Source organism: Anopheles moucheti, chromosome 2 (assembly GCF_943734755.1).
Source record: "Anopheles moucheti chromosome 2, idAnoMoucSN_F20_07, whole genome shotgun sequence".
NCBI lineage: Eukaryota > Metazoa > Arthropoda > Insecta > Diptera > Culicidae > Anopheles > Anopheles moucheti.
The window spans coordinates 19,072,295-19,133,242 of record NC_069140.1 but is presented as its reverse complement, the minus strand read 5'-3'; the positions used below and the strand labels follow the sequence as shown (position 1 = coordinate 19,133,242).

Below are 60,948 nucleotides of genomic sequence, written 5' to 3'. Positions count from 1 at the left end.
TTGTTGAAATAGTTCAAAAAGTAGAAGCCCACCACAGAAATCAACCGTTAATTTTTTTTCATCGCCTAAAACATCGACGTGAGCGAATGATCATGGAGGTAGTCTTTTAACACAAAAACTTGACCTAGCATTTTAGTTTTCAAATGCTAAAAGCTATGCAAATCTAACCGACTGTGCATAACAAAAATTATTTTTATTGTATAAAATTTGCGTTGTTTGTTTGATGGGATACACAATGTTAAACAATCCACTAAACTGGAGTTGGTGGTGATATAGCCGGTTCCGATATTGTATTCGAAGATGGTGATGGCCCTGGCGGACCATTTGAAGAAGATGATTAGGGGCGGACAAGCGGCGGATCAAACGGTAGGCCGAGTAGGACTGCGCTTTCCAGGGCCTCAATGCCCCCCCTCCTTCTGTTTTTAAAATTTAGAGGCCCCAATTCCGCCCTGGGCCTCCAAGGGGATTGATCATCCACTGATCCGAGTTACACTGTTATCCTGATCTTATCGGAATATTATCGGACAGTTATCGGGATGTTACCAGGCTCTAAACGTATTCTTATCAGACTTTAAACAGGCTCTTATCGGTTTGTTATCGGACTATTCTCTCACTCTTATTGGGCTCTTGTTGGACTTTTATCGAGTCGTTATCGTACTGTTATCGGTTTCTTATCGACCGAATATTGGGTTCTTATCCAGCTCTTAAAGGTATCAAACTCTTCGCAATCCCGGCGTTGACCACGGCTTTAACTCCGGAGCCTTCCACTTATTTCTTGATTCTTCCGTAGTCGACACGGATTATCGGTTATGGAGTCGGAGCAGATTGATGAGCCCTTTCCGGATTCTCCATCACTAAAAATGGAAGAATAATTGATGAGTACGGTGATTTGTGGAACTCAAAGGACAGTCATAGCTTTGATTGATTTGCAGACACCAAGGGTGCGAAATAAAGTCCTGACCGATTTAAAGCGATTCTTTAACCTCCAACTGATTACTGCAGCGTGACGGAGGAAGACCACCCAGGGATATCTAAAACACTGCGATCGCACAGATAACCAACGTAAATAACTCGGTGATTGATTTCGCACATATGAGATAACTTGTTTGTTTATTTTTTTAAGGAAAATCCCGGTCACTAAAACTGAAACATACGCACGGAGCTGATAAGCGGATAAGCGGGATAAGCGATGGTACGTAACGTGTTTAGTGTCCAGTGATATGTTACTATCCGATCGTACGGGCCCTTTTCTAGCTGACATGTTTATGTACTCCCGGCGAAGTTTGATAAAGCTTATCTTACCGAGTGGGTAAGCGAAAAATTATCCGCATCGAGAAAGGGAGCAGAGTCCTCGGAAGCGTATATAAAGCGAACGCCATCTGCGGGAGCGACAGCTGATACAATTAGACACGGTGTACCGTGAAGGATGTTTAAGTTTGTGGTAATTTTATCGCTGGTGGCCATTGCGGTGCACGCACAGGATGCGGTAGGTTCTCATACTGATTCCGGTAAACCGCGGCTGCAGTAGATACTAAAAGATCGTCTCTCTTTCGTTTCTCATTCGTCCCTAGTCCCGGCCAATCATCAACACCAGCGGTGGACAGATCCAGGGTGTCACATCCAGCTGTGGACTGTTCTGCAGCTACTTCGCCTTCAATGGCATCCCATACGCGCAGGCTCCGGTAGGTGATCTGCGCTTCCGCAACCCCCGGCCACACGGTGGCTGGCAGGGAGTGAAGGATGGCAGTGAGCACCGGGATACCTGCCCGTCGGGAGGCTTGCTTGGTGGAGTGTCCGGCAGTGAGGATTGCCTGTACCTGAACGTGTACACCCAGAACTTGATCGGACAGCGACCGGTGATGGTATGGATTCATGGTGGATCGTTTACCGGTGGGTCCGGTAATTCGTGGATCTACGGCCCAGACAATCTGATGCCGGAGGATGTTGTGGTCGTCACGATCAACTACCGTTTGGGCATTCTTGGATTCTTCAGCACGGACGATGTGCATGCGGCTGGTAACTGGGGCATGAAGGATTGTGTGATGGCATTGCAGTGGGTGCGTCAGAATATTGCCGCCTTCGGTGGTGACCCGAACAATGTAACAATCTTCGGCGAGAGTGCTGGCGGTGTTGCCGTCCACTATCTGGTCCTGTCGAACAAGGCGAGCGGTTTGTTCCACAAAGCCATCGCCCAGTCCGGTACGGCGCTCGTCCCTTGGGGCTTCCAGTACCGTCCGCGGGAGCTGGCCTACAAGCTGGCCGATAAGCTCGGTTACTCCCATGACAGTGCACAGCTGGTGCAGAGTCTACGCAGCACGCCGATCGAGCGGCTGTTAGATGTGCAGGGGGGTTGGCTAGATATTGAGATCCCGCGCGGTTTCAAACCGTTCGAGTTTGTGCCGAACGCGGAACCGGTCAACTCGCCGGAGGAAACCTTCCTGACGCAGTTGCCGATGGACATCTTGAACGCCGGTACGTTCAACCACGTACCGTTCATTGCCGGGTACATGAGCATGGAGAGTATGTTCATGGTGTACGAGCACACGATCGACAGCACGGTGTGGGATTCGTTCACGCGCAATCCGGACTACTTCGTGCCGCACTTCTGGAACATTCCGCACGGTACGGCGGCTTCGGCCGCGGTCAGCCAGGGTTTCCGTAACGCGTACTGGCAGGATCGTCCCCTCAATGACAACATCATGGTCGAGTGGATGCAGTTCCACACCGACCAGCAGTTCATCTACGCCATCGACAAGACGATTCGGGTCCATGCTCAACGCTCCAGCGCTCCGACATACTACTATCAGTTTAGCTTCGACGGTGATCTGAATCTGGTCAAGCGCTTGCTGCTGCTCGGTAGCTGGCCCGGTGCGATGCACGCCGACGATATCCCGTATCTGTGGTCGGTTACCGATCTTACGCTCTCGCCCATCCTGCCGACAAACCACGCACGCACGGTGAGCAATCGTTTCGTGCGCCTGTTTACCAACTTTGCTCGGTTCGGCAATCCGACCCCGAATGCGGTGGACACGCTGCTCCAGAACCGTCAGTGGCTGCCGGTAACGGCTGCGAGCGTACCGTACATGGACATCGGACACGATCTGGTGACGAGCGTTAACCCGAACGGCCAGCGCACGTCTGTGTGGCGCGATCTTGAAGATCGCTACGCTAACGATCCTTTCCGCTTCCCACGAAAATAGGCTCAACTCAACTAATCTGATAACTGTATAAGCGATAGAGAGCATAATATGCATCATTAAAAGACTTATTTTTTGTTTTCAATTTATGGGTTTTTGTATGATTTTCAATTGCGCCTTTCAAACCACGAGATTTATTATTTACTTGGAGTTGACTTCATTAGTTCGGTGATTTTCAATGATATTTACATTTTTGTTATCCATCTTAATGCAGCTTTACCAATGCTCTTTCGATTTAGTAACGGCTCGAACAAAATCGACCATTTGACCCCCTGGAAACACCCTGCAGGGGTCTGATTTTATCTTGTTTTTGTTCTGTTTGACGTCAGCGGCAATAAATGATGTACTGCAGGATTATCTGTATAGACGAATGCGAATAAAAGGTAGATTTGTTCGCAAAGGCCTAACAGAAATACACTTAATTCGCTTCCATTGACGGATTGCCCGACGCCTGTTTTATTACGCACAATTTCGGCTTGCTAGATAAGAAGCATTCAAAGGTTCCGATAACGGGGCGTAATTAAGTGACCAGGCGGTATGGCGTCTTAAGCCAACAGCTTAAATTGGCTTAAAGTGTTCGAGTGCAGTTTTAAGAGATACTGAACTGGCTTCAAGTGAGCTGGTTCAGAAGGAGCATTCGCAGAACTACAGTTCAGACGTCCTTCTAGTTATTTTGAAAGCACAGGAAGCTTACCAATATGTTATTCTTTTACTTGTGTCGAAAATATTCGACAAAACATGTCGAAATTATGCTAACGAAGATTCGTTAGAATCTCTTCCGAAAGAGCCTGACATCTACAAATAAAAATCTCCTAACACTTATCTAAACTTTCAAAATATAATATTACTTACTTCAACATTATATCGCAACGAGTGCTTCTTGCAATGTGGAGACTGTGCACATGTGGAACTCATAACAGAGCGAAGCAATTTTCAAACGGAGCCAGAGCGGACCAAAATCAAAACACAACGATACGGCCAAACAAGATATTTACAAAGTATCAAAATTCAATGATCATTGATTGTGCTTTGGGGCAAACCAGATCTGTTCATCACCGTAACTTGTAATCCGAGTCTTGATAACAGGAATATAGTCCAGTACGATTTGTAATACAGAATGAGCGAGTTACTAAGTTGTGAATTTCAATTCTTTTATTTATTTGTTATTTAGTGGATTGTTTAACATTGTGTATCCCATTAAGCAAACAACGCAAATTTTATTTAATAATAATAGTAATTTGTGTTATGCACATCCGGTTAGATTTGCATAGCTTTTAGCATTTGAAAACTAAAATCAAGTCAAGTTTTTGTGTTGAAAGACTACCTCCATGATCAAACAAACATCAGCAAAGTATCGAAAACAAAGTTCCCTTGCGTACAACTCAGAGTTCTAATGCGTAGCCCTGAAACCGGGCCGTTAAGCTAGTCTATATATAAACGATTGTATGAGGTAAGGAGAACCATAACGCCACTACTTGGATCACATTTTCTACGATTTACGTACATTTATGATTCCTGATTAGTCCAACGACTTCTACGATTTTATCGCCCAAGGTACAGTTTCCAATCGGTCTTGGCCGCCATCTTGTGTCCGCCAACTTGTCCGCCATCTTGTCCGCCATCTTGTCCGCCATCTTGTCCGCCAACTTGTGTCCGCCATCATGTCCGCCATCTTGTCCGCCATCTTGTCCGCCATCTTGCGCGCCATCTTGTCCGTCATCTTGTCCGCCATCTTGTCCGCCATCTTGTCCGCCATCTTGGCCGCCATCTTGTCCGCCATCTTGGCCGCCATCTTGTATCCGCCATCTTGTCCGCCATCTTGTCCGCCATCTTGTCCGCCATCTTGTCCGCCATTTTGTCCGCCATCTTGTCCGCCATATTGTCCGCCATCTTGTCCGCCATCTTGTCCGCCATCTTGTCCGCCATTTTGTCCGCCATCTTGTCCGCCATCTTGGCCGCAATCTTATCCGCAATCTTGGCCGCCATCTCGTCCGCCATCTTGTCTGACATCTTGTGTCCGCCATCTTGTCCGCCATCTTGGCCACCATCTTGTGTCCGCCATCTTGTCCGCCATCTTGTCCGCCATGTTGGCGGCCATCTTGTGTCCACCATATTGTCCGCCATCTTGTCCGCCATCTTGTTCGCCATCTTGTCCGCCATCTTGTGTCCGCCATCTTGTCCGCCATCTTGTCCGCCATTTTGTGTCCGCCATCTTGTCCGCCATTTTGTGTTCGCCATCTTGTCCGCCATCTTGTCCGCCATCTTATCCGCCATCTTGTGTCCGCCATCTTGTCCGCCATTTTGTGTTCGCCATCTTGTCCGCCATCTTGTCCGCCATCTTATCCGCCATCTTGTGTCCGCAATCTTGGCCGCCATCTTGTCCGCCATCTTGTCCGCCATCTTGTGTCCGCCATCTTGTCCGCCATCTTGTCCGCCATTTTGTGTCCGCCATCTTGTCCGCCATTTTGTGTTCGCCATCTTGTCCGCCATCTTGTCCGCCATCTTATCCGCCATCTTGTGTCCGCAATCTTGGCCGCCATCTTGTGTCCGCCATCTTGGCCGCCATCTTTTCCGCCATCTTGTCCGCCATTTTGTGTCCGCCATCTTGTCCGCCATCTTGGCCGCCATCTTATCCGCCATATTGGCCGCCATCTTGTCCGCCATCTTGGCCGCCATATTGTCCGCCATCTTGTCCGCCATCTTGTCCGCCATCTTGTCCGCCATCTTGGCCGCCATCTTGTGTCCGCCATATTGTCCGCCATCTTGTCCGCCATCTTGTCCGCCAGCTTGGCCGCCATCTTGTCCGCCATCTTGTCCGCCATCTTGTCCGCCATCTTGTATCCGCCATCTTGTCCGCCATCTTGTCCGCCATCTTGTCCGCCATCTTGGCCGCCATCTTGTCCGCCATCTTGTCCACCATCTTGTCCGCCATCTTGGCCGCCATCTTGTCCGCCATCTTATCCGCCATCTTGGCCGCCATCTTGGCCGCCATCTTGCATCCGCCATCTTGTCCGCCATCTTGTCCGTCATCTTGTCCGCCATCTTGTCCGCCATCTTGGCCGCCATCTTGGCCGCCATCTTGTCCGCCATCTTGTCCACCATCTTGTCCGCCATCTTGGCCGCCATCTTGTCCGCCATCTTGTCCGCCATCTTGTGTCTGCCATCTTGTCCGCCATCTTGGCCGCCATCTTATCCGCCATCTTGGCCGCCATCTTGTCCGCCATCTTGTCCGCCATCTTGTCCGCCATCTTGTATCCGCCATCTTGTCCGCCATCTTGTATCCGCCATCTTGTCCGCCATCTTGGCCGCCATCTTGGCCGCCATCTTGTCCGCCATCTTGTCCGCCATCTTGTCCGCCATCTTGGCCGCCATCTTGTGTCCGCCATCTTGTGTCCGCCATCTTGTCCGCCATCTTGTGTCCGCCATATTGTCCGCCATCTTGTCCGCCATCTTGTCCGCCATCTTGTGTCCGCCATCTTGGCCGCCATCTTGTCCGCCATCTTGTCCGCCATCTTGTCCGCCATCTTGTCCGCCATCTTGTCCGCCATCTTGTGTCCGCCATCTTGTCCGCCATCTTGTCCGCCATCTTGTCCGCCATCTTGTCCGCCATCTTGTATCCGCCATCTTGTCCGCCATCTTGGCCGCCATCTTGTCCGCCATCTTGTCCGCCATCTTGGCCGCCATCTTGTCCGCCATCTTGGCCGCCATCTTGTCCGCCATCTTGGCCGCCATCTTGTCCGCCATCTTGGCCGCCATCTTATCCGCCATCTTGTCCGCCATCTTGTCCGCCATCTTGGCCGCCATCTTGGCCGCCATATTGTCCGCCATCTTGTCTGCCATCTTGTCCGCCATCTTGTCCGCCATCTTGGCCGCCATCTTGGCCGCCATCTTGTGTCCGCCATCTTGTCCGCCATCTTGGCCGCCATCTTGTCCGCCATCTTGGCCGCCATTTTGTGTCCGCCATCTTGTCCGCCATCTTGTCCGCCATCTTGTCCACCATCTTGTCCGCCATCTTGTCCGCCATCTTGTTCGCCATCTTGTGTCCGCCATCTTGTCCGCCATCTTGTCCGCCATTTTGTGTCCGCCATCTTGTCCGCCATCTTGTCCGCCATCTTGGCCGCCATCTTGGCCGCCATCTTGTGTCCACCATCTTGTCCGCCATCTTGGCCGCCATCTTGTCCGCCATCTTGTCCGCCATCTTGTCCGCCATCTTGTCCGCCATCTTGTGTCCACCATCTTGTCCGCCATCTTGTCCGCCATCTTGTCCGCCATCTTGTCCGCCATCTTGTCCGCCATCTTGTCCGCCATGTTGTTCGCCATCTTGTCCGCCATCTTGTCCGCCATCTTGTGTCCGCCATCTTGTCCGCCATCTTGTCCGCCATCTTGTCCACCATCTCGGCCGCCATCTTGTCCGCCATCTTATCCGCCATCTTGTCCGCCATCTTGTCCGCCATCTTGGCCGCCATCTTGTCCGCCATCTTGTCCGCCATCTTGTCCGCCATCTTGTCCGCCATCTTGTGTCCGCCATCTTGTCCGTCATCTTGTCCGCCATCTTGTCCGCCATCTTGTCCGCCATCTCGTATCCGCCATCTTGTCCGCCATCTTGGCCGACATCTTGGCCGCCATCTTGGCCGCCATCTTGGCCGCCATCTTGTCCGCCATCTTGTCCGCCATCTTGTGTCCACCATCTTGTCCGCCATCTTGTCCGCCATCTTGGCCGCCATCTTGGCCGCCATCTTGTCCGCCATCTTATCCGCCATCTTGTCCGCCATCTTGTCCGCCATCTTGTCCGCCATCTTGTCCGCCATCTTGGCCGCCATCTTGTCCGCCATTTTGTGTCCGCCATCTTGTCTGCCATCTTGTCCGCCATCTTGTCCGCCATCTTGGCCGACATCTTGGCCGCCATCTTGGCCGCCATCTTGTCCGCCATTTTGTCCGCCATCTTGTCCGCCATCTTGTGTCCACTTTCTTGGCCGCCATCTTGTCCGCCATCTTGTCCGCCATCTTGTCCGCCATCTTGTCCGCCATCTTGTCCGCCATCTTATCCGCCATCTTCTCCGCCATCTTGTCCGCCATCTTGTCCGCCATTTTGTGTCCGCCATCTTGTCCGCCATCTTGTCCGCCATCTTGTCCGCCATCTTGTCCGCCATCTTGTCCGCCATCTTGGCCGCCATCTTGGCCGCCATCTTGGCCGCCATCTTGTCCGCCATCTTGTCCGCCATCTTGTCCGCCATCTTGTCCGCCATTTTGTGTCCGCCATCTTGTCCGCCATCTTGTGTCCGCCATCTTGTCCGCCATCTTGTCCGCCATCTTTGCCGCCATCTTGTCCGCCATCTTGTATCCGCCATCTTGGCCGCCATCTTGTGTCCGCCATCTTGGCCGCCATCTTTGTGAGGGAAGGGGGGAGGGGGATGGAAGGTGTTACCTCTTGAACAACATGCTCTCCTGGTATCGGAAATCTGAAAACAGCTGGTTTGTATGAAAAGTTAGTGTATAAACATTGCATACCTTACGGCGGAAAATTGGTTGCAAAGTTAGTGTTTAAACATTGCATACCTTACGGCGGAAAGTTGGTTGCAAAGGTAGTGTATAAACATTGCATACCTTACGGCGCAGTACCAGGAGCTACCTCTTCCGTGGATGCTCTCCTGGTACTATACATTCGAAAACTGGTAGTTTTCGAAGAAATTTTTCACGACCAACGGGAAAGTTAGTGTTTAAACATTGCATACCTTTCGGCGGTTTTTGAGCAAAATTGCTGCAAAATTTTACTCGACCTACGGAAAATGTTAGTGTTTAAATATTGCATACCTTTCGGCGGTTTTCGGCCAAAATTGCTGTACAAGGTGCTACCTCTTCAGTGGATGCTTTCCTGGTATCAAAAATCGGAAAACAGCTGGTTTTGTATGGAATTTCGTACCAACCGACGGAAAGTTTGAGCGAGATGAAGGATGCTTTCCGTTTTATTGATATTACTTATTAGCGATCGTTCACATGTGTTTGATAGTATGCAATAGCAATTATGGTGGGCAAATTTGTCCCAAGCTGCAGATATCACCTCTGGAAAAACAGGCTCTCCTGGTATCGGAAATCTGAAATCAGTTGTGTGCGCGGCTACGGTATGGTGGTTTTCACAGTTAACCAGTTGATTTGGTCATTGGACAAATTTGTCAACTCTCGTGGCCCTGCACACATTAATGTGAATTTCGATCGTTCGCTTGATCTTCGCGTATGAAGTTTGATGCTCCAATTTTAGGTCGGTTGTCCGTGCACCAAGAAATCCAAGAATTTCTGGGCCGATCTCTTCGCTCATTGTGAAGACACTTGCGATAATTTCGTCACATTTACACTTGCACATTTACATCAGTATGAAACACACTATGTGCTCCTCAGGCACAATTTGATAGTCAGTAGCAAATTATAGGGATACAAAACCACAAAGCACTCACTAATTTTTCTCAAACAAACTGAGTTTTCAATGCAAAAAACGAGACCGCTTTCAGCACGCACGACAATGTTTTAGCAATACTACTATGATAGGTTCTTCACTGAACACATCGTTTTTATATCAATGCATACTTGATTTCTTCAAGTATCTTTTTTTGTGTTCTTTTTTTAATTTGGATCAACGATTTCGCGGTGATGATCTTCAACCGTATGGATTTAGAATTGGAAATTTTAGAACAATTTCAGTCTAACAACGATGCAAATGTTAGCGAGATTACAACAATGTAGTTTGAACAGTATTCTACAAGGGGATATGATGAAATGTTTGGACAGTTCGGGATGGGTGGACATAAGCTGAACCTACAATCCAGCTTCAATTAAGTAATAATCAAGAAAGACAGAAATGGTATTCCAAGAACCATGAGGTATGAAATATCAAACGGAAAAGAGAGTTCTAATGATTGCAATATGATTTTATTCATAATCTATGACAATGCTAGCTATTTCCTAGTACACTGACAGATTGTGTCGGTTATAACATCATTACCGGTTTGCAAACTTGCAGAAATTGTGACAATCGAAATACTAAACACAATACTCCACCACAATACTGTTTCGAAACACGCAGGCTGGACATTTTCACGGTTCAATCGGGGAGAGAAAACAATACCACACCACGAGTATCGCAATGGCAATAGCTTGCGAATATTGCGGTAGTGGCAATGGTTTCTATTCTGGGTAGTGGAAGCATGGTTTCTATTCTAGCATCTAACGGTAGGATTATTTACGAGCAGATGAAAAAATCCCGTTCAAGAAATAGAATACATGAATAGGTTGAAGTAAAAGGGCATATAAAGGTTCACGGGGCGGCCAGATGGTGTAATGGTAGCGCAGTCGGTCTGCACAAAACAGGACCACGGAAAAATTCATCAGGACCACCAAACCTCCTTACGCAGCACTGTCCATCCTACGGGTAAATAAAGTAAAAAAGCAAAAAATGGTAGGCTTCAACATCCTGAGGATGTCGTGCCGATAAAGAAGAAGGAGTTTGAGTACACTGCATACTTCTCTTGCGTAGCCGTGTAACCGGGCCGACATAGCTAGTCAAATAGAAACAAATGTTTTATATAACCAAGGATATTTTCGATCAAATTGTTTCCTTTTTAATTAGATTTTGTGCTATAAATTAACTCTGCTGCTAAATTTCCAAAACTCGCACAATCGGCACAAATTGTTTGGGGCCCCCAACACGGCGAGGCCCTAGGTGACCGCCTACTCCGCCTACCGTTTGATCCGCCGCTGATGACACTACAAAATATATCGTGGGTCGCATCGGACAAGTATATACTCAATCTTTAGTTGACTATTTCAAGCAACAGATATTGGCGATGCATTCCTGCAGTTGTCGCTAAGTTTTCGTTGGGAACTATATAAAACCTAATATTTGTTAAAAATACATTTATTATTCATCGTCATAGGAGATATTGAAGTCATTCTACATTCAGGTCTACACTTTTGTTCTTAGTCTAATTATTATTGAGAGTGTACCTTCACGAAACCCATGCCCGGCGTTGGATGTATCGCTCGCATGTGTAGCTGATAATCCTGCCGCTGTGAAAACAGTTTCTGACAAATGGTACATTTGATGCCAAAGTTTTCATTCCTAATACCGTGCACCTCATATTCGTGCTTCTGATACTGTAGCTTCGTCCGGTAGGACATGTTACACATCTTGCATTTAATCCGCTGACCGTCGTTAGGTACCACCGTTGGCCTCGTAGAGTTGTTCTGAACGGCGGTTTCTCTTTGCCGTTTTGGGCAATTGTGACTGTATAAGTTGGAAAGTTCCACAAATAGATTCGTACAGTGATTGCAACGGTAAAGTTGCTTTGGTCCTGCCGCCGCTACATATTGTTTGTTTTCGGCCTGTGGAGGAAATCTTTTCGTGTTAGCTTCCACGTTTAGTGTCCTGGTGGTGGTATTATTTACGGGAATTGTTGAAGGTTTCATTGGCACAGGTTTTTTAGGTAACTGAGGTGATGGTGCTGCATATGGTGGAGTGATGCGTTTTCGAACCAATATGTTTGGGCCAGTTTTGGCGAGCGACGCATTTAACAGATTTGCTCGTTGCGGTGGTGATGACTTTGGAGTTTCTTCAGACTGAATTTCGATGCAGGTACCACCCTCCATGACGATGTGCTGCAGTTGACCATCGACATGATACACATCGATCTGTGCCTCTTGTTCAACGATTTCGCTTACAGGAACATCTTCCAAAACAATCTGTCCGTCCAGAGCATTTGTAGCGAGGAGTTCTTCCTCGTAGGCGTTGTTTTGCATTTCTATGAAAACCAATGGAGAGGGTTCATAGATATTACCCAGGCCCGATTCAATCGTATTAACGGGAATTTCCGTTTCTATGTCCGCCATCCTCGGGCTTTCCGCGAGCAGTCTCAGGGCATAGTTGTAGTCGTGTGCATTTCTGTACAGAGTGTCGAAATCATGCAGCAACGCGATACACATCTCACAGATGGCACTAGGAAAATCCTTGACAGGATCGAACTCTATCTTGAGATAATTGTTCACAATCCGCAGCAATTCACCATGAGTCTCTTGCTCTTCCGCACTAGTGCCGATCACGTTAAGAAGGTTGATTTCCGACAGGCAAAAGCGACAAAACTTCGTAACATCATGACGGGGACTACAATGGAGGAATGATTATAAATGCTACTGTATGTCCATTGAATTTCGTGTTGCTTTTACTTACAGCGTAATGGTAGTCATTTCAACATTCGTTTCTTTGATATTTTCTCTGTTTTGTGAAGAGTGAAATGCCGTTCAAACTGTGTGGCTTGTTGTTTGTTTGTGTTTACAAGCTGCACTGTCAAAAGTACAGTGCTGACAAATCATCTGCGCCAGCTTCGTGCGCATGATGCCGATCATAAGGTCCGTTTTAGTTATGAAAATTCTATCAATCAACTATCGTATGATAATAATTTGTTCCATTTTTAATTATACAGCGGTTTTCAAGTTTATATATGTTTGTGGGAAAGTGATGCGTTAAATATGGCATACACTGTGCATGTTTATGTTTTGAAAATGACGTTTATCAAATGTCATTGTGCTGCGTTGCATCGGTGCATTTGTTCTATCTCCTCCAGACAGTGAGTCAAGCCTCCTGTCGTACATTCAAAATAGAAGATATTTCAATAGGTTTGTTGTGTGATTAACATAAAAAGGCGGGACATTACGATACATAAGTGTCGAGCTCGACATTAGGGACCAACAGATTTGTAAGTTGGAATCTAGTCCGGATCGAACCTGTACTGGCCCCGAATCATTAACCATCTACGAGGTAAACATTAATATAACGAGAACGATAAAGAATGCTTGTGGCATCCATGTACAATATTGGAAACAAAGCACAGCTCATTTGTCGTTGTTTTGCAGGAAGAATTTGACTCAAGTGATCGTGACTACACATCTCTATCGAAAGCAAAACAACCTTCGTTCTTACGAGCACAACCTTCGTAGTGTTAATCTAGCCGTAATCATCATACATGCATCGCTCTTATCAGTAGCAGAGTCGTTATCGGAGATTGCACTGTTCCCTGCTTATGGTCATAGTTACGCGTTTTGTCGGAAGGGAACACTTCGCCTAACAGTCCAGTCATCGCCATTCCGCTGTAAAGATATGAAACCACACCTGAGGTTTGTTACCGGTTCGATCGATCGAGTCTTCTCCGGTCGACAGCCGTGGCAGATCGTTGCCATAACTACTACTACGGTGCTCGGCACAGTGTGGCTCTGTCAGGTGCTTTTCCAGGAGGAAAGTCTTTACCGACGAGCGAAAAAAAAGGTGTTCAAACTAGCACGTCTCATACCGGCCGTGCGAAGGAAGATCGATGCAGAAATTAAGAAAATAAACGACGGTTTCATCAAGGACATTAGTCAGGCGGGTAACTACTATACCGAACTGCCAAACGATGGCATGAGTCAGGACGAAATACTCAAGCAAGTGGACGAATACCTGGAACTGGGGCACTATCGATGGAAGGAAGGATTCATTTCCGGTGCCGTGTACTACTACAATCCCGAGTTGATTAGGCTCGTGACGGAAGTGTATGGTAAAGCGTCCTACACTAACCCGCTGCATCCTGATGTGTTCCCGGGCGTGTGTAAAATGGAGGCCGAAGTGGTCCGGATGACGGCTACTCTTTTCCACGGTGGCCCAAGAGCATGTGGTACCATGACAACGGGTGGAACGGAATCTATCATGATGGCCTGCAAAGCGTACCGCGATTATGCAAACGACCAGCGTGGTATTACCAAACCCAACATGGTACTGCCCGTAACAGCCCATACAGGGTTCGATAAGGCGGCCAAATACTTGGGAATCTTCACGAAGGTGGTGCCGGTAAATGCCGACACGACTGAGGTGGACATCAAAGCGATGGAACGTGCCATCAATCGCAACACGGTTATGTTGGTCGGATCGGCACCGAACTTCCCGTACGGTACGATGGATGACATCGAAGCGATAGCGGCACTCGGGCGCAAGTATAACATCCCGGTGCATGTCGACGCATGTCTCGGTGGGTTTTTGATTGTGTTCATGAAGCGTGCTGGTTATCCGGTGCGCCCGTTCGATTTTAGCATTCCCGGCGTAACGAGCATTTCGGCCGATACGCACAAGTATGGTTTTACGCCGAAAGGCTCATCGGTGGTGCTGTACTCGGAGAAGGTTTACAGACATTATCAGTACACCGTAACATCCGACTGGCCAGGCGGTGTGTACGGTTCACCCACGGTGAATGGTTCGCGTGCGGGCGGTATTATCGCAGCGACTTGGGCTACTATGATGAACTTTGGACTAGATGGTTACGTTGAGGCAACGAAGCGTATCATCGATACCACTCGTTACATAGAGAAAGAGTAAGCGTATAAGACAGAAAGGAGGCAACGCCGTTTGCCTAGCAACAGTATGTTGTTAGCGGTTTTTGATTGCTTTAATTTGTTCTATTACAGACTACGTGACATCAAAAACATCTTCATATTCGGCACCCCCGCTACGAGTGTCATCGGGATTGGGTCGCGCAATTTCGACATTTTCCTGCTGGGTGGAGAGTTAAGCAATCTGGGATGGAATTTGAACTCGCTCCAGTTTCCCTCGGGGTGAGTTGGTATATTATGTTTTGTGTTCTCGTTCTCTGTAATGTAAATTTGTCCTCATTTCTAGAATACATATCTGCGTGACATACATGCACACGGAGACGGGTGTGGCGGACAAGTTCATCCAGGACGTCCGCAGTAAGGTGGCACTGATCATGAAGAACCCCACCAAACCCGTCGAAGGAAAGATGGCCATTTACGGTGTCGCTCAGTCGGTACCGGATCGTGAGCTGATCGGAGATTTCACCAGGTGCTTTATCGATTCCATGTATTACACGCCTGTCGATAAGACGACAGAGTAAAACACTGCACGCAAGAAGAACGCAGAAGGAATACACGTTAAACGTAAAGTGGCTTTACAAACATCACGCATAGGGAGAGCAGGAAATGAGATGAGAGTATATTTTTAAAGCTGACTTTAAGTCGTATGTAACGTAAAGTAAAAACAAATGTTGTATAATTTGAATGCTCTTATTGATATAGTTTATTGCGTCCGTTTTTGATGAGTTTGATTTCATATTTCGAAAGGTGCGTTTGCATACGTTTGCTGCAGGTTGTACCATAGATTCATACGGGTTGGATTAGGAGTTTGTTGGATCACCGCTAAATCGTACCCTACAGAAAGATAGCCTGCACCTGTTGCTCCAACCGTGGACCATAGAACGTTTTGTAATAAGGCTTCCTGCGTTGGAGTGGGATTACTGTCGATTGAAAGCATTTAGTGAACAACTACGGAGCGGCTTCTTAAATACTGCATGATGCTTACCCAGTTCTGGCAAAGTTCGTCCACATCCGTACGACACGACTGCTCACGGTGTTTGCATGACTGTCGGGTGAAACCGGTACCAGCATAGCCGCCGGTATGTGGAACACGTACGGTAGCTCATCAGTGTGTATCGCTCCCGGATGTTGTACTCCAAAGATTTTCTTATACAAATTCAAATCCCCGTCGTAAGCGAACTGATAGTAGTACAGCGGCACAGAGGTCGTTTGGGCGTGTAGTCTAACCGTTTGGTCGATAGCAAACAAGAACTGATGGTCGGTCTGATAAACCGACCACTCGTAATCCAAACTAGCTGCCAACGGTTGACTTTGCCAGTAATGTTGACGAAATGCTCCACTTATCTGATTGGAAGAGGCGGTCCCTTCACCCACGTTCCAGAAGAAAGGCACCAACAAATGAGAATTTGCATTGAACTGTCCCTTTACGGTCGGATCAATCGCATTCTCCAGTGCGGTGAAAAAAGCACCTTCGAGATCAGTGTACCCAACGATGAACGGAACACGATGGGCACCGGATCGGATAAGCTCTATCGGACGCTGGCGTATGATGGTTTCTTCCGGTGCATCGGCCGGTTCGACCACAGGGCCAAAGTCAAGCGGACGAAGAAATCTTGGCACCGGAATGGTGAATGCAGCCTCCTGGAACGGAATAAACTGTTCCGCCGGAATGGTTCTCAGCAGTTCGACGTACGTGCTGCTGTCAGCGCCAAATCCAAATGCTAGCGCGATACGATCTGCGTAGAATTTTGGTCTTGTCTGGAAAGCGTACGGTACCAGCGCCGTGCTGCTTTGGGCAATCGCTTTATGAAACAGACCCTGTCCATCGTCGGTCAGCACCAGCAAGTGTACCAATGCAGCACCGGCCGAATTACCAAAGATCGTTACATTGTCCGGATCGCCACCGAAGGCAGCGATATTGGTGCGTATCCACCGGAGTGCCTGCAGACAATCTTTAAGCCCCCAGTTACCGGCGGCATAGCGATCTCCGGTGCTAAGAAAACCTAATGCACCTAACCGGTAGTTTATCGTCACGAGCAGCACATTATCCTGGATCAACTTTTCTGGGCCGTACTCCTCACTGTTCCCCGAATTGGCTCCGTAACCTCCACCGTGAATCCAAACCATTACCGGACGCGTGCCGATCAGTTGCTGTGTGTAAACGTTCAGGTACAGGCAGTCCTCGTTGCCACGGATCAGTCCGGGAGTAAGGGCCACCTGTAGACAATCGGAACCATGGTTGCTACCATCGCGAACGCCCTGCCATCTTGCACGCGGAACAGGATTTCGAAAACGCAATGACCCTACCGGTGGTTCCGCATACGGCACACCTTTAAACGAGTAGTACGTGCAGAACAGTCCGCAAGATTCCGTTGTACCCTGCACCTGTCCGGCGGGACAGTCGATGATGGGTCGGGACGGGTCACTCTGCGAACTAACCGATGTTACGGACATTAGCAGCAAGAAACTGACAAACGCAACGAAGGGAGCTTTTTGTGTGGACATTTTGTGCGACACCATCTTACACTGAACTCCCATGGGATCTGGAGATCGGACTGGATAAGGACTTGCAAAAACCAAACCTTCCAGAGATAAGATTAGCAGTTCAATTTATCGAAACTGAAAGAGTGATGAAGCAGTGGATTAGATACAGCGGCGGATTAAACGGTAGGCGGAGTAGGCGGTCGCCTAGGGCCTCGCCGTGTTGGGGGCCCCAAACCATTTGTGCCGTTTGTGCGAGTTTTGGAAATTTAGCAGCAGTGTTAATTTATAGCACAAAATCTAATTAAAAAGGAAAAACTGATCGAAAATATCATTGGGTTTTATATATCCTTGGTTATATAAAACATTTGTTTCTATTTGACTAGCTATATCGGCCCGGTTACACGGCTACGCAAGAGAAGTATGCAGTGTACTCAAACTCCTTCTTTATCGGCACGACATCCTCAGGATATTGAAACCTACTATTTCTGGCTTTTTTTAGGCGATTATATGAGATGCCAAACGAGCCAAACAAAATCACGCTGAACATGTCAATATAGTCCCCAAAAACCCTGCAATAATAGCCAACGTGTGAGAAATTCTTCTATCACCGGCAATGTTAACACGCGTGAGCGGATCAGCAATATGCATACTGGAGGGGAATTGATGTCAGCTCCTGTTTTGGATGCTCTCTTGGTGTCGAAAATCTGAAAACAGCCGGTTCTGTATGGAATTTCGTATCAGCCGATGGTACGCAGCTGATTATCTCAGTTGTGCATACACACGCTACACATAGCCACACAAGGCGATCATACCGAAGAGCAAACAGTTCCCCTCTCCTGAGTAAAATGTGGATACAGATCACATACGCTACACATAGCCACACACGGCGATCGTATCGCTCGAATGGTGAGAGCGAGATCGGCTGCCGATGCTAAGTGCGAGCACCGCGTGATAAGACTCCCACGTGATAAGACAGGTATGCGAATGAGAGAGGGGATTATTCACCTTGAAGAGAGCGATGGTGTGCGTTGCAGGGTTGGCGTCGTATGTATTGACAAGTCCAGCTCGGTGTTGCTTTGTTCGGGAAAAGCTATATGCGTTGACACATCCGGTAGAGCTTTCGAATGACCGTCAAATGTTGTTGCTGGCAACGATAACTTGCCAATGATTATATTATATTATATTATATGAGATATATCAGACAATTATATGAGATATCAAAACGAGCCAAACAACATCACGCTGAACATGTCAAAAAAGTCCCCAAAAACCCTGCAATAATAGCCAACGTGTGAGAAATTCTTCTATCACCGGCAATGTTAACACGCGTGAGCGGATCAGCAATATGCATACTGGAGGGGAATTGATGTCAGCTCCTGTTTTGGATGCTCTCTTGGTGTCGAAAATCTGAAAACAGCCGGTTTTGTATGGAATTTCGTATCAGCCGACGGTACGCAGCTGATTATCTCAGTTGTGCATACACACGCTACACATAGCCACACAAGGCGATCATACCGAAGAGCAAACAGTTCCCCTCTCCTGAGTAAAATGTGGATACAGATCACATACGCTACACATAGCCACACACGGCGATCGTATCGCTCGAATGGTGAGAGCGAGATCGGCTGCCGATGCTAAGTGCAAGCACCGCGTGATAAGACTCCCACGTGATAAGACAGGTATGCGAATGAGAGAGGGGATTATTCACCTTGAAGAGAGCGATGGTGTGCGTTGCAGGGTTGGCGTCGTATGTATTGACAAGTCCAGCTCGGTGTTGCTTTGTTCGGGAAAAGCTATATGCGTTGACACATCCGGTAGAGCTTTCGAATGACCGTCAAATGTTGTTGCTGGCAACGATAACTTGCCAATGATTATATTATATTATATTATATGAGATATATCAGACAATTATATGAGATACCAAAACGAGCCAAACAAAATCACGCTGAACATGTCAAAAAAATCCCCAAAAACCCTGCAATAATATCCAACGTAGGGAAAACTCCTCTCTCACGCGCAATGTTAACCCGCGTGAGCGGTTCAGCTATATGCACGCTGCAGGGACATACATGTTAACTCCTATTTTGGATGCTCTCTTGGTGTCGAAAATCTGAAAACGGCTGGTTTTGTATGGAGTTTCGTACCGGCCGACGGCAAGTTTTTACGCATTTTTTCATCGACTGGTGGAGATTTAAACGCATGCGCAAGAAACGAAAATAATGTGCGTGGAACGATCGACATGGTGCGATAGAGTTTTTAAAATCAGAATGTTCAAAAATAACCACGTTTATCAAATAATACACCCCCATTATACTTACGTTTTATTTTATCAATAAAAATACTTTCGGATGGTGCTTGTTGCGAAACGAAAATCGCGAATTTAAGAGTCGAAAGACAATAATTAATTTGCATTGCTGTTAGTATTTTCAGTTGTGTTTCATTTGTTTGTTTGTTCGTTTTTTATTACACTCTTGCCTTTACAACAAAGTATGTATGGTTTGTATGGAATTTCGTATCGGCCGGCGGAAAGTTTGAGCGAGCTGAAGAATCCGCCCGCAATGATGGTCCAAGGACAATCCGTACGAAAGATGTTTTGTGGATCGATCGATCGACGCGCGACAGGAACCGATTCTTGCACCGGGACTATCATAGGAAAATTGGACAAATGTGGCTGCAGATCATTTCAAGGGCCTCAATGCCCTCTCCTTCATCGTTTTTAAAATTAGAGGCCCCAACTATAATTCCGCCCTGGGCCTCCAAGGGGATTGATCCTCCACTGAGTGTCATCATGATCTTCTTCAAATGAAAACTTCTCAACACAGCTTCAGGTATGATCAACATGGATAGAATCTTCTGGTGCATTTCTCTTAGCTCCCCGACAATGGTGTACTTTCTTTGTTTGCACAGGTTTTCTGTTTTCTTTTTCGTACGCCTTTGTTATGCTTCCATTTTCACACATAATTACACACTAATAAACCATGCATGCCGTCATCTGTTTGGGCTGCTCGTTTGCTTGTCCAACACACAGCCACAACATCCAGCTTAATGCTCCGGGCCGTGCGGCTGGATCACGTAGTGCGTTGGGTGGGTAGTTCGTGATAAATCGTTACCATTCCCTAACTCATCTGGGCAATATCCAGCGAATCGCACCCTCTTTTAGTTTCGCCAATTTGCATCATTTATCGCTAGTTGTCTAATATGTTTCTATTGTTTCTGGTTCTTCGCTCACACTAAATAACACCACATATGATTAGTTAATGTTCTCGTTAGCACTATGTTTTTTTTTTTACGTTTGCTTTGACGCTGTACCACACATCTTTACCTTTGCATGTGGGCTTTGCTGGAACTCGCTCACGGATGCAGGTGAGTGGTCTCCATCATACGGGATTGCTGCTAGGTACAATTTGCATTCTAAAAACCCTACCCTGCTGCTGCTGCTAATTGTTGTAACGTACGGGGAATGCCCAAAGCACCTTTTACGGTTTCTACGCCGTCCAATCGGATCTACATCCCTATATCACACCACGTGTCAGGATCGATTCAAGTTTTTCGATATTAGCTCGGTTTTGTTCTCTTTTTGATCTTCTTGGAAGAAAAAATAAAACGTGCCGAAATTCAACAACCAACATTCATATCAAATTTTCGTATATATTTACTGTACTACACTACGCACTTCGCTTCGCACGGTATTGGTGTATTGTAAAAGGGAGCTAGTGGATTGATTCTCATACCCGTTCTACTAGTCGTATCAATCCACCAGGTGCACTTGTAGTCAAAATTTGCTCTAAATATCACTAAAAGATCGTTTCTATTGTTTGCTATAAACGATTGGTTGATGAGCTAGGATTAAAAATTGTACGAAGTCGATGTAATTTGGTGCTATTTCAGAAAGTCAAAGCTGGTCGTTGGAGCATTCCTTGTTGCTATTGCAATGGTGAATGGTTGTGTTCTCTATCGATCGTTGTTTCAATTGGTCTATCTAGTGTAACGGTTGAAATGCCGTTGGATCGTCGTCTGAGGAACGGCATCATCCACGCCATCAAACCATCTCATCAGTCTGGACCTACACCATGTCTCCTTTGTCACTGCTACAGACCGAAAACGACTTTGAAGTCCGGATGGTCTGCTCACCATCTTAATGACGTGAAAACAGTCGAAAGGCCATTGCACACCTTTTGGAGCTGTCTTCCGTCAGAGGAGGATTATGGTGAATGCTAGAGCTATGAATGTTACACACATTCTTCGCATGGACAGAGTGACCGAGACAGTGTACCGACAGGCAATTGCATGTTGCTCTCGGTGCCTCTTTCTAAGTGATGATAGGTAAAGTTTCGGACAACTTCAAAGTTGTTGCCCGAAGTTATTTCTGCTAAAACAGGGACCATCTTTTCGGTTGTTGCCCAAATGTATGATATCCAAGTTTGGTGTGTGTGATCTTCAGCTATTCGACTTTCCTGTTGGTGGTTAAATACACTAAGCTCGATACTATTGGTAAGGGATAAATATGGTAAGGGGTTTGGTTCCTTCATCTGTGGTGCTTAAATTCCTTATTTCCAATTGTTCTATTGCGCATACTGATTTAGAATGTGTGAGATCGATAAACTCTTGTATTTGAAAAATCAATCCTCTCCGTTGTTTTGCTGTTTTGCTACTTGGCTGTTTCAATTGCACTCTAACATATACGCATGAAAATAGGATGGTTTTCTTCCACTTAATTCACTGGCTTTAGTTTACTTGCTCAATGTATACTTGCGACCTGACTAATTTCATTTCACTAATATACTCTAGTCTAAATTACATCCGTTCGCTAAGCTGCGCTCTTTCCATATAAAAAGGATAAAATAAAAGAAAAACATCTATCATCTGCCATTGAGAGTAATTGATTTGAGTTTGTGTGTTTCCGAAGTACGGATCATACCCCTGCGTTAGAACACGTAAAAATTGATGTACCTGGTGGGCCTATAACTTAACTCGTGGCAAGCGTTTGAGGGCACATAAAAAAACTAAACTATTTTTTTTTTAGTTAACAACTTTTACATCGTGTTCGAATAGAAACAAATCTCTTGTAAGGCGAATTAAGATGTGTGACTGGCAAAATAAAGTATGAGATAGTCCCATTCCAGATTATACATCCTTGAGAGTTTGTTGAAAAATGTCACACATGTTTCGTAACGTTATGTTTACTAAAATTGCCACGAATTAAATTATAGGCGTAATAATTCCTTTCCAGTGATTTTCGTGACACGGTCTATCATTGAACTGTTCTATAGTTGAATTTCCCTACAAAGACGCATCTAAAGGTTGGAGGCGTTTTAAAAAGCGCGATTATACATCGCTCTTCCCCAGAGATCGGCAATTCTCGTTCATTAACGGTTTTTGGTATGGTTTTTTTATAACAGCTTCCCACCAAATGTTCAATATCTGATAATGAAAATGATAGTTCCACGCTAAAGATGAAACATTCTACTTCTTACGATTTGATTTTTCCTCCCAAATCTTCAAACCCGGTGCCCATTCTTATGGCTACAATCCTCTATAGTCTGATCTACATTATTTTCACTTGCTACACATGCTCGTCGTGGTTAGTAAAATCACCAAAACGATCGTCACCTTTTGTTCGCTCAATGCTAGGGGTTTAGCTTCGCCTCTTGCGCGTAAGATACTCTTTTCCTACTTAAAACTCACATGGTCGCTATTAATAATAGGTAAGTTTTACAAAATGTACAGAACTGTGCAATTATAATTTACAAACAAGTCGGCACACGCGCGCTACTTGTGTTGTGACTAAACTACCGCGGATAGCGCATAACAAAATTTGAAACAACAACTACGAATCGGAAATTCGGAAAACGGGTTTGTCAATCGTCTGCTGATCGCACTATCACATCGTTCCCTTCGCATGACGTTCTCAACCAATGCTAGGCAATCACGCTGCCGGTTATGTGTTGTTGTGTTGTGCTTATATCACGCACTGCACTGCCGTAAAATTAAATGTCCGCCGTATCCCGATTGGAATGTTCGATTGCGGCCAACAGATCATGCTTTTGGCGCACGTAAAGCCGGCCCTTGCACCATGGATTCTGAAGCTGCAGCGGTCGAAAATCGTCACGCAGGCATCGTTCCCGTGCGCCTATCACGGCCACCAAACAAAAGTTGTCCAACCGCTCCGGTGTGTAGATGGGACCTTCGCGCCCTTTTAGCACTACTGCCATGTTGAGCTGTTTCACGACCAGATCGATCACTTCACGCGCGCTCGTTTTGGGTGTAACGCGAAGCTTCAGTGAAGTACCACTCGGTAAACCCGTTTCGTAGGCTGCATACACTTGTAGGATACTGGTGGCGTTGGAGACGGTGGTAGAGGTTCCTCCTGTCGCCACCTCTGTCGTCGGTTCCGATACGCTTGGTTCTGATGTTTCGCCGGTACTAGTCGCCGGTGGTAACGTCTGTTCTACGGTGATAGCAACGGAGTTGGGAGTGGGCGGCTCTTGCGCTGCAACCGTTAACGCTTCACGCGGTTCTGCCGCATCCTGCTGTTGGTAAGATTTCGCTTCATTTTGCAAAGCTGCAAGCGTTGGCTTAAGGTACGTTGTTGTTAGGATGGGTTTAGTCTCCTCGAATATTTCCATTTCCTGCTGTTGCTCTCGTTCAATAAAGTTGATCGCCTTTAACGCCTGATCACGGGATTTTTTTGCCAGCAGTTTAAACGGTACGGCACCTGCGGCAGTGGTTAGTGAAGCCTGCTGTGCTGCACCAGCTGTAGTCGGTTGTTTGGTGGAATTTTCAATATCTTCTACGGGAAGCGACACTTTAGTAACTAGATTTCCCGGACTAGTGGTTGGTACCATCGGCACTAGAAAAGGTGAGCGGACGTTCAGTAAAGGACTGGATGTAGCTGAGTAGCTGGAGTAAATGGTAGGTGGTCGTTTTTTACTGCCTGCGCCCATTCCAGCGTTTCCACCGGAACTGGCATGCTTTCCATCGCCTCCATGGTGATGGGAACTGTTCAGCGTATCCTCCGATCGTGATGGAGGTAATCGGGGCACCACCACAAACTCCTTTTCCGGTTCTACACCCGTCACCGAATAATAGCTGCTATGCGTCGCGACCGAATTCGAGTCCGCGCTGTTCTTCCGCGAACCTGCCTGACTAACGTTCAGAAACCGTACACTGTTGTACTTCAGCAGTTGTTCGGATTTGGAGTGTTCCGCATCGAGCAGACCATTGTGACCGAGCGTATTTTCTACAGCCGGACCGGGCCATGACCCTCTGCCCGGACTGCTCTTGTGAAAGCTGTTCGCACCCGGTGCTGTGCCAGGTGGATGAAGCAGTTGACTTTCACTGGCACCCTTTTTCTTATCACCATTTTTGGGTAGCTTACCGAAGTAGGTAGTCTTGTAGTCCAGTATTTGTTTCATATTTAGCTCGGGCATATTGGCTCGATCGCGTGCATATCCGATCACGTCCATCAGCCACCGGACACCCTTCCAGATAGTGTTCAATCCACCCGATAGCTCTTGCAGCTTCGCCAATCGATCTTTGGCCTTCTGCAGCTCCGAACTACTGAATGCCTCTCGATGTAGATGGTTCGCAAGCATCGTGTCCAGCTCAAGAATGCAGGACAATCGGGAATACTTCTGTATAATGTTACTCTGGTACGTTTTCAGATGTATCATCTCAAACGCTTGTATGGGCATGGAGAATAGATCACCGCGTTGCAGCAAACTTTCCTTCTGCCCTGGAACGGCACAGCTACTTTCGGCCGGTGGGCAAATGATCAAGAAGCTTACGTCCGCATTCAGCTCGATCACTTCCACGTCGTACAACCGATGGGCGACGGCCACATCCACCGGTATGTCCATGTACTGAAACAGATTGTGGACGGCTTTCGTGAGCATTTCGAGAAAGTGTAGCTGAACCTCGGTAGGGCCTTGATGTTTCGGTCGAAATTCCAAAATGCTAGAGGGTTTGTGCTGTTTGATCAATTCCCATTCCTCGCTAAAAGGGGGACAGTAACAATAGATAGGTTTAATTCAGAGGTTAGCATGCTATCTTTAGCATGATCTTATACTTACGCCGATATATGAGGATTGTCACGAATTTTACAGTGCGGAAGAACATTTGGTGCCTTTACCGGTACCACTACCTGTATGACGTCCACTGAGCTTTGCATCTTGAGATAGCCAACGTACAGGCCCCTCGAAAGACGTATGTTCGAGACCTGATGGTAGTTGATCTGTTCCTGGATGGAGTTCATTAGAATTTCGTTGATACTGCTGTCCTCCGTCGAGAGCGCGAGCTTTTTGTGGATTTTATTCAACGGTATCCACCGGGAGTTGAGCACCGATACCGCTTTAGGACTCTGTACGGCAAAGAGTCAGGGATATTAGTTAGTACATTCCAGAGAAAGTTTTTAGTTCCGGATTACTGACCTTAATGCAGTTTACACAGGATAGTACCACCGTACCATGGACATCTCGTAAAGGGCGGTAGAACAATTGTCCCAGGTCGGTAATCGATAGCGCTGACTGCATCTGACATGCGGCTGATAACAGTTTTGTGCGGAAGTGTATTGCCGACGATGCATTCCGTTCCATGTCCATTCGTAGCAACTTCACGTCGTCCCATGTACAGGCAACCTAGCAGCAGATAAAGTAGTATGTTTATATTGAACTGGGTAGTTTTTTTTCTGTTTTACAGTTAAGAAGACATATAAAATATCTAGAGTGTTATTAGATTCCGCAGCCAAAGTACATCTTATAAAATCCCATGAATTGTGCAATTTTAAACCAAACACTTAGCACGACACGATTAGACCGAGAGATGCGTTATATTTTTTATGTGTTAAGAGAGCATTAGGAAACACGCTCATTGAGATTGACTGTCATTGTCACAAAAACCAAATTGAACCATGTCCAGCGCACGCACATGTCAATAACAATTTTTCCTTGCTTTTCACGACCGCAATGCAATGAAACGCTCTTCGCTTACAAAGGATAGGCAAGGATGGCTGTTACCATAAAGGTTTTATCAAATTGTCCAAACATGCACGTGCCGTGGGAAATTGAAAACCTCGGGAGAAAAACGGTAACCGGACATAAATATTGCTCCACTGTAGGGAAAGCACTAACAGCACCACAACAAAATGGCATGAATAAATAAAATTGCACCACTCTAGGCTACAGTCTTGGGCCGCTTGAAATGTCAGCCGCTCGGGGAGTGCTCGAAAGTACCGGTTTGGACGGTTTCGTAATTTTTACTGATTTAACTCATTCCGCTGGGTCTTTCGCCGGGTTTACACGTCAACGCTTTGCCTCACCTTCATCAGCCAGTAGAAATCCGTGTGCAGATTGCTGGTGAAAGTTTCATCAATCTCAATTACCGGAACGAAGTCTTCGTTGGTGAGCAATAGCTTATCCTCATGGTACAGGACGCAGGCTAAGTAGATCCCCCTGCAAGGAGTGCGGTGAAGAGTAAATTTGAAACGATTCGATGTCCAATCTCAGCCATGAGAGAAAGAGAGAGAGAGAGACAACGGGAAAATGAACTTACCGTTTGAGATTCTTCTGAAATTTGGACGCTGCCGAAAACAGCTGCTTAATGGTGGTTTTCTTTTTCGTCGCACGCTTCTGCTGCTGTCCACCGTCCAGCGCGATCTCGGATGCATCGTCCGGCCGTGCCAGCCGGACCGCGTTAAACAGCTCGTCCAGATTGCGCTGCTTGCCGGCGAATCGATTGTCTCGTCCCTCCACGTCACGCCAGCCTGCGGAGAGGAAATTTGGGAACAGTGCCAAAGTGAGGGGCGAAAGAATTATGGCCACAAGGGTACGCTACAGGCAATTTACAGTGCAGCACCTTGCCTCGAGCGTTTGCGTGTACAACTACAAGCGGGAAGCGCAACGCATCGCTCGTTACACTTTCATTTTCCCGTGGGTCTCCTATGTGGCCACACTTTTAGTACATCCAATGGCCTGGTAGTAATGTTGCCACACCACTTTCGTGCATCTCGCACGAAACCATCGGCATCGGCATAATGACCAGTTGGGGAGGGTCGATATCATCCTACGCGTTAAGGATTCCATCGAACTGAAAGGTGTACGTATGTACGAACACATTGGCTAAAGAACTACCGACCGTACACGGACGATTCATTTGCCCCACGGGAAATGGACACCGGTACCCATGGAGGTGCCAGTGAGAGAAAAATAGGCAAACACACTACGCATTAGTGTGGTTGGGAGCGATACTAACGTGAACTTTGTGCGCTGTTGGACCGAAAAAGATAATTATTATGAACCACAACTAGTCACCCTGTGGTATTGTTGGGAGATTTGGAAGTACGATAAATGTGCGTTCTTTAATTGAGTACATTGAGTTGAGCAGGCGCACATTTATATTTACCCATCCGACTCGGGTAATTATTCGCTATGGTTGTTAGAGTTACTTTCAATCACAGCAGAAGCTTTAACCCATTGATAGGACCACTAGCAACACTGGAATGTGCAAAGTTTGGTTTCAAAAATGGCCCTGGCACGCAAAGTACATCGTCAGTAGCTTTTCAGTAGCAGTTTTTCTTAACATAGCAAATAATCCTGTTTTCTTACTCGACGGCACAACACAGTTCGGGACGGATAGTTTGTACGGTCCCCAGCCCTTCACGTTGCCGGCACACGCACGGAAGAAGTATCGTCGGCCCTGGATCAACTCGCTCAGATTGCAGACCGCACCCATGCACCCATGGAAGCTGCACCATTCGCTGATTTCACGTTCACCCACAACGTTGCTAAAGTCCGAACGGGATGACCATTGCACTGCAAACCATCGACGAGCGCAGAAGAGCAGAAATGAGAAAATAAGTGTGTTTTATATCGTGATTATTAGTATCAGTATGCAACGTGCATCGCCATCGTACCCCGCACCGGAGTGAGGTTTTTTACTATCCCATTTAACACACCTTTGAATTTGGTAGTTATGGCACCTTCCAGCGGTTCGTACAACCGCAAGCTAACTGCACTGCAACCGGTCACGTCGATGTCGATGCGATTCGGTACATCGGGCGGTTTCGTTTGCTCCCAGCCGAGTATCATCCGCCGAAGTCCCTTTACTCGGCGTTCCCACAGCCCCACCTGCTTGTCGATTTCGCTGCCCGTACAGCTTGTAACCGAGGGACCGCTGCTGCCTGAAATTACGATAAAGGAAAAGGTGAAAGTCTTGAGTGCATTGACTTAAAGAAAATACGGTAAAAGGTGCGACAAAGAAATGTTTGATATCTCTAATGTCTGATAAAATGTATGAATAGTAGTACCACAAAAGCATTGTAAACAAATTATTACGTCAATAAGACCCATTAGGACAATATTAATAAGGCTTTTTTCAAATGTAAAATTCTCTTTCTCGTGCAGCTGACATTCAAATACGTTTTAATCGTATCGCATTTCTCTTCAGCTTTCTGATAACAATAACCCGATCAGGGAAGCTCCTACAAGGCGAACGGAACCAAGTGCAAGTTGCACCAGGGCGCGCTTTCGAAGACACATTCCATTTCTCATCGGTTCGCCAAACATCCTTTTCTTTGCCCTGGTAAGGCAGAAGTTGCGCAGGTTTTTAATCACAGAATATCGGTCCGGTTTCGCAACGGAACTGATCCGACACTGCACACCAAAAGCGCATTGAGTTACCGTTTACCCCGTTGTGCTGCTGTGCGTTTTCTCTTGGGGCATACACCATCGGCATACAATAGCACTGGCAACGGATGGTGGTGAGATAGATTTTCCCACCGTAATGTGATTATTCGCGCATTTAAAAGGAACAACGCAAATGGCATTCGCCAGCTGCTGGTGGCAATCGAACACAACGTGGAACTGATCTGCTTGATGCATATTTTATGCAATAAAATCCCTTGCGTGGAGGAAAGATTTCTGTTCAAAGATTTGTTTTGTGTTATGATGTAATCATTGGCAAGGAAAAGAAAGAAACTCCACTTTTCTCTAGATTCCATGCCAAAATAGATGGGTTTATTGATATTTTATTTAATAGTTTTTGAAAGTAAAATATAAAACAAAATGGTTTAAATAAAGTAGATGATTCTAGCACAAATGATGTAGCTAAATAACAATTATACCCTGCAACAATTGAAATCAAATGTCAATTGCAAATGCAAATAATTGCATCGGAACAGATCGGTTTTTCTTTTTTTGTGTTTTTTTTTTGTTTCGTTAGAACGGCCTGGCCGTATCGACTTATTTTACCACGTAGCCGGATAGTCAGTCCTTGCTACGGGGGATTGGTCCGGATGGGATTTGGTCCGGTCCGTTCGTGTGAAGACAGGCTCCGCTACCATCATGCCACCGGGCCGCTCCGATCGGTTTGTCTGATGTGCAAGAAAAAAACTTCAAGGACCTCTGGAACGCATTGTGGAGATACTTCTACGTTACGAACAATCCAATAAAGTAAAACTTTATCAAGAACTCTCTGCCGTACGTAAGCTCCCGTGGTCAGTGGAAGTTTATTAAAGCAGCTCTAGCATGGAACTCGAGATGGATTATATGCACATATGCTATAAGCTCATTACACAACCAAACTACGCCACTGGCTATTCGATTACGTGTCAAATTGCACATCAGATGACCAATTCTTCGAATGATTGCTTACCATAACGGGCCGGAATATTACTGCAATGTGACAATAGTACTTCCGCCGCGCTGTCGCGCACGTCATGTATTGCCATAACAACTAACATGGGGTGCGGTGGTGTAATACATCAACCAGAACCAAGAAACACAACTCCTGTATCAACCAGAACCGACACTGACACGGTACGCCGTTAGGGAGTGTGAGACTGGTGGTACAATTTATGAAACTTTCAACTCAATCTCACAACAACAAAAGAGCATTATAAACGGCCAAATTAAAACAGCACTCGAAAAGTCAGACCGAAAACCAGGTTGTTGTTTGGACCACACTTTTGCACCGAACTTCTCCCTCCCCAAAAAGATGGTCCGTTTTAACTTTGAATGTAAACCTCCTTCCTCCTTTGAATTGCAATTGCAAAGTTCTTCACAAACTATACTGCTCATCGTTCCAGGACGCTGAGCACCGGCGCAAAGTCCCTGCTGTGGGCGGTGGCACACAACTTATTTAGTTCATTACATTTGGCCTCGACTTTTTTTTTTTTTTGGAGTGTGTTATCCTCTCCTGAGTTCACAGCCAAAGTTGCCAAAAGTTTCTAAATGCTGTTCAAGTAGACGAAGAGCAGGAAGAATAGTACCGTTCTGTTACGGTGTCCAGTTTGTACGGTGGAAAATCTTTTGGACGAACTGTACTGGAAGCAACGAAAACCACTCAGCACGGCCAGGTGACGTGTGTAGCACCAGGGGCTCCGTGTTAATTCGGGCACTACACTACGGGCTGAAATTCCCCAGGCCTTTTCAGTTGGTACTCCCTCCAACGCCAGAATGATTTGGTAGAACAAATCAGCACAACGTTTTTAGGTTGCTTTTAACGCGTAACTTCGAACGAAACATCCGTTCCGACAAAGTAAATTCCAATTTTTGGTAAGCGAAACTTCTTCGCCACCAGGCAGGACAGTTTGGGAATTTAAAACAACTTCATCACCAAAACAAGAGAACAGGATTTTTTAACTTCATTTTCCTTCGTAGTCCTACTGTTTGTCACATCATCGTGTAAGAGGAACAATTATTAACTAACTTGGTGTTCTGTGGTTTCTTCCAACAACTGGAACAACTTTCAACAATTTTAAATATGTTGTTTAAACTCACATCTAGATGTCGCTGCTGGTGTTAACTTTGCCCTAACGGAAGTGTTCGATACGGCAGCATAAAATAATCAACTTTTCGTTAGGTTGTCCTAGCAACTAGCACTGCACTGTTGATGGAACAGTCAACGTAGTTTGACATTGTTAAGGTATCCGATTTCTTTTGCCAGCAGCTACAGAAAACCATCATGCCACTGACACCGAAAAATTACACCTGGCAGCAGAGATTCAGCACCTCCGATGACCCTCACGGTGAGGGTGAATCGTCGGACATTGTACTGCGCGTGCCGTTTGCCGGAAATCGTTTTCAACCGGATGACATCTTCACAACGGAACGGTTCCTGAAAATATCGCGTTCCCCCCACTACTGGGAATTGTTTCTGTGCGATTCAATCGATCCGGATGCCAGCCACTGTAGTATCCTTGAGAATGAGGTAGTGTTCGAGCTGGTCAAGCAGAACCCAACGGTACGTTGGGATGCGGTCGAGCTGGATGTACCACGGGCGGAAAGGACAGCCCTAAAGGAACACTATCTAGCGCAACACCAAAAGCACTTGGAAGAACGGTCGAAGCAGCGCGCAGTGGAGAAGGATCGCAAAAAGAAGGACGAAATACATCGCCAGATCGAACGGGAACGGAACGATCGGTCCGCTATCGATACGCTGTTGGAGGAGTCAAAGCAACGCGAACTGAAGCGAATGGAATTGGCGATGGTAAAGGAGTACCGTCCAGATCCCGCAAAACATCAACCGGCGAGTCGTTCGAGTTCGTCCAGTACACTCCATTCCACTGCTGAACCGTGTGTCCCTGATCCATCACCGCCCGCAGTGCGCTGTTCCGGTACGCTCGAAGTAACGTTCAGCGAACGAACTTTCATTACTCCGAAGCGCGAATCGATGGAACAGGCCGAACAGGAATGGACGCGCAAGCAGGCCGCCGCCCGCCGTGCTGTGGGCTTCGCCGATGACGACCTACGACCGGACGAAAGAAATCCCGAGTGGTTAAAGCAGCGGGGCGATACATTTTTCCAGCAGAAAAACTTTCTTGCCGCCATTTCGGCGTACAGTGCCGGTATACGGCTTACCAAGGATTACTATGCGCTGTTCCTGAACCGGTCCGCTGCACACTTGGCGCTCGAGAATTATCAACGCTGTGTACGTGTCCGGGATCTTTCCAATCCTTCTCCCAACGGGGGGGGGGGGGGGGGGGAAATAATGCTGGGAGAATGGATGCACGATAGAGCATAAACTTTCAAAAAGATGGATTTTTCTTTTGGCTAACGATGTTTCTTTCTCTTCCCGGGTGTGTGTGTATTAATGCGCGCCCATACAGGCAGAAGATTGTTCGGCAGCGTTGGAACTTTTGCAACCGCCGGTCGAAGCGAATCGGAAGGCACGGGTATCGTGCTTGGCTAGACGTGCTGCCGCACTCGTGAAGCTGGGATTCCTCCAGCAAGGCTACGACGAAATGGTGGCCGCCAGTCGTCTCGATCCAGAGGAGCAAAGCCTGCGGATCGAGGTGGACCGTTTGAGGCGATGCATGGACGAACAGTCAGAATCGGATGACTAAGCACGGCAGAGGTAATAAGGCAGGTTATAAGGGAAGGTGTTTTAGAGCAAAGAGAGACTTTTATAATGAGTGGATCCCATTTTCTACTCCACGAAATTACGCCAAGGAGAAGTAAACACGTGATTAAAAAAACAGTATCGAATATCAAAGCAGTTATGCGCCAATACAACGCCGAGCTTCGACCTCAACTTCAAAGAAGTGTCTCTTTTAATTGTAAACCGTTAAATTACTTGCTCCCGTAAAAGTATCTACGCGGCTGACAAGTCTTAAGTAGAAGAAAAAACGATCCATTTTTTTCGTGGTGGCACACGATAAATTCGCTAAACGTTTCACTGCGCCTTAATGCTTATCAGGTTACTTCAAAAAGGACAACCAGCGCGTAAGATCGTCTTGCTGCCATAATCTTATCAACCTCAAAGGTTAAGTTGAGTTGGAAGTTGCGTTCAAATCTGTAGCGCAGTGAACCTCATAATGGACATCAAACGCTCCCGATCGTCTCTGCTCACAGCTTCTCGCTTTCCTCGGGCGTGTACAGTGTACCTAATATACTACCGGATAATCTTCTCCATTCACATTCCCACACTTACCGATGATGTTCGAGAAGGTAGTTTTCCCGGCGTTGGCCCCGGAACCGGTTCGTTCGTTGCTGGTCATGCCCGGCTGATTGCCATCAAAATTCCCCAGCTCGTGTACGGTCGCTTCGGCATCGCAAAGCAGATTGTTCAGATGCAGTCCCATGTTGCTGTTGGCCGCGTGCACTAATTGGAAGAGACAGGATGATTTCGTTAGTAAATGGCCATCGACTGAGGTTGGGCGGGAGGGTGGTAGTTATTATCTAACTGGCAGCTTTAGCGGTAGCGTACGCGTAGAGGACAATCGACGAAAAAAGTGTATCTTATTCGCGCTCCTAAGCAACATGTGTCTTCGCTACACAGCAGCAGGATGGATTGACTATTTTTAGTCCACGTTAGGTATGCGTGACCAAGTAGTTGCATGGGGCCGGGATGCGGTTGCGTTGCGATAGTGAGCAGCATTTTTTTCCCTCATGTTTTACTTGCCGACGTCTCGAGGGATGTAGGTTTTAATTACAAAGAATAATTAAAAGTCAAGTTTCCACCCAAGTGTCAAACTAGGACGCTTTCTAACGTCTCGAATGCCGCAATAACGTTCCAACATGCGTCATCGTCTGGAGTTTAAGTACTAAAAATAAATACACTAAACGCAAGTTGGAAATTGTTTCTTTCCTGCGATAACCTTGAAGGTCGTCCTGCTTAGTTTGGTAAAGTACCATGTGCTTGCCATATGGATAGGAGTTTACACTTGCTCGATAAGAAACGGATACCTACCGGAATGTGCATTCTCGAGGGCGCCCTGCTGTAGCAGCATTTTAGTCATCGAACGATTATTGCTGAGCACGGCGACGTCCAGCGGTGTGAGACCGTCGCTGTTCAGGCTGTTAACGTCCACGTCCGTGCTTTCCAGGATGGTGCGTGCTTTTTCCAGGTGGCCATGTTCCACGGCGGAGAACAGTGCTGCAAAGAGTGTGTGAGTGTGAGTATTATACATTAAAACGAGATGCTTTCCATTAATTCGTTGGCTCTGGTAAGTACGGTTAGCATACGTATGATACGGGTCCGTTTCTATCGTAATCTATGGCAATTTGAATGCTATTTCCAAATTCAACGCACTTAAAGAGATTGAACATTCCAATGCCGTTAATTTGTTTCTAAATTTACTCATGTATTATTCATGTTCTGTATAATGAAGCTGGATGAAAGCATCCATTATGCGTGTAACAGCCGTTGTGTGGATAGGCATTCAATTGTAAATGTAAAGCAAATTAGTTACATGATGTAAATTACCGAATAATTCGTTGCGCAGGAACTTTCATTGCGTATCAATACAATCTGTTCATACACCGCCATAACATAGTTCGTTATGATTGCACTTTCACCATATCCATTACAAACAACGAATTGTACACAGCACTTAGAAGAATGAAAGTGATGAGTCATTTTAAAACCACAACCACCGTGCGACACACGGTGGTTCGCCGCAACATTGCGGAAATCATTGATTGGTAAAGTGCTTGGCAATACATGCCATTATCAGACACCCACGCATAATACCCAAATTTGTTGGCAATGGTGTCCCTTTGGCGAAGCACGGACGATTTCATATTTTGAAAATAACATGTACATAAGTATATCCCAATCTCGCAGGAAACGCGCTAAAATGACCGTGGCCTGCTGTGTCAAGTATGACAGCTGTCTCATTTGGGCACATGTTTTATCATCATGTACACGGCGCATCCGCCGGTATCACGAGATTTCGTTTAGACAGTGGAATAATGATTTATGCAACTGAGCGCCTCGAATTCTCAGCCGTCCCCGATGATGTACGTCCTGCTACCGGTACCACCGCCCGCAGGCAATCGCGATAATTGCGCATGCATAAGTGATGAAACCTTACGCATATTGATACACTCGATGGCGCGTGTTATCGTTCGGTTTAATGAATGAATGCGATTCAAACGTGTTTATCACTTTCCGGGTGGGTTGGCACTGTTTAATTGAGCCGATTTATGATGGACTAACAATGGTGAGGTCCTTTCGCTGCAATCATGATGAGTAATTGAGCTTTCGGTCGGCTGTATCCATAAATTACGACGTGTCTTTGTATGTACGAGCAAACGGTTAGATTTGTTAGTTCAGTTAATGAGAAATATGATTTTAAAGCCTGTCTACCTTTGCAGACAATAAAATTCAATAAACCCAACTTGTACGAAAACGAAAAAAAATGAGGGAAAAGGTCCACAACTAATACTGGTTGATTAATAGACTAATGTTTGCGTAGCACGTGCCAAAGCTTTCAAAATATTGTGCGCAGTTTTAACACGGGTAAGGGACCGCCTAATTGTTAGTGCAAACAGTAGCCCCCCTAATAGACACGACACAGTGTTTTGATAGCGATCATGTACAAATTGAACTGAATTATGAACGCAATATGCCAGCACGCAAACTATGAATTTCCTGTCCCACCTACACGTGTAGTATTCCTGACAAAAAGCACAAAGAATTAATCCCCTTCCGTTCGTTTTGCCCGGTTGTTATAATCAAACAAATGCCCACAAGAGGTCCCGTACCGTGCAGATGAATGTTAATTTGGGTCAGCTTGTCTAGTTGTGCCTGCAGCTGCTTGTGCTGCTTCTTCGTCGGAAGCTTCTTTTGCTTCCAGTAGGACGGTGGGGCCGCTACGGACTGCTGCTGCTGTTGCTGCTGGTACGATGGCAACGGAGACACACTTTTGGCATTATGTACTGCCAACACATCGACCGAGTTTGTTGTACTATAGGTGGTGATTGTAGTGCCATTGTTTCCACCACTGTTGCTTAAATTATGATTATCGCTTACGGTGAGCCGATTCGATCGCAGCAGCAAGTGTTGCGCATTGCGTGCGTTCCGTTCCGCTTCCGCATTGGCATTGCTAGCCGCGTGACGACCTTTGCCACTCTTCTGCTCACCCGCATCCGTCTCCTCAACGGAACTGGTCGAAAGGTGCCGCGTTTTCTTAATAATCTTCGGCGAATGTTGCCGGTGCTTTGGTAGTATTACGGACTGCTGAGATGCTGCTGATCCAGCACCCGCACCCGGTGGATGCTGCTGGTGGGGCAGAAGATACTCCATACGGCTGCCGGAAGCGGACGACGAGCAGCTGGAAAGGTTCGGCGAACTGGCGCTCGAGATGCGGTTCAGTACGGGTGAGGTGACCACAGCCAGCAGGGAACCGAACGGAGAGTGTTTGGGTTTCCTTCGGCCCGGGCTTCGGGATAGTTCATCTTCGTACGTTAACGAAACCGCGCTGGTGGTGGTGGCGATTGTAATGGGCAGGGATTGAACCGATGCGGTAACGGTTTGCGTTTCGATCGTGGAGAGCGAACAGCTGGAACTGTCGGCCGATTTCTGTCCGGGGGATGTTGAATCTTCTGCTGGTCGGGGTATAATGCTGGGACAGGGCACCCGACAACTTGGCAGCTCTAGGTTTGAGAGTGACCTCGTGACCAACTCCGGAAGGTTGATTTCTGTTCAGGACGCAACATCAGGACGCGGCGAGACCAGATAATGAAACGAAAACGAGAAAGAAAACAAGAAAACAAAACATGTAATAAACATAAAACGAAATCAAGTAAATGTAACTTATAGAAGAAAGATATACTATTAACCAAAGAAAACTAACAAAGAAGACCAAAGTTACCTTAAAATCGAGAGGGATAAAAAGGAACTAACAAAAAATAGAAAAAACTTTAACAAAAAACAAATGAGCACTACGGTTCCTCTTGAAATGTGGATACATTAATTGCGTGCGATGAATGTCCCAATTTTCCCCTAACAGATGTCCCAGATGCGAAGTGTCTAGATGACATTACCCCAAAAAAAATGGAGCAAAAAAGGATGCATATCTACATAGTACAGGACAGCATCAAAATGCTTCCGCCAAGAACACGTATTGCTAGCAAACAAGCAGTTGAAATAGTTGTAAATTGCTCGCAATTTATTTTTAGCGATATCTCACGTAGCTTTCTTCCCCAGTGTGTCCTGAGGACGATGGAGGTCCTGAGTCTCCCATCCGGCGTATGATACCGGGGAAGGCGTAAAATAGGTGAATCGTTTAATGTGCACACAAGGCACGCAGTGCTTTTCACCAGTTTTCCAACACCTTCGCACTAATGAATGGACCAGTTGATCCGGCCCGGGAGACGTGATCTATCCAGGCCGTCCAAGACTTGGTTGGTTTCGGTGCACCGTTAAGGACTGTGGATGCTACTGCAACGACCAGAACGACAAGCCCGGTTGGTGAATGGTGTTAATCTGAAGCATTTATTGTTCGGACAGCTGTGCAGTTCTACTTGAGCCACACCGAACATGCATCTTATGCTGGACGATTCATTCCTCGACATGGATGCGAACGGCTTTCATCTAGCAAAAAGGAGCTTAATGTATCGTCATTCATTAGCGAGCTGGATGCTGAAGGTTTCTTTGCCCGATGCCCTTACCCTTAAAGGACCAATCCTCACGGCGCTGGACGTGCAGTGGTGATGGTGGTTGGTTTTGTAATTCATTCCTTCGTACGAAGGAAATTTAATATTTTTAAAGCGTATTCTCTCTCTCTCTCTCTCTCTCTCTCTCTCTCTCTCTCTCTCTCTCTCTCTCTATCTCTCTCTCTCTCTCTTTCTCTCGGTCCGACCCTACAGCATTTCTCTATGCACCTTCGTGTGTTGATAGAAGAAACAATCCTTTCGCCTGTAGGTGGGACCCACTGCGTCTCCCACTGGTTGGTTGCTGTGCTAATGGAATAACCGCCGCCCATACCAGCATTGCCGCCTCCCAGCTAGAAGCCCTCCCTTTTTGTGCTGCAAGGATACTGCTTGAACCTCGTCAGTCCTTTTGCAACAAGCTGCCGTGTCTCGAGTAGGGAAAGCAAAGAAAAGCGGAAGCTTCACGAAGTGCATGGCAAAAAAAAGGAGCAAAGGAGATTGAAACAAAACACCTTAGAAAAACGGTATCGTGGCTTGGCAAACGGTGTCCTGGGCTTCGTTGCCATCCCAGATATCTTCACACTGCCACAGAAAGTGGCCAAGTGGGTTTCCACCGTCTTGCGTCTTCGTGTGCCACACAGACACAAAAAAGTGAACACCAACCGGCAGAGCACGGTTTGAACGTTACTATTTTTATCGCACCACGCGATGTCCCACCACTATTCGGCTGGGCGCATCTTTCCTCTTCTAAGTCCTTTGCCTGAGAAAGCGCAAGGTTCCACGCGTCTGCTTTTTTATTGTATTTTTTTCTTTGCCCTTTGCCATGAACAAACGAAACAAAAAAAAAACAACTTGATGAATCGAAGAGATGGCAACATCTTTTCGAAAGCGAGAAGACAAGGATGCTGTTTTTGCTCACATTTCATTCACTACCTGATCGAGGGATGGCGGAACGGAACGGTCGCAACCATAAATTGCATCCTTTTAACCGCGTTTTTCCACCCTCTGCCCTGTCACTGTCACCGGTAAGATAAAGTTAGTAATGGTTTTGAACGTGCCACACGCGACTGGAAAATGAACAAAAAAAAAAAAACGCCATGGAAAGACAAATCGACAGCTGACGATGGATGTGATCCGCCCTCTTTATCAGCTGTTTGATCCGGATCCCGAAAGCTCCGGGCACGAAAGCACTCCAGCGCGCAAGCCGGTGTTGAACCAAGCGGCTTAGTGGTGAACAAGTGCAGCCCATTACAAGGTTTGGATTAAAATGTGCATTTCTGCTTCCTGTGTGATGTGGATATTAGAATTCACTAATGTTTCTTTTTTGACATTTTTGTTATCATGTCTTATATAAAGGAGCAATTTAACCTCACTTTGCATGACTAGTGAACTACGGAAGTATGGAAATTTATGATTTAAAAAGAAGTTGCGTATCTTCAATAAGTTGCGAATGTACCAAGTATTTATATTAGTAAATTAAAAATGCAATAAAAAATTGGAATCGGATCATGCCGCTTTACAAGAGGCTTGAATCGGATCAACTTCCATTCACTATTCTCTGGTGTCCATACAAAAATGATGCCAAAGCTTTGCCATGCACAGCTTTCTCCGGATCAGTAGATCTCATTTTAACGGATCGGATTATTTTTACCATTTCACCTTATATTTTAACAGATAAAACATTAAAACTAACCCCCTGATGTTATCTTTCTTATCATCGATTCAAGAACAAATTTGTAAAAAGCCTTTAAACGAGAATCTTTTTACGTTGCATTTATTATTATTTCATAAATATTTTTTTGCAAAAATGGTGGCAAAATGTTCTTCAATCGATCATACAACGAATTCATTTAGCATTCGTCATTCGTATTTCAATTCAATTAGGAACTGTCAATAAGTTTTCATCAATAAGCTTTCCTCGTAATTAAATCAATCTTGCTGGAGTGCAGAAAGAAAGTGCAGCCAAATAAAGGCAAAGTTCTTCAGCGCAACACCCTTCCCATCTCAACGCACTTGAAAGCGAGCCCAGGCTGCTGTTAATAAGCGGGTGTAACGGTAATTACCATTACCATTTTTACTTCTTTCTTTTCTATTTTTTTGCAAAATGAACTTTCCCGAGAAACGAAATGAATGAACCAAACGGATCCTATTAAAGAGGAGCTTCCGGTGTGAAAAGCTGGCAACACGATGACCCAATGACGGTGCCGTTTGTCCTGCAGGCAGGCAGGCACCGGAAGGGGAACCATTTTTCCAATCTAAAAATAGAAACCCCATTGAGGAAAAAGCACACACACAAAGCTCCCCCCCTCATGGCACGGGAAGGGGATAGGGTACGACTTCCGGGTCCACGGACGACCAGCGGTGCAGTAGTGCACCATCACACTCGCATTGCATCATCACTTTGTTCGTCGCATTCTTAAGCATTGCAAAAGTTTCCTTTTATTTTCCGTTGGCTTTTCCGCAATTTCCGTCCCTTCGGGTAAGCTTTGTATGGAGGAGAGCCGAACGGAAGCTGTAATACAAGACGGCGCCCCATATGGAGTGTCATTGTGACCTTGGGTCCAGTGTGCAAGGGTGAAATTGTTATCGTACTTCGGGAGTTCGATTCTGGTGTGCACATAATGGTGTTTGTTATTATATCGATAACTCGTTCCAGTTTGTAATCAGGACAGACGACAGACAGGATTCGATTTGTGCTAACGAAGTGTAGCGTGGCAAATTGTTTTCATTCGATACTTTCCGGGCAAGATCCGATTGTCCGGCAGTGTCTTTGATCAGCAGCTTGTAGGGATGGAAGCAGTATGATGACACAGCATCAAGCATGAAATGGCGTTACAATAAATCATATGGCAAAAGCAGAAAGGAATGGAGGAATGATGTACAATGCAAACGACACAATGAAAATTGGAAATTAAACAAACAGTTGCCCTCCACAACCCTTGGCATCACTAGTTTCTTCGTCATAGACCACGTCAATTCTACCAAAGCGCCGTACGTAAAGAACTACGTGCCAACTTTTTGAAACTCTCCGTCGCAACTACGGCTCCTTGCCAAGATATGCCGCCACAGCACGAATGGTGAACCCGGTATCCGGATGCAATTTGCCGCTGAGTGTGCAACTTTAGCCTTCACTTGTGCTGAATGAATGTTTGAATAGTTGTTTGCACCCCAATCCCAATCCCACGCCCGCAACAAAGCAGTGCGCGCTTTTGGGAAAAACTTTCCCAGTTCCGATTCCCAAAGCCCAAACCCCGCACGACGCACGGTGTGCGAGACGCAAAAACCCCGATAACACCCCGATTCCAAATCTTACTGGTTGTATTGTTCGCCCACACAGATCCTTTCCGTATGGTGGCTGTCCTTGTGACGGTAAGTTGCTGCTGCTGCTGATGATGATGGGGATGTCCTTGCGATGATGCCGACTGCTGGTCAACCGGTCGGTTCGGTAGTTCGACTAAGGACGTCACCTTTTCCATCTCCCGCTGGGGTGTTTTCCCGCCGATTACTGCCAACTTGGACGAGTGTTCTGGTTCTTGTTTCTGTTGCTTTCGAACCACTTTTAAGTTCGTGAACTGATCCGTTGCCTCCGGAGGAGCATTGGCCACCGGGCAGGACGCATGGGTTGTGGCTTCACCGTGCACCACACTGGAACGCTCCGCAGTGAGCGAGTTGATGTTGGCTTCTGGTGGTCGTCGGTGAACTTTCAGTGAACTTTGAACACTGTTCGCTCGGGAAAATCCTTCCATAAGCAGGGCGGCAGCTTTCGGGGGAATGTTTTCCGGTAGCGTAGCACATTCCGCTGCTTCGGACGAGTCGTCCGGGGTGCGTTTGTCCTGCAGGACCTTGGTCTGTAGGCGGCGCAACTCGTTGTAGGTGATTTTGAGTTTGTGCAGCTTGTGTCGCAAGCTACGCCGCATATCATCGCTGGTGGATCGTGTAAAGTGAAGGCTCGAGCTAGACCGGCCGCCGGATCGCTTCGTGATGCTGGCCGATGGAGATCTTGCCAGGTCACCGACGGCTGGTAGATGACAGTAAGCCGTACGTGCACCGTGGCCACCACCACCACCAGTCGAAGATGCGACCGTGTTATGTTTTAACTTTGTACGCAAACTACGCAACGAGTTAAAGGACGATCGCACCGAGTGGCTTCGACGAAAGTGTTGCGATCCATCGGTAGATGCTGCCGGTGATGATGGCACTGTCAACCGTACCATTGTTGATGGATTGTTGACGGCAGCAGAATCGGAACCTGTTGTTGCGACGGATGAAACGGAATCCTGCTCGTCCACGTACGCTTCACTGCTATCGTTGAACACGGCATTGAAGTAACAACCGTCGGCCGTCGGCCCATTGCGGGTGCTCGCGTTCTGATAGAACGTTGTGTTTTTGGTTTCACCGCTGTCAAAACCCTCACAGCCCAAAACGTGCCGAACGCTTGTTTCACTGTTTACACTGCGTATGTCCTCCATTTAGTTTGCTTTTTTTGGTTTTATTCTATCTGTGACTCAATTGCTGAACAGGATTGCGGCTGTAATATGATGAAGGATTACAAATAAGAAAAAAAACCCGTAGCTTTATCACCGAGACGCGTTTCGACTGCGTTGGACACTAGCAAAATGGGACACATGCACCGTGAAGAGAAAACGAGAAAGTGTGGAACTAATTCCCAATCGCTTTATGGAAGTTGGATGAGACGAAAACAAAAAAAAACAGGTCAGTCGATGTTTTGGTAGCACTTTCGTACAAGTGCATTTCAAATATAAATTAAAATTCATTTTAAAACTCAAGTTTTCTCTACTTAACTCTATCGTTACGACGTTTAAAAGATACATTTTCCACTTCGCATCATGAAAAATAAGCTTCACTTCTTTCTCCGTTCAATTACTGATGTATTACTCGTCCGATTGTATATTTAATCGAAATCGATTCCATTGCTGTGGGAACTTTATTGCACGCGAAAAGCTGTTAAAACCACCAGGAATGGTCCCACACCAATGCAGACGAAGAAGCCAAAGCGCGGGGTAAGCGCAAAAGCGGATAATGGCTAATCGCTTCTGCGCTGTGCAACAACACTTTCATCGGTGTGTCGGATTCACTTTTCGCACTTCTCGCGTGACGTCTCGTAAGTAATTTTCATCGAGCAACTGTCACCAAACGGTGTACTAATGGAGGCCCCATCGTGGGTAAAAATACCCCCTCCGGTTAAGACCGTAGTTCTTTCACGCTCCATCGAATACCTAACGAGCTATCGTGTGATGAAGATCTGGGCACGGATAATGGGATGAAGTAAGGATGCCAGTCGTCCTAGATGGGACGACTAGTGTAATCCGCCTTAACGGTGAAGATGTGCATCAATAGCGAGGAAAAGTTTGCTGGAAAATGAATAATTTTCGAGCACACGAAAAGGGGGGCGAAGGTAAAAATTCATTGTAGAACTTTTTTAATACCATTGTTTTGATCGGGAAATGCCAATGATTGTGAGGACCAAGTGTCATAAGAACGATTTTTTTTTGTCTGCAAGATCATTAAGGTCTTCACGGATGATTCACCTTTACTCATGCATGGCACATATAAAATGCAAAAATAAACCAAACAAAACTTCCGCAAAATGACACTTTTCAACAATTTTATCTCTTTGGCAGTAAACAACTTTGCCATGCGTTCAATCACTTAACGGAGGAACACACGCAAACGCGTTCAACGGGGGGAGAAAAAAAACCATTTTCCAGTTGCACCATCCAGAACCATCTGTAACAGCGTTCCATTGTACCAACTCCAGAGAAGTTTTCCTTTACTGTTCCGCGTTCTGGGAAGTGTTTTTGTGCGCCGTCCACTGGGATGTTTCTCGGCGCGCTAGAGTTTGTCGCAAAAACACTCGCCACAACAACAACAGCCGGCCAACAATCGAGGGAAGGTAAAAAGCTCCCCCGGGGGGAACAACCATCCATTCTGATCAAACGCACGCGTCACGCAACGAAGGCAATGTTAAATGGAACTGGGATTTACGGACCGTCGAAGCAGCCAAATATAAGCGCACCACACATTGCGCGTCACCATTTTACAGACGCAACATTTTAAAGGGTGGTCCGCGGCCATGTTCGGGGAAGGCACCCACCATTAACGTGGCGTGATACTACTACTCCGACACACGCTGGATTGGTGCACTTGGAGGGCACGACTCAAGACAGAGAGACATAATCGCTTAACCGCTAACACTCGCAAGGATTTTGATCGTAAAGCCGGAACGAGTCCCCCGGAATCCATAAACTAGCGCATCCGGAAGATTTCCTCCCTGGACAAGGTTCACCCCCTAAGTGATGGTGTTTCGTTGGGGGGGAATGGAAAGATCCCCCAATGTAAGAAGAAAACGATCTAACCGCACTGCAGTACATTCGCACCAGTGACGGTACTGTCACACGGTGATGACGCAAACCGACACGATATTGTTTGCGAAGATTTCTGACGAGGTTTCTTTCGTGGGATACGGTGTTACGTACGGTGTTTCGTTCCCATTTTTAATGTTGTCCACAAGTTGTTTATTAAAAGAAGAAAAAAAAACACGAGGGACGCTTCCTTCTTTTAACACGACCAATTCCCCGAGGACGCAATATCATGTGAAGAAGACGCGTCTCCAGACGCGGCCTTAAACGGGCAGAACCTTTACAGAGCTGAGGCTATTTAATTAATCTATAAATTATAGCAACACACCATGGGACTTTAATGGAAGTTCTAGCCGATTACGCGCTTCTCCTTGGTGCTTACGCCGCAAAGTGGAGTAAAAAGAAAAGGTCAAAAATGGGACGAACCAAACGTTGTGCGACAACATTTTAGCGCTGATAAAAATGTGATCCCTTAGCGCAGGCAAGTCTACCCCCGCGAAACCCAAACTTGCTGCTTAGCTTATTTATTTATTACGTTGACGTCAGCGAGTACCGCGCACTGTGGGGCTTATTAAAAGCTCGAGTAACTTCCGTCCCGGCACGGCCGCAAACTGGGTTTCGTTTGTGGAAGAAGGGAAGCTTTTCGGGGGTTGAAAATCTCTCGATCCTGTCATGTTGATAAAGCTAAAGGAAAGTAAATTTGCACACTCGCGCTCTCTCTCTCTCTCTCTCTCTCTCGCTTTGCATTACTTCACGTCCAACTTCGTCCTTTTGCCGCATCAACCCCACACATACACATAAAAAAAAACCCAAGTTGTTGCAATGGTAGACATAATTTTAAATTTCCAACACACCGTGACCACCGAGTGGAAAGTGATTTACGCCCGAATGTTATGCAATATACCGCAGAAAACAACCATTTCGGCCAAACACCATTCCTTTGGCAGGGAGTGCGGGAAAGAAAATTTGAACTGTTGGATTTTTCCACTTTTTCCCAAACAGTAATTTGTATGTATACGTGTGGTGAAGGTGGCCACAACTGCTGCTGCTGGTTGTCGTGAACCGAAAACGGGAACGCTAATTGAAACTCGTAAATCGTTCATTTGTGGTGTGCGGGTTGCTTAAACAAATGGGTTAGTAATTTATTGCTTTGTATCGTCAGGAGTTCGTACACCGCATTTTAAGCACTGCCTCTATCTAATCACTTCGATTCTGATCACGTGGTCTAATAATCTCGCGCTAAAAAATCTCTTCCGCGGTTAATCTTGGTGCCCCCGGTTTTGCCTGCTTGGATGGAAATTTTGCCTAATTCAATCAATAAATCTCTAATCCGACGAACGATACTAAATTTCGTCGCTAAGCAACTGCCATCCCCGGGTCCGGCTTGATTATCTTCGGGTCCTTTTTTCTTTAGGGAACAGGCAGAGCGGTTTTTGCCTTTCACCAACTTCATCCAGCCAGAGTTCGCTCCAAAAAGCTTCGAACCTGCAAACATGGATTAAAGTTTGAAAGCTTCAGCCAACTCCGCTCGATCCCGCCGGTAACGTCAACCCTGTCCGGTTTCGTTACCAATCCTTTCGCAATCAATTATCGGAAAACTTTGCGTCACGGAAATATTCGGCGGAAGTGGAAGCGGGCCCTGGCAGCAAGGTTGAGAGTTCGGAGTTGAGCACATACGCGAAGACAACACACGTCGGTATGTTGGTGTTGTAGCATCCGGTGCGTGTCATTGTGTCGTTGATGCGCCGTCCTCTAGCCTTCATACCTTCCTTCCTCCAGTCTGGCACAAACTCACACACCCACACCCACATTCCCATAAGCGGTTGTCTGATTTATTTAATTACGCCAACGAAAAGAGACACCATTCGAGAGGATGGCACACCAGTGGTAATGACGAGATGGTGCCATCCATGCGAACATCCATATTTTATCCGCTCCGTAACTAATCGTGTGTAAAATTTGGCCAACACACCCAAGTACAAGCGCCAAGGGGCACGGTGCGGGTGGAAAAATCCTTCTGCTAAATCGGCACCAGCTTGTAAAATTGATGGCGGGCAAAAGTTAAGCACCCGGACAGGCTAGAGGCAATTATTATTTTCTCCCTTACACACCGTATGTGTGTGGCTGAGTTGTTAAAATATGTTTCCAAACCAAGCAAAAGCTACATACGTGGTTTATTACCATAATTAATGCCTTACTGATTTACCGCAAACAAAGAAACAAGCCTAAATTTCAGTTTTTAGCAGGTTACATCATGTGTTAATTGGAAAAAAATGTTTTGGGAAATAAAGCTGTAAAGCTGTTGTTTTTTCCGTGTTACTGGTAATGCTAATAATTTTGTGCTTCAGCGAGAATTCTTTATCAACCACTAGCATTCTATTTTTGGCTCCAGGCTCCACACCCCCAAACCATCAATAACGAACGTGACAAAACTGAAGTGTTTTAACAATAGCGTTTCCACTCAACCATAATTTTGCGATAGACAATTGAGTTATTAATTTAATTTGCCACCATAAATTAAGCGTCACTGTACCGAGGGCAGAGTGGCGTCGTTACGTTCTTGCCCGTTCGTAACCCTTGCCTCCCTGCACCGTGGTGGGTGGTGGCCACCGTAGGGAGAGTTCCAGTGGTGGAGTTTTATTCGAACACTGAAAGTGACCCATCACAACCGGTACGCGCGATCGGTAATTAATTTTGTCATTTCACCCTCGGGTACAGACCCCACCCTACCCTGCCGTTGGTCAGCCATGCTTCACCATCATGTATGTGTATGTATATGTTTTGGTAGGCAATTTTCCATCAGATATGAACCCGAGACCGTTTTGATGGTCTATCACTGATCAGCGCAGAAAAAGAAAACAATACAACGGGACGATGTGTGGTTGAGCGCTCATTTGAGCGCTTCCGGACCTGTCTTAAGGGAAAATCTGCTAAAGCGAGAGCAAACTGAGGGTGAAAGAAATTCATCCCGCACGTCGGTGAGTGTGTGTGTGTGCTATTTTCCCCCGTGGAATGTTACGGCCTTGGCCTTTCGGAATTAACACACCTAGCGAGTGGTGCGAGTGTGCTTTGCCGGAGCGTGTCGAGATGACGTATCACAATTAGCGATTAATTGGCATGGAGAAAATCGAGCACCACATAAACTTCGTTGGAGCTTGTTTCTATTATTTTTTTCTGTTAGGAAAACGTCTTAATGATTGCTCATGTAGGTGGTAGCGAGTGAAGATTAAGTGTGCACACGTTATTGCACACGTTCAATGGAGCCGTTTGAAAAGCTCTTCTGAACGTACTGGGGAGTAGTTCATTCGTCTACACTTCTTTGACGATCGGTTCTTATTAAATTCATCTTTAAGGGCTGAGTTCTTCGCTTTTGCTTGCCACAACAACAAAAACTACCCTCTATGTTGGGAACACCAACCAGTCTGATCGTCAAGCTCGCCGACTTCGATTGACTTATTTCTGGATGGCTACGATTCGAGATAGGTCGTGTTCCGCCGCTCGATGTCACATTCAACCGACGGGCGCACAAACGGGGCTTCAGGGCACTCAATTAGAAGAATGCTTACGGACGGTGGTGCACAACCGAACGTGTGGGGCATCTAGCAAAACTGCACGAACAATTCTATCGAGAGTTTTCTCAAGGGTGCTACTAATAGTTCGGTTGGTCGAGCAAGTCTTTTTAATTTTTTGCTGCATCGAAGAAAGCACGAACATCTTGATTTGAACGAGCCGTTGTTCAAGCACCGACCGTTGCCCGTTGGCGTAATTAGTGGACCCTTACAATGGAACTTCTGGAACTCTGGATTGAAAGAACTACCGGGAACGAAGGTAGCATTATGAATCATCATTCCGACCATTTTCACATAGCGTAGGGCGATTTGTGTCAAACTAATATCAAAGTCCGGAGAAACCTTATCAAAGAAAGTGCGACAGACGTTTGCGAGGACATCGCTGAAACTAAGGTTTGATATTATTTTGCGTTCCACCGATCCAGGAAGTTTCCTGCCTTCACGAAACCGTGCACCCAAGTACGCGGAAGGTCAGGAGAATTGGAAAAGTTTTGTCCGTCCTCCGGGGTCTGACAGATGAAGTAAAATATTTACGTTTCGATGTAATTTTGTTTTCCAACAATTAAACATCCTTAATCTTTTGACTTTTCCTGCGTCGGATCTCGGTGGCCTCTTACCAATGCCACGTCCTACCGGCGTCCTACTGGTTCTACTCCACCAACAAGCTTAAGTAAATGTTTCCTCACCACTCCAGCAAGGAAGCTCCAGCTTTAAAGAGCCTTCTTCTGTAACGCACAAGCCGAAGCACAAGCCGAACAGCTTTTAAAGCGTTAGACATTTTCGTGCTTTTCACGGCGCGAGAACTTAATCCTTGTGGCGGAACGGCATTTTTTAATCAGTGACACATTTTGTCCTTCCTCGGCGTCGAATGAAGAGGGCTGACAGATTACATCCACCGATCCACCACCGCCAGGTACAGGCCGGCCGGGTTGGCACAAAGGGAAGCACAACATTGCAAGGGAACATTGCAGGAAAAATATAAATACATCTAATCTGTAACACAAGTAGCACACAAGATAGGATATTTTCCTCTGGAATAATGCTGCCTTTTCGAGCCCTCAAGTTTCACGCGCAAACGGAACCAAAATGGAACGGAGCCGGATGATCTGTACCAGGGCAGCGTACAGACACGAACACAAACACCGGTCGTTATCATGATAATCGTCGTTATCAGCGTGAACGCACCTCCGCGCCGTTTGCTCCGGAGTGGCTACAACCGGCACGGTCCATTTCCACCCTCAAATTAAGCCACAAAGACCAAACTTTTCCTAACCATTTATCCCGCCAAGGAGTACCGAAAATTACTTCAAATTGAAATATTTAATCCCGGAAACTGTTGAAAGGAAGTAGCGAACGAACGCAGCTTTTCCCATGCAGATTGGGGAAACTTTTCCTTCGAAAACACACCGAATAGTAGCGTGGTGTCGTGATACGGTGATAATGATTTCACAACCGAAAAGAAATTCTCTTATTCAAGCGAGAGAGAGAGAGAGGTAATTATACCGAGGTGTCCCTGGAGGTGTCGAACCTGCATTAATCTTTCGTTACAGTTTCCTTTATCGGCGCTTATCGAGCGCAAAATTGCAGGCCGTAAAATTTACTGCTGCAAATCGGAGACTCCATCCAACTCGACAACCTAATCAGAGATTGTTCCAGCATCGAGGGGTTGTGGGGATTACTTTCGAGCAAACTGCTGAATTCCAGCGTTCCACGCAGGAACCTTGGTGAAGGATCCGTTTCTGGCAAAAATGGGAGAGAAACATCATTTTTATCCGCAATTTCGCCGTGATGATGGACGGACGTTGTAGGGCACGATTGTCTTGATTTACCTTGTTTATTTGCACGGTGGAAAATTTAATTATGGTGTCCGTTTTTTTCTTCACCCCATTCCGTCTCTACTCATCGTTGCCGGCCCTTCCCTCTATCTGTTTATCTAGCCATCTTTGTGGTTGTTTTTGTTTTTTTATTCACCCCGTGTTCCTATCGTGGTGAAACGAAGCTTAAACAAGCTTATGCAAGAATTAAGAAGCTGACAGGCGGGCTAGCAACGGGCGCAAATTGATTAGGCACCTTTTGCAACGGGGCTCTCGGTGTCGGTGCGGTTAGTCTACCTTTCGGGCGCACCGAACGAACCACACTCGAACGTGAGCTTCCTTCGTTTCCGGTGGTGGTCGGTCATCAACGGCAAACGTAGAAGGATGGCAAGGCAAACCGAACGAACCGGAAGTACTTCGGACTCTCCTTAATTATTCGTTACCTTTTTTTTTCTTCTTGTTGGAAGAAAACGTTACATTAACGTTTATGGGCGTTCAGTCCAAAAATTGGACCTGGGTCCGCGCTTCCAGCTCTTTTCAAAAAGCTTAGCGCACCCTCCGCCTGGCGCACTGGATGTAATTATTTTGCATTCACCAGCATTATTGCCAACCAGCTATCTTTCCCAGTTTCTTCACATCCATCTGTCTGGTGCGGCTACCAAGATTCGTTCGCTCGATGGGCATTGGAAACAGCTGTACACCAATGATACGATTTCTAGGTTTTCGTTCGTTCTGCCGGACTGAACCGTTGACTGTAGCTTCGTTTTGTGGCAAAGCAACAAACAGAGAAATCACTTTCCTCCTCCTCCACTGTGGGGGCTTCGTGAGTCAAGATGAAATTTGGCGAAAAGTGATTTACGATTTTGCGTTCTATTGCGGCTCTTCTTCGAGCACTACCAGCGGCTCAAGTGAGTAATTGAGAAAAGATCATCCCCATCGATTTTCGGCTACTTTTTTTTTTGCCTCGTTAGCTTTGCTCGCCTTTCGTTCTTTCGGAAACGAAGCAGACTTCAAGAATCTCTGAAGTTTCCCGAATTTCATTCTACGAACAAAGTCCGCTGATGGGCTTACCTAGCATCGTAGGTAGACAGACGATTGGGCAATTCAGGATGTAATACCCGCCCGTCCTAGACGAACGACGGTGGGATTCGTTTACAAAATCTGCATAAAATTTATTGATAAATCACCGTCTCTGGCACAGTGCTGTGTGGAACAACTTTTCACATTACTGTCGGCAGTTGTGGGCAATAAGAGGGTAGTGCAAGCGTGCTTTAATGGGGTTCGCTACAGATTGAACCGCTGCCTACCATTTAACACAAACTTATGCTTGGTTATGGAGTCCGTTATAATACATCCAACATGAACAAAAAAACTGATCAAAACGAACGTTTTATAGAAACCGAAATTTGTACAAACAATTGCAAAGAAAATAATCTAATCCTTCAAATGCGCATAACAAAATAAATTGATACAAATTCAACGATTGCCAGAGTGTACGACATGATTCAAAACCTACATGCAACCAAGCGAACAGATTAGATCACGAAACAGATGTACGCTTCACATTCCGCAGAGAGCTTTCGTTGGCGAAATACTGTACCTTCACCCGATTGGGGTGTTTCTGCGGATTGTCTACCTTTCGGGCGCACAACAGCACAGCATGTGTGTGTATGTGTCGAAATGAGACGTGCACCACGTGCCTGGGAGATGGACTTTCCGGCAAGATTGTGTATATATACTTAAGCCCTACGATTAGGGCACGATCGTATTAACGCAGACGTGTGTTATTACCAGGCAGCGCAGGTATGGTGAAGAAAAAAAGTTGTTTGTTGCCTTCTGTTTTCCAACACCCAACACCTTTTTCTCGTGCATTTCGCACGACCAATGAATGATGGGGGATTGAATTTTCCGGACGCGCTTTCCGAGATGATTTGAGTTGATTGTTAAAGTTTTTGCGTACCGCACACACACCCACACACACACACAAACAGACCCACTTGGGAGTTGTGGGAGTTGGGCCCAAAACTTGAGCGGAATGGAGGAAACCCTACCAGTCACGCATGCAGCAGCATCGTATTTTTCCGTACGGGTTTTTTTTCCACAAACCGAACAAACCAAGGGAAAGCTCGCGATTTTTCTCATCCACCCATCTCATTCACACATCGGCCAAATCATTCGCTTTTAGATACGTCCGCGCACACCGGTACCCACATTGTGGCCATACAGCCATAAACAAAGCACGGACGAAGGACGAAGAATCTAGACCCCACCGCCTCGTCGTCTGCCTGCCTTCTGTCACGACATCGCTTTTCCCCTCTGCTACCTGTGAAGCAATTAATTGCGAAAAGTTTAATTTTATTGCCCACCGCGTACCTTGTCGCGTTCTCCTCGTGCCCAGAAGGTGTTTTATGCGAGTCGGAAAAACACCTTCCACACACAGACCTATTTTCGTGGGGGTGGTGGTAGAGGGGGGTCATTTCCATGCCATCGGGCAAACTGTGCCCGCCTGTACCAGCCTGTGACAGCCTAGGCCACCTGTGACAGCCTAGGCTGTCCAAACGCAACCGTGGCGCCCCCCGTGAGGCCTGAGCTAGCCTCTGGAGCATCTATTAATTAATTCCGATTTTTTACCACCTTGCAACTTCTGTTCACACCTGCCAAAGTCATTACAGATGTACTTCTTTGTTTTGTGTGTGTGGAAGGTTTATGTTCTTGGCTGTGCCTTCTTTCTGTGCAAACAGAAGCAGAACACCGTTTTCGGGTGACAGCTGAACAGTTGTCCAAGCGCTGGAAACGAAATAAATCCAACGTGGTGCAGCGTTATTATTAGAGCAGCCCACCCGACCTTGGGTAAATACTGTCCTCAACGCACGGTAAGGTGTGGGAATTTCAAAACCACAAAACCAACGCCCAGCGAAAACGTCGCACTAAAGTTTCTGCCCAAATGTCTTCGCTTCTTTTAAAACGTTCGCCTTGTGCTTTTACGACGCGCTTCATTAACGCTGAAACTGTTATGCAGCGGAAACGTGCGCACACAGTAGCAACAAATAGTAGGCCGAGAGTATCCGAAAAAGCTAACCCTAACCTAAACAAACAAAAGCTCCCAGTGATTGTTTTCCATTTTTTTTGACATTCGGTTGGGTGTCGTCTGTTGGACATCGAGTGCTTGTGGTCAACTCACTCGAAGTAACATTTCAAGGCCATTTTCATTAATTCCTTAGCGTTCCCTTTCTTTTATCGTTGTACACCTCCGAAACAAATTGAAGAAGTTTTAAAAATAGTTCTCGAAACGAAGGAAAACTTTTAACAGGATTCATCTCAACGGGCGGACGACTCATTAACCGTACAATCCTGCTTAATTCCATTTAAAAACCTTCCTCGCAGAAAGCTGAGAATCAAGTATTCTAAAATAGCTCCCGGAGGTGGAAGACAGGCAGTTCCACCACAGCGGAACAACAGGCGACAATTTCTTGCAGGCGATAAAAATCCATTATCTCAGCTAATCCGCGCAGTAAAGAAATGTATCGGTCCCGGGGCACCATGTCTCTGCGCGACAATGTTCGCTTCTTCAAGTTTGCCCTCACGGGTTCTAGGGATCCGAAAAGGCGAGGAAAAGCACAATGCGACAAAAAACCCACAACGAGGACCTTAATGTACTGGTACAGTAAGTGGGGCCATGATGGCATGAAAACTACGTGCACCAATCCCCTTCAGTAGTTCAGGGTTGCTAAAAGTAGACTACAAAATATATCCAAGATTTTAAGAGGGAAAAAACCCACCACAGAACACAGAGCAAGGTAATGTGATAAGTAATGTGCCATATCGCTTCCAGAGATGGGATGACTGTTTAACGGTCGGGTCTTCACCTGATTGCTGTGCGTGAAAATGGAGGATATTTCTTTTGCATTCAACTCGCAATATTAACGAACTGTGCAGAAATGATGGTCACTTTTGGGAAATATTAATATTAACCGCGATGCAATTTGTTATGCAAAATAGAATTTGTTTCCATTTTCAAACGTTTCATTTCCACAACCCCTTTCTACGTTGAACTACATTACGCTCGACGCAGTTTCCCCCAATACTTTGCTGGGTATCTCGCACTAAGCGGAAGGATATTTGGGTTGGTCCGTACTGTACCACGCGCTAGAGACCTTATCGTGCTGTACCACTTCCCATCCGACTGTTTGCAATATTTGATTACAGCCAGTGCTATGATCTTTTGCCCGAGATGATCTCCCGGGATCGTATTTGGATGAAACTGGTGGGATAATAAAATTTGGAAACTCTTGCCTGTCCCGGGGAAGCAGACATGCTAACGAACCGCGCGCAGAGTTCTCGACCGGTAACGTCTTCAACGCGTGCCAAGGAGCGCGAATGCGAATGCCAACTTCTACAGGACAGGATAGAATCTCAGACACATAAACTATGCCCGGGACAATCTTTTCCGACGCTACAGTATGGAAGGATAATTTTCTAGCTAGCAAGTTTCCCACAAGGAAACGGTTAATGAAAATGGTTGATGATATTCGTCTAGCTCCGTTCGGCGAAGTTTCACGCGAGTCTCTATCGCCGTCTAAATTCTTTGGGCGGTAAACTTTTGACTTTTCGCTTCATGTTTTCTCGTTAACCTTCGCTGCGTTTGAGCTTGCTTCCTGCAAGTTTCTTTCTCCGGGTTTGTGTACATCCCGGGGAGCACTCACTGGCATGGGGTATCAATGTTAAGCTTCTTCTGCAGCACTGCTTTTCTCCACTGTCAACTTCACCCTTGATGGTCTGTTGATGAATTTCGAAACGGAACTCCTCCTGCCCAACACCACCAATGGGGCCGGATGCTGTCGCCCACGAGAAGAAATAACAATATGTACCAGCTGTAGATACCGTAGCTTCTTCCCAGAACTTTCCTTTCGGTCGTTGGGTGGTACACGCATACACAATATTCGCCATTTCTTCCCCCATGCAAAACGCCATGGGTCTTCTGGTTGATTGAAATCTTTTTCCCATCAATGCCACTCAACGGCACTGAAATAAAATAAAATAACCCAAAAATGGCACACAATTCATCCGCCTTCCAGTTCCTTCCAGCGTACGAGCAGCAGAGCCGGAGCGAAAAGAGGTCTAGCAAAGCAGCCGAAACTCGATTTCAAGCTAGCATTGCTGTGTGTGTGTGTGTGGGTGCCACCAGCACCGGAAATGTCTGCCGGGAATGTTTACAACTGTAAGGAGCGGTATCGAATTTGGCGTCGGAATTTGTGACATTCGCTGCCGTTCGCCGTTCGGAGCTGATTTCCATTAAAGGCGCTTCATTGCCTGCCCCTCCCGTACCTGGTAGCACAATTTTTCTACCAAATGTTTCCGTTTGAAGTTTGGCAGAAACGGAACACGGTCTCCCGGCCGTACTCGTTTTGCGGGGAACACAGGTCGGAGAAGAGTTTTCGCAATGAAATTTGCTTCATTTTTTATTCGCCACCGTTACAGTTTGTCCCTTTTTCCGTAGGGTGCTGCCCGCGCTGCTAGCGCTTAACCATTAGTCACAATCAGTGCCGTTTTTTTGCCGGGGAAGAAATACCCGGGCATCCCAAGATGGAGGGAGCAGTTTGTTAGTTGTGTTGCGATCGTACTTTTATCTCGTCACGTCACATCATTACTTTTCCAGGAGACACCCATCAGCCCCGAAGTCATCGGTGCCATTGGGTCCAGGAAATGATGGTGACTCCTTCCCACATTTCGCAGCGTCCTGCCTGATAACGAATTGCTTTCGGAATTAGTTCCAGTAGCGCAGCGGACTGAATAGCCCCCCCGTGTGTCGATCGCCCGATGTACGAGGATGTGCATGGGGCAGGACCAAAGGAAGTGTTTCGTGACTTCGTGGCGCAAGGTTTATTAGTGGATGCCGGAACCATTGCCAACGGCATCTTTTGCAGTAAGACAGGACAGGGAGTACGTAATCGAATTACTACAATTTCGGTCGGGTGATTGAGTACAACGATTGATGTGAACCGAAACTAATCTGTTGAGCTGCCTGTCCAAAGTTCGCTATTTCAACCCAAAGTGTGACAGCACATCGAACATGCAATGTATTTATTTTAAAACGCTGATTGCGAGATCTATACCGCTCATTGATAATGGATTTATCGCTTCCATTCAAAGCAAAAACTGAAGCGAACGTGAGGTTCTTTCTTGTCTTCGAACGTCAATTGAACATACCTAATAGATAGCCCTCGTTAAGCGTTTTAGATATTTGCTCTACTGGAGCGAGTTCTACTGTGGAAATATCTTCGCAAATGCATCTCCTAGCTTATGGTGAATTCTTACAGAACACTCGAATGTTTTAAACAAAAGAGAGATCAGATTCTTACACTCGCATAATTAAGCTATTTTAACAAGTATTAAAGTTAACAACTTATTCATGTTAAACTTATTCATCAAAACGCAAAGGTTCAGCTCTTGGCAATCCTCCATCAAGCACCATCAAGCTAATATTTCCTTCCATTTTTTGACATTAAAAAAAACTTGGGAACCTGAACCTTCTCGAAAGTCGCCACCATGATTTACGCATAATTTCTCACTTCCATATGCACGCTTCCTTCTTTGCCGTGCATTTTGCAACTTGTTTCCCCTATGGGGTGTTCTTTTCCATGCAAAAAACAGCTAACAACACAACAAACACAAAAAAAAGTCAACTGAAACCGAACCGATCCTTCAAAATGTCACACCGATTAAGCAGCCGATTTCTTGTGTTCGGTCTGTTCCGGCTCCAGCCGCCGAACCGTGCACCTTTGACAGGCTGGCTTCAAATTTCAGCCAGGCACAACTAAGCGCGCGTGCCAAAATGTATCAAAACGTCATTCCGTCAAAGGACCTAAACGGACCCAAAACCGAACAACTGCCGGGGACGTGAGTGAACATTTCCATCGTAACGCACAGTGGCACAAAAGCACTTTTCATGCTTTTCCCTTTTTTTTTTGGACATTCTGCTATTTCACCGTGAAACCGGTCCTGGTCCACGGGGTCAAACCTCATGGGGAAATGGAAAATCATCCGTGAGTATTTCTCTCCTTTTTCACGCTTTCCACCAACGTTCCAACGCCAACGATGGGATGATGATGGGTAGCAGAAAGAACCAAATATTCCCTTTTTGGACGGACCAGCTGTTAATGGATCTCCCCTTTTTTATGCTTACCGTCCACACGGTATGGCCGACTGCGGACGCTTAACACCGTATACAGTGACGATTCCGGTGGGACTTTTCTATTCTTTCGTGCCGAAAAGGAAGAAAAAACAAGGAAAACAGGGTCATAGGATTGACGACGGTCGGTGGTGGCTACGGAACGATCTTCAAGCAATAGCCATCGGGGTGCCAAATTGAGGTCGATTTGTTGGAGTTGCCGCTAGCGATCGGGTATTGCCGCAACTGGGATTAGATCACGGAAGATTGGGGAAGCACCAGCAGCAGCCGGGGTAGGAAGGATACAAATTGGTTCCTTCGTTTTTCCGCCATGGAAACGGCACAAATCGCCATCAGGCTTTGGTTGCCAAAAATGATTATTATGTGTTTGTTTCGCTTGCGGAGGGAACTTGCTTGATGGTGGTACGACCGAGCGCATTGGCTTCCGGTGGTGCCAATTTGGAAGGATTTTTGCCACACCGGAATGATAAGTTGCTTTGAAATGTTTGTCACGTTCGGTGGATGTTACAGCCGTTGTTGTTGTTGTTGTTCCTGAGCGAAACGTTTACGTAGGAAAGCTTCCAAAAAGTTTCTCAAATTGCTTTGCGACTATTACATCAATTACTTTCAAACAATAAAACCATTTTAGCCAACGGCTGCAGCTCAGTCATCATCAAGGAAATAATCATCAGTTTCAACATTTAAAATTTCACTTATTTAAATGGCAAATAAAAACCCCAACAACAATCAAATGTTGTGCCCTTTCGAACTGATTACAGTGTACGACGATATCGTGTGACATAATGACGACTAATCAGAGACGTTCGACACAAACCTTCCAACCATTTGGCGAAGCACGTGTAACAGGAGCCGGTGAAGCGACCAACAGCGCTTATGGGAAAAAAGCACCGCTTCGGTGAAAGATGTAATTAATCCGTTATATAAAGGGATGAATGGGTGCGATGCAATCGAGCTACGCGAGTCTGGTTCTCGCATTCGGTGCAACGGACTGGAAATGCAGCATCTAACGATTGAAAGAAAAGCTTGTTTTATGCCGATCGCGATGGAAAATCGTCCACCGCTTCAGCTACAAATTAACTTTCTCTTTCGTCTAGGCGTCTAGCTTTCCCATCGGCGTGGGAGAAATGCCCCCCCCTTTCTACCCCTTCCACAACCCCCTTATGTGCGTGCATTACATTATATCGAGCTTTTCTTTTCGGCCAGGTTTGCTTCCACCACCGGCAACACACAATAGCAAAGGCGGGAAAATGTTGTAAAGAAAAAAAAACCCCAGAAGGCAAATGGTTAATATTTTGCGAAGCGGTAAACCGCAAGATGACAACATCCGGATGATTTAACCCTGTCGAGGTTGTCAAAGCTGACAAGCTTTCGGTACCCGTGTATTTCGGTTCCGCATTAAATTGCCCGTTTCTTACTTAAACTGACAGCACAAAAGATAGTACACTCTTTGCGAGGTGAGAGGCTTTCAAGTAGATGTGGGAAGGGTGTTTGTGAATGACAAAAAAAAACGGCAAAACGATGAAAGTATAAAGATAAGGGAACTGAGACACGATCAAAACAAAACGATGCGTAGCGATAAAGCGAAGAAAAGGGCAATACAAATGCGTCTCCCAAAAACCCTTGCGGGTAAACATTATTTGACATTCTGCGTACGCCTGAAGGTATGCTAACCGCACGTCAAAACGCAAGTAACAGCGGACAGGCAAACCGGCGTTCCGGCGGTGGCGTAAATAGAAGAATGACACAAAAAAGGTCATGCGCCACTCAAATGATGTGTGTGTTGGTGACGTTGGTGCCAATGAAATTGGACAGCTTTAAATTCAAATAATCGAACAAATCCAAGCTACCACAGCATGTTTACCGCGCATTGAAACGATGCCATTACAATGACAGCAAGCGTTCGCTTGTTTTCACATTCTTGCAAAGGGCGAAAGAAAAAAGCAAACAAACAATGTCGACGCTAGGGCAAGCGATAATGTAGGGCCGGCTGTGTTTCCTTTGGTGTTTTTTTCTTCTTCTCCCCATTACAAGATGAATATTTCCTTCCCATGACGTCCGCATTACAATCACCACAGCCCAACGAAGTTGGCGTGTTTTCCCTTGCGCATTTTGTTTTGTTCACGCAGCAGATATGTTTTCCATGCGCTGCGTGGTCTGGTACACGTGTATGGTGTGAGAGGCGAAGGTGGTGGGTGGGGAACGTGGGGTAGCATTTTCTTTTCTTTCACAACCGGCTTTCTTTTCAGCGCTCTCTTTCCAACCAGACCATTTCACTCTTCATTTCATTCGAAAATGACAGTGAGGCAATTTTTCCGCGATTAATTTCACTTTTTTGTTTTGTTTTCGTGTTCACCCGCCTCTCTCTCGTTCTCTCTACACGTCGGTTTTCCATGCCGTTTGTCGATAGCTTTCCACGCTCAATTGCTAACTGTTTTTGATGTTGTTGTTGTTGTTTTTCTTCTTTTTGTTATCGAGAAACATCTCTCGTTCAAGGGAGACAGGTTGGATGTGAAGAAGATTTTAACACAATTCAAAACCACCGCCATTAAAGTCGTTTCTGTATTTCCACCATTTGTTATCATCGGGCCGTGTGTGTGTATGTGGATGATTAAGGTGAGCGAAACGGAATGGAGAGGCGTTTCTTGCACTTTTCTATGCTTTTCACCACCCCACTTCCCCCCTGCCTTTCACGACCGTTGCCAGGGAGATATGGAACGGCGTATGAGATGATAGAGATGTTTTACGCTTCACTTTAACCGTTTTCTGCACTCACTCATTCACGGACACGAAACGTAACGTAACTTTGGCACACCGACCGACCGGGAAGCTTTTCTTTCCGCTGTTTTATTTTTAATTGAACTTGTGAAAACTTTTGCGCCCCGCACGGAACAAACGAACCGTAGCGAGGAAGAGCAGGGCATGCGTTTCTTCCAATGGCTTTTGCTATCTCACTCCCACTCCGGTGGCACTTTCCTTGCACAGTGAACGTTTGTTTATTAGCTGCGTCGTCGGAAAACAGCCATTTATTCCTTTCACAACCAGAGACAACAAACACCACATACGCACGGCACACGGCACGAACCTTTAGTTGCACTTTACGAATTGAATGACCCACACGCACCGACTCCCAGGCCGTCGCACAAATTCTGCGTCGGTGGCGCGTCAATGCGCCATCAAACGAATTTGCTTACGAGACGGTTCGCGCACATACCGCAGTGACGGGCGGCGTCGTTTTCCAATCGTAATGATTGTTTGCAGAAGCATCATTTCAATCATAACTACCGACACTTCGCAAACGGTGGAATGTTTTGCTCCAAACCCAACACAGCAGCCGATGCCGGGGCGACTGATTTTTTTTTTGGTTTGGTGTCAACACAACGCGCGATCCACAATAATGTGCGCGTTCTTCGTAACTGACAAAAACAAATGCTTCGTTCGCTTTATGCTTTATGTTGTTCACGCATCCCCTAACGCACACACATGGCACATTCGATGACACACCACTACTAGCGCATTCGTATTGTTATGTTTACGCGTGCATCAATACAGCTAGGGATGCGCGGCTAGCTTACGCACATTCACACCCATTCCCGTGTCACCGCAGCGCCGTGTGTTGGTGGGCTGATGTTTGAAAACAAGCTGCAGCATAACGGTCAGAAACAGCTGCAGCTGTTAAGCAGCAGGTTTCAACCTCTTTTTACACTCCTTTTCGCGCGAAAGGGATTATGTTGTTTGTGTTGTGCTGGATTTGCTTGACAGTTTGAAGCCACTGGGATACTTTCTTGCACGCGTTGCATTGATGTTTGTGTTTTCCAGTAAGAATTTCGGTGGTGCTCAAAGAAAAGAAAGATTCTATGAATTGTAGAAAATGTTGTTTTTCCTACTAGAAAATGTCTCGAAATGTTTGAAAAAAAAAACCATGAAACTGACGAAGTTATGATTCCAATTCCGAACAGTATCGAAACTCTTTCGATAAGGTTCACAAATTATACTTTTCGTATACTATAAGTACAATTTTTCGTTGATATTTTATCTCAAGAATGGGTATTAAAATATTCATTCATAAAAAGTTCATGAATCTTCATTTTATGTGGTGAGATTGAGACCTGAACATATACAGCATATTAGTTCTTTTTATTATAACTTCTCTGGAATTGGACACCAGACCATCACAACCCAAGTTTACAGGAATTCGTAATTCAAATTCAATTCGCATTCAAAGGATCAATATCATGGCGGATCTGGATGAGTCGAATCGAATCTCACATGGAAGTGAATTTTACCGCTTCTAGCGATTTTTCTCACTTCACGTTCATACCTTTATCAGAATGATACTTTAGGACAAGTATCAAAAGTACGTGCAGTAAAAACAAATAACAATTTATAAACCAACTCGGCCCAAAGTACACAGCTGGGTTTCGGCAGAAATCTCGTTAACAAATCGTCCCTCACTGGTACCTTCCTGCTGTCCCTGTGTAGGGCAAAGCATAGGGGGTACTTCTATCTGGGGGCGTCTGCTCTCTCCCAGAGGTTGGATCAT

At 46.2% G+C, this 60,948-nt stretch overlaps 6 protein-coding genes across 6 annotated transcripts; 3 read left to right on the top strand and 3 right to left on the bottom strand.

The window, feature by feature from the left end:
• Positions 1–1,426: 1,426 nt before the first annotated feature.
• On the top strand, positions 1,427–3,200 carry LOC128304475 (bile salt-activated lipase-like). The gene is made up of 2 exons (XM_053041672.1): positions 1,427–1,486; positions 1,572–3,200. The coding sequence occupies exons 1-2, from the start codon at positions 1,427–1,429 to the stop codon at positions 3,198–3,200; spliced, it is 1,689 nt and encodes a 562-aa protein (XP_052897632.1).
• A 7,965-nt stretch (positions 3,201–11,165) lies between these two features.
• Positions 11,166–12,515, bottom strand: LOC128298080 (uncharacterized). The gene is made up of 2 exons (XM_053033811.1): positions 12,412–12,515; positions 11,166–12,345 (listed from the first exon to the last, which is right to left on the bottom strand). Exons 1-2 carry the CDS (start codon positions 12,426–12,428, stop codon positions 11,178–11,180), a joined length of 1,185 nt encoding a protein of 394 aa, XP_052889771.1. The 5' UTR covers positions 12,429–12,515; the 3' UTR covers positions 11,166–11,177.
• Positions 12,516–12,853: 338 nt separating this feature from the next.
• On the top strand, positions 12,854–15,273 carry LOC128296945 (sphingosine-1-phosphate lyase). The gene is made up of 4 exons (XM_053032481.1): positions 12,854–12,999; positions 13,095–14,579; positions 14,673–14,819; positions 14,884–15,273. The coding sequence occupies exons 2-4, from the start codon at positions 13,339–13,341 to the stop codon at positions 15,116–15,118; spliced, it is 1,623 nt and encodes a 540-aa protein (XP_052888441.1). The 5' UTR covers positions 12,854–12,999; positions 13,095–13,338; the 3' UTR covers positions 15,119–15,273.
• A 57-nt stretch (positions 15,274–15,330) lies between these two features.
• On the bottom strand, positions 15,331–17,102 carry LOC128310051 (bile salt-activated lipase-like). The gene is made up of 2 exons (XM_053046586.1): positions 15,583–17,102; positions 15,331–15,517 (listed from the first exon to the last, which is right to left on the bottom strand). The coding sequence occupies exons 1-2, from the start codon at positions 17,100–17,102 to the stop codon at positions 15,331–15,333; spliced, it is 1,707 nt and encodes a 568-aa protein (XP_052902546.1).
• A 2,684-nt stretch (positions 17,103–19,786) lies between these two features.
• Positions 19,787–41,925, bottom strand: LOC128310118 (uncharacterized). Its single transcript, XM_053046670.1, has 11 exons — positions 40,770–41,925; positions 35,567–36,502; positions 33,768–33,953; positions 33,009–33,179; positions 28,033–28,257; positions 27,683–27,889; positions 26,631–26,841; positions 26,398–26,530; positions 25,511–25,717; positions 25,154–25,440; positions 19,787–25,076 (listed from the first exon to the last, which is right to left on the bottom strand). Exons 1-11 carry the CDS (start codon positions 41,923–41,925, stop codon positions 23,069–23,071), a joined length of 5,727 nt encoding a protein of 1,908 aa, XP_052902630.1. The 3' UTR covers positions 19,787–23,068.
• LOC128310119 (dynein axonemal assembly factor 4-like) lies at positions 31,041–32,421 on the top strand. The gene is made up of 2 exons (XM_053046671.1): positions 31,041–32,006; positions 32,185–32,421. The coding sequence occupies exons 1-2, from the start codon at positions 31,041–31,043 to the stop codon at positions 32,419–32,421; spliced, it is 1,203 nt and encodes a 400-aa protein (XP_052902631.1).
• Positions 41,926–60,948: the final 19,023 nt, after the last annotated feature.

Excerpts from the sequence above, each read along its gene's own strand:
- LOC128304475 (XM_053041672.1), top strand. The coding sequence starts at position 1,427 with ATGTTTAAGTTTGTGGTAATTTTATCGCTGGTGGCCATTGCGGTGCAC. Across the intron at positions 1,487-1,571 it reads CGGTGCACGCACAGGATGCG|TCCCGGCCAATCATCAACAC; the intron begins GTAGGTTCTCAT and ends ATTCGTCCCTAG.
- LOC128296945 (XM_053032481.1), top strand. The coding sequence starts at position 13,339 with ATGAAACCACACCTGAGGTTTGTTACCGGTTCGATCGATCGAGTCTTC. Across the intron at positions 14,580-14,672 it reads ACTCGTTACATAGAGAAAGA|ACTACGTGACATCAAAAACA; the intron begins GTAAGCGTATAA and ends GTTCTATTACAG. Across the intron at positions 14,820-14,883 it reads TCGCTCCAGTTTCCCTCGGG|AATACATATCTGCGTGACAT; the intron begins GTGAGTTGGTAT and ends CCTCATTTCTAG.
- LOC128310051 (XM_053046586.1), bottom strand. The coding sequence starts at position 17,102 with ATGTCCACACAAAAAGCTCCCTTCGTTGCGTTTGTCAGTTTCTTGCTG. Across the intron at positions 15,518-15,582 it reads ACGAACTTTGCCAGAACTGG|TAATCCCACTCCAACGCAGG; the intron begins GTAAGCATCATG and ends TTCAATCGACAG.
- LOC128310119 (XM_053046671.1), top strand. The coding sequence starts at position 31,041 with ATGCCACTGACACCGAAAAATTACACCTGGCAGCAGAGATTCAGCACC. Across the intron at positions 32,007-32,184 it reads TCGAGAATTATCAACGCTGT|GCAGAAGATTGTTCGGCAGC; the intron begins GTACGTGTCCGG and ends GCGCCCATACAG.
- LOC128310118 (XM_053046670.1), bottom strand. The coding sequence starts at position 41,925 with ATGGAGGACATACGCAGTGTAAACAGTGAAACAAGCGTTCGGCACGTT. Across the intron at positions 27,890-28,032 it reads CATAACTACCAAATTCAAAG|TGCAATGGTCATCCCGTTCG; the intron begins GTGTGTTAAATG and ends GATGGTTTGCAG. Across the intron at positions 26,531-26,630 it reads TTTCAGAAGAATCTCAAACG|GGGGATCTACTTAGCCTGCG; the intron begins GTAAGTTCATTT and ends CACTCCTTGCAG.